We start from the raw sequence: 72089 nt of genomic DNA on the forward strand, positions 1-72089 counted from the left end.
TCAGGATAATGCCATACCATATACTATTAAGTGCCTTATAATCCTCGCGGTTATTTAGCAACTCTGGTTTGGCTTTATCAAAACATGTCGTGTAAGGTGTCATACGCTTTGGAATACCATCCCCTCGCCAGTTCTGGCGACGGGGATGGCATTCCACCCCTCTAGAGGGGTAAGACATGTTACTTCACTTTAATGCGGTTGATTTCTCCAAAGGCCTTAAGATCCACAAAATGGATGCCTCTGCCACAGACAAATGTCTGGACCCCTGGAGCTGACCGAAACCCAGTCAAGGGGGTCCTGGACAAAGGGTTTCCTGTCACAGGAGGGTGTCACCGCCCTCCAGACAGGAGATAGTGTATTGTAGCAGGGAGGTTTGAAAGAAACCAGACACTGCCTGGGGCGCACAAGGCTGCCCCTTGCATAATCCGGCCAAACCGGTTCTGGGGCACTCCAGCCCTCGTGCCAGGGCGGCCTGGATCAAAGGAAGGGGGTGTATCCACCCACTTCCTGGGTCCCACCCATAGGAGGGGACCTAGCAGGTAATCACGCCCACCAGATTCGAATAAGAGTGGGAGCAGTGCCAATGCACATCAGATTTCCTGGAAGAAACATTTGAAACGATATTCTGGACCCTTCGCCCTCCATCTCAACGTGGAAGCCCGAAGAATCTCCCTTGTGGTCAAGGAGTGACCACCCTGCAGCAGCAGGCACCATCCAGCCCTCGACGTCTACTTGGTTGCAGTTCCCGCCGGAACTCGAGCGACTGAGATCGACGAGATCAAGCCTGCCCAGCTTCTAACAGCCCGATCCACAGTCCCTGCAAAGTTGAGACCCGTGGAGGCGACCGGAAGCGTGGGGCACGCCATCTTGAAGTGACCACGAGACGCTGACCGTGCAGCCCACGAGTGACCCTCGAAGCTGTACACCGGGGTTTGAGAAGCCCCCACCCTGAGCTACTCCTGAGCCGAAGTTCAGCCCTCCACACTCGACGAGTGCTGCGTGGGGCCCTTTGGCACGATTTGGCTCAACGCGTTGGCCCGGTCACTTGCCAGCTGGCTTGTGGTCCCTGTGCCGACGAACTACAAAAGAAGACTCGTGATTCTGGTTGCTCCAGATCCACACCAGCTCCCCTGAAAGGGAGCCCCGACTCTGACCTTCCTGGTCCGAGTGAGACGCCATCTTCCAATCCCGCGTGGATTGCTCTTACCAAGGCTTGTTTGCTCCAAACCGGAAGCCGACTGCACCGACGGTGAGAGCCTGCGTGGGACAGATCGTGACCTGCTCCTGGACGTCGCAGATGCCCCAGAGCCCACGTGACAGCGAAGAGAAGCGCCTCGACGACCACCTGATTGCGCCCAACATTGCCTGGTTCCGTCCTGGTTCCACCCTGGTCACTGCTGAGTGACCCAGACTCTGTCCCCTCTGCTTTCAGGTACTCTACAACTTGAGTTCACCCTTGGACTCCACCGGACACTTCGTCTTCATCCTGCCTGCAGCCCTTTCAGCTTCAAGCACCAAGAGCCTGCGTGTCAAAACCCGACGCCACTTCGACCCTGTGCACCCACTTCCTGTGGGTGAGGTAACTTTGCTCCGCCGGTGTTCCCACACTGGTGCACACCTCTAGGGTCTGTGTGTTAAGTTTTGTTCCTCTAGGTTCAGCGGAAGTGTCCTTAAACTTTAACTATTTGACTTTTACGCACCATTGGTTAACATTGGTGCATGCGTGCGCTTTCCGCACATCTCCCGAATCCCGAGGGCCATTCCCGACTTCAGCATTGCTTGTCCTGACTGCTCCCAGCGATTCCCTAGGCCCTAGGCCTAACCACTGCTCGAGTGGCATCTCTTATACCACTTGTTTAGTATATGGTTTGAGTGGCCCCCTGCCCTCATCCATAATTGTGCAACTTTGTATGTTTAAACAGTGCTTTTGATTTAACGCTTGTGCCCCTTTATTCATAAAGAATACTGGGGATTGTTTTTAGTAATAAACACATATATTTTTATAATATATACTTGTGTGGTGTCCTTTCATTTGGTATTACAGGATTGTATGTGGTAAAACAGCTCGCTTAACACGACCTCTTAAGTTAAGCCTTTAGGCTGCTTAGTCCATGCTACCCCTAGGATAGCTTGTCTAATAAGGTTGACTTACAACCAGACACCATAAAGGGATTGTTTGGTCAGGTAGTAGGTGGTTCCAGAATTGGAAACATCCCCTACCAGGCCAACTTCTCACAGTGGCTCACAGGTTTACATGTGTCCAGATATAGGTTTAGACATAGGTATACTATATCTAAGCAAGGGGTGTGTACACCACCTTACCCCAGCTGAGTGATCAGCCAGTTGTGTCAATTTAAGAACCAGCCAGGGGTGGCAAAAGATATGCTGCAGCCCCTGGTAGGCCTTAGTGGCCCCTATGCCCTGTGCACCTATAGTGCATTCTACAGGGGCTGACAAGGAGTCCATTTCCAATTGGTATGTACCTAGGGTACATGGAATCCATTTTACAGAGAGAGCAGATGGCCTGGGGCCCTGATTAGCAGGGAACCAGGTCAACTAAGTCAAAAAACCAGCTAAACACAGGCAAAAAATTCTGGGGTAACCATAGTCAGGTAGCCACCTTCCTACATAACCCCCCCCCAAACGAAAGGAGATAAGGCTATCCTTGGCCAGGTAAGCCTATATTGCCTGAGTGGCCATATAAGGAAGTACCTGCACTAGCATGGGTACCCCCTGTCTCATGGTCCACTAAGCAGTCCCTCACCCTTTGGGTATTAGAGGGTCTCCACCATAGGGAATCACTACCTTGGGTGTGTTTATGCAAAGTTAAAGGCTGGTTTGGATATGGAGTATTGAAGCGAGGCTCTACTAATTTAGGGCTTAGCTTCCTCCAATTATCTTCCACCATGTGTGCCTTTCTCTCTTTAACTGAGTTGCACTGTGCTCTCAGGGTCAACCTCTGGCTACCTAAAGCTGGAGGCTGGGTCCCTCTGTTTGGCTTGCTGGAGGGACAGTTCAGGTTTGGGCCCCTTGGGTCCCAGGTTTGGCTGTGCCCAACAGAATCCATCTGTGGGAGGTCCCTAACTGTTTTTAAGGGGGCTCCCTCAGGAGTTTTTAAAGTTTTCACCTTACTAGGGCTACTAGTTTTGGTGCACCTAATCTTTTGATGGGGGTGCTTTATTTGACAGGGGGCCCTCTGGGTCTCACTGTCCTTCTTGTCCTCTGCAGCCCTGGGCTGGCTAAGGCAAGGTAGAGAGGGGCAGGTTACCTGCTCCAGACTGGGTCCCACCTGAGAAGGGTCCACTGACATCAGAGGTTCTGTCAGGCTAGGCCCAACCACCTCTGGGGCAGCTCCTTCATCAGGGGTAAGATCAGTTCCCTGAGGAGGCTGATCCTGTCCTAAAGTCTGGTGAGGGGGAGATTTCTCTTCCTCCTCCATGCTCTCAGTTTGTGTGGAGTTATCCATCATTTCAGGTTTCACAACACACATGTCAGTTTGAGTTTGGGCTGTGGCCATCACAGCCCCACCAACCTTTTCAGGAGGAGACTCAGTTTGGGTTTCTGCTGTTATCATAACAGCTTTGCTATCCTGTTCAGGAAGAGCTTTTGCTAAAGATGGGGCAGGGAGTATCTCCGCCCTACCAACCTTTTCAGGAAGGACATCTTGAATTGGGGCTGTAGCCATCACAGCCCCACTAACCTTCCCATTGGAATTTACCATTCTAGAATGGATTTCCTGTTCAACCCCAGCCCAGGCTGAGATTTCTAAATCATTACCCAGTAGACAGTCTACAGGCAAGTTTGGGGACACTGCCACTCTCTTTGGGCCAGTGACACCTCCCCAGCTGAGACTTACTACTGCCATGGGATGATTTGTTTGGATGCCATCAATGTTTATTACCTGGTATGTGGCACCAGGTAAAAGTTGCTTAGAGGGGACTATGCCATCAGCCACCATGGTGATGCTAGCCCCTGTGTCTCTAAAAGCTTCAACTCTTAAACCATTGATGATGGGTTCTTGTCTATACTTGCTCAAAGTATCTGGGCAAGCAGAGAAGTTGGCAAACCCCATGCCAGCCTCATAAACAAGATCATTGGGTGATGGGGACCTGGATAGGCCAGGGTCCACCTGATTTCCAAAAGTAAACCCACCCAGATTCCTGGGTGTGCTTCCACTTCCTGGGGGATTACTGCTGACAGTAACAGGAGGTGTTGAAGCTGGCTTTGGAGGTATATTTTCTTTATTGTTATTCTTGGGACAACAGCTGTCTGTTTTGTAATGCCCCACCTGTTTACAGGGATAACAATAGGGTTTTTTCTCAGTTGAAGAAGTGTCTTGGGACCCACCCCCATCCTTGGAGTTTTGGGGCCCTGGGGAAGTCTTTTCTTTACTTTTATCCCCACCCTTATCTTGAGGCTTGGTAGACTCCTTCTTCTGGTTACTGTCCTGATTCTTAGGCCTTATCCTGGTTCTGACCCATTTGTCTGCCTTCTTTCCCAATTCTTGGGGAGAGGTCAGATCAGAGTCTACCAGGTGCTGGTGTAAGAGCTGGTTCTGACAATTACTTAGGATCTGCTCCCTCATAATCAAATTATACAATCCTGTAAAGTCATGTACTTTGCTGCCATGTAGCCAACCCTCCAGAGCCTTAGTAGCACAATCTACAAAATCAGTCCAATCCTGAGTCTGTGTCTTCTGGGTATCTCTGAACTTCAACCTGTACTGTTCAGTGGTTAAGCCAAACCCATCTATCAGAACACTCTTCAGGACTTTGTAATTGTTTGCATCCTCATGTCTAACAGTGAGGAGCTTGTCTCTCCCTTTCTCTGAAAAGGAGTACCATAAGATTGCTGCCCACTGTTCCTCAGGAACCTGCTGTACCATGCAGGCTCTCTCAAGAGCAGTCATCCATTTGTGGATGTCATCCCCTTCTTTGAAGGGGGGCACAATCTTTGTCAGGTTTCTACTATCATAGGACCTGGGTTTCTCTTTAGGAATATTGCTGCCACCAGTGGCATCTAAGCCACACAATTTTTTTTCTCTTGCCAAGGCAAGTTTAGCTTGGGCCATGCTAAGTTTAGCTTGAGCCAAGGCTACCTCCTCCCTCTCTATTTGGAGTTGGACAGCCCTCATTCTGGCCCTATGCTCAGCTTTCTGAGAAGCACTCATGCCTCTCTCTGATTCTCTGGAGGCACTAGAAATATGAGAGTCCCCTGAGGGAGATCTCACTCTTCTGTTGCCTGGGAGAATCACATGTTGGGTTCTGGGGAGGTGCTGGCCCTCTCCATTCCCCAGTAGGTCCAAGTTGGCCTGGCTAAGCCTACCAACTGGAACCTGGCTACCCTGATCCTGTACTTCTAAGTCCTCAACATCTGAGTCCTCATCCAAGTCATCATCATCCTCCTCTTCAGGGGGATCAACTGCAGGGGGGTTCCCTCCAGTTCCTGTGTCTAGGGAAGCTGCTTTTGCCTTCTCTAAGTCATCCTGTTCTAGGATTTCTACCAGGATTAGGCAGGTGGGGCTTCTGCCCCTTTTTAACCCTCTTGCTTTGCACAAGGCAATCAAGTCTCTGCGGGTTAGTTTGTCATATCCAAAAGTTGCCTGGGTAGGGTCAACTGTCACAGGACTAGACCCTGAGGCCTTTCCTGTGTCAGACATGGTTACTAGTGAGGTGTAAGTGGTGCACTTACCTACACTAAGTGTTTTCCTACTGGACCTTGCTAGTGAGTTGTAGTCAGGGGTGTGCTACTCCCTTCAACCTACAACTACTAAGTTCAGTAGAACTTAATATGCTAAGCTTTTGATTTTATATGTACCTAGAGGTACTTGATGTGATCTTTCAATTTGATATAAAGATTGCAATGGTAAAACAACAGCAAGCTCAAATCCGCACCGCTGCTCACCAATGTGAGAAGTTGGCCTGGTAGGGGATGTTTCCAATTCTGGAACCACCTACTACCTGACCAAACAATCCCCTTATGGTGTCTGGTTGTAAGTCAACCTTATTAGACAAGCTATCCTAGGGGTAGCATGGACTAAGCAGCCTAAAGGCTTAACTTAAGAGGTCGTGTTAAGCGAGCTGTTTTACCACATACAATCCTGTAATACCAAATGAAAGGACACCACACAAGTATATATTATAAAAATATATGTGTTTATTATTAAAAACAATCCCCAGTATTCTTTATGAATAAAGGGGCACAAGCGTTAAATCAAAAGCACTGTTTAAACATACAAGTTGCACAATTATGGATGAGGGCGGGGGGCCACTCAAACCATATACTAAACAAGTGGTATAAGAGAGGCCACTCGAACAGTGGTTAGGCCTAGGGCCTAGGGAATCGCTGGGAGCAGTCAGGACAAGCAATGCTGAAGTCGGGAATGGCCCTCGGGATTCGGGAGATGTGCGGAAAGCGCACGCACGCACCAATGTTAACCAATGGTGCGTAAAAGTCAAATAGTTAAAGTTTAAGGACACTTCCGCTGAACCTAGAGGAACAAAACTTAACACACAGACCCTAGAGGTGTGCACCAGTGTGGGAACACCGGCGGAGCAAAGTTACCTCACCCACAGGAAGTGGGTGCACAGGGTCGAAGTGGCGTCGGGTTTTGACACGCAGGCTCTTGGTGCTTGAAGCTGAAAGGGCTGCAGGCAGGGTGAAGACGAAGTGTCCGGTGGAGTCCAAGGGTGGACTCAAGTTGTAGAGTACCTGAAAGCAGAGGGGACAGAGTCTGGGTCACTCAGCAGTGACCAGGGTGGAACCAGGACGGAACCAGGCAATGTCGGGCGCAATCAGGTGGTCGTCGAGGCGCTTCTCTTCGCTGTCACGTGGGCTCTGGGGCATCTGCGACGTCCAGGAGCAGGTCACGATCTGTCCCATGCAGGCTCTCACCGTCGGTGCAGTCGGCTTCCGGTTTGGAGCAAACAAGCCTTGGTAAGAGCAATCCACGCGGGATTGGAAGATGGCGTCTCACTCGGACCAGGAAGGTCAGAGTCGGGGCTCCCTTTCAGGGGAGCTGGTGTGGATCTGGAGCAACCAGAATCACGAGTCTTCTTTTGTAATTCGTCGGCACAGGGACCACAAGCCAGCTGGCAAGTGACCGGGCCAACGCGTTGAGCCAAATCGTGCCAAAGGGCCCCACGCAGCACTCGTCGAGTGTGGAGGGCTGAACTTCGGCTCAGGAGTAGCTCAGGGTGGGGGCTTCTCAAACCCCGGTGTACAGCTTCGAGGGTCACTCGTGGGCTGCACGGTCAGCGTCTCGTGGTCACTTCAAGATGGCGAGCCCCACGCTTCCGGTCGCCTCCACGGGTCTCAGCTTTGCAGGGGCTGTGGATCGGGCTGTTAGAAGCTGGGCAGGCTTGATCTCGTCGATCTCAGTCGCTCGAGTTCCGGCGGGAACTGCAACTAAGTAGACGTCGAGGGCTGGATGGTGCCTGCTGCTGCAGGGTGGTCACTCCTTGACCACAAGGGAGATTCTTCGGGCTTCCACGTTGAGATGGAGGGCGAAGGGTCCAGAATATCGTTTCAAATGTTTCTTCCAGGAAATCTGATGTGCATTGGCACTGCTCCCACTCTTATTCGAATCTGGTGGGCGTGATTACCTGCTAGGTCCCCTCCTATGGGTGGGACCCAGGAAGTGGGTGGATACACCCCCTTCCTTTGATCCAGGCCGCCCTGGCACGAGGGCTGGAGTGCCCCAGAACCGGTTTGGCCGGATTATGCAAGGGGCAGCCTTGTGCGCCCCAGGCAGTGTCTGGTTTCTTTCAAACCTCCCTGCTACAATACACTATCTCCTGTCTGGAGGGCGGTGACACCCTCCTGTGACAGGAAACCCTTTGTCCAGGACCCCCTTGACTGGGTTTCGGTCAGCTCCAGGGGTCCAGACATTTGTCTGTGGCAGAGGCATCCATTTTGTGGATCTTAAGGCCTTTGGAGAAATCAACCGCATTAAAGTGAAGTAACATGTCTTACCCCTCTAGAGGGGTGGAATGCCATCCCCGTCGCCAGAACTGGCGAGGGGATGGTATTCCAAAGCGTATGACACCTTACACGACATGTTTTGATAAAGCCAAACCAGAGTTGCTAAATAACCGCGAGGATTATAAGGCACTTAATAGTATATGGTATGGCATTATCCTGAAACAGCTTAGGGATTTGTTCCCGACGGCTGCAGACAGGCTCAGCTCATGCTAGAGCTCCATCTCACATAAAAACCATGCACCCAGCCTCCAGGATTGGTGAGGCCTATCTATAGGAGTGGCTCACAGGTTTACATGTGTCCAGATATAGGTTTAGACATAGGTATACTATATCTAAGCAAGGGGTGTGTACACCACCTTACCCCAGCTGAGTGATCAGCCAGTTGTGTCAATTTAAGAACCAGCCAGGGGTGGCAAAAGATATGCTGCAGCCCCTGGTAGGCCTTAGTGGCCCCTATGCCCTGTGCACCTATAGTGCATTCTACAGGGGCTGACAAGGAGTCCATTTCCAATTGGTATGTACCTAGGGTACATGGAATCCATTTTACAGAGAGAGCAGATGGCCTGGGGCCCTGATTAGCAGGGAACCAGGTCAACTAAGTCAAAAAACCAGCTAAACACAGGCAAAAAATCTGGGGTAACCATAGTCAGGTAGCCACCTTCCTACACCAGGCAACTTTTGGATATGACAAACTAACCCGCAGAGACTTGATTGCCTTGTGCAAAGCAAGAGGGTTAAAAAGGGGCAGAAGCCCCACCTGCCTAACCCTGGTAGAAATCCTAGAACAGGATGACTTAGAGAAGGCTAAAACAGCTTCCCTAGACACAGGAAATGGAGAGAACCACCCTGTAGTTGATCCCCCTGAAGAGGAGGATGATGATGACTTGGATGAGGACTCAGATGCTGGGGACTTAGAAGTACAGGATCAGGGTAGCCAGGTTCCAGTTGGTAGGCTTAGCCAGGCCAACTTGGACCTACTGGGGAATGGAGAGGGCCAGCACCTCCCCAGAACCCAACATGTGATTCTCCCAGGCAACAGAAGAGTGAGATCTCCCTCAGGGGACTCTCATCTTTCTAGTGCCTCCAGAGAATCAGAGAGAGGCATGAGTGCTTCTCAGAAAGCTGAGCATAGGGCTAGAATGAGGGCTGTCAGACTCCAGATAGAGAGAGAGGAGGTAGCCCTGAGTCAAGCTAAGCTTACCTTAGCTCAAGCTAAACTTGCCTTGGCAAGAGAGCAGAAATTAAGTGGCTTAGATGTCACTGGTGGCAGCAATTTTCCAAGAGAAAAAGACAGGGCCTATGATAATAGAAACCTGACCAAAATTGTGCCCCCCTTTAAAGAAGGGGATGACATCCACAAATGGATGACTGCTCTTGAGAGAGCCTGCATGGTACAGCAGGTTCCTGAGAATCAGTGGGCTGCAATTTTGTGGTACTCCTTTTCTGAGAAAGGGAGGGACAGGCTCCTCACAGTTAGACCTGAGGATGCCAAAAACTACTCTGTTTTGAAGAGTGCTCTCATTGAAGGGTATGGCCTAACCACTGAGCAATACAGGTTGTTGTTCAGAGACACCCAGAAAGCACAGACTCAAGACTGGACTGATTTTGTGGAGTGTGCCACTAAGGCTTTGGAGGGTTGGTTACAGGGAAGTAAAGTTTCAGACTATACAGGATTGTACAATCTTATGATGAGAGAACAGATCCTTAATAACTGTACAAACCAGCTGTTGCATCAATACCTTATTGACTCTGATCTGACCTCTCCCCAAGAATTGGGAAAGAAGGCAGACAAATGGGTCAGAACAAGGATTAAGCAGAAACCCCAGAACCAAGGTGGTGACCAGAAGAAAACAGACCAGAAGGGTGGTAATCAGAATCAGAAAGATAAAGAAAAAGACCAGAAGTCTTCAGGCCCCCAAACTAATAGTAAGGAGGGTGGTTCCCAAAATGGTAACAAGAAGAAGAAGAACAAAGGTCCAAAGACACCTTGGTGTAATACCTGCAAATCAGTTTCACACTGGGGCAGTGAGTGCACCAAGGCAAATCCAGTTCCCACCACTACAGCTCCTAAAGCAACTGCAACCCCAAGTACAGTAAGCAGTGGTGGAACACAGTCCAAGGGTGTAGCTGGGTTGACCCTGGGTATTGAAGTAGGATCTGGCCTAGTCAGAGTCCCTACACAGGCAGTTCTCCTGTATGATGTGGACATTGAGTTGCCCACTGCAGTAAGCCCCACTAACCTGGGCAAATACAGGCAGACTCCCTTAATAAATGAGAAACTGGCTCAAGCTTACAGGGACACATGTGCTAGTGTCACCATGGTGACCCCTGGCTTTGTGGACCCTGGACAGATTGTACTAGGAGAGAGCTACCTAGTAACCAATGCAAGCAACTCCACTACCTCCCATAGTGTGGCAGTTGTGAACTTCTCCTGGGGAGGGGTTGATGGCCTAAAGAAAGTTGTGGTGAGTGCAGACCTACCAGTAGACTGTCTGTTAGGCAATGACCTTGAAAGCTCAGCATGGTCAGAAGTGGAGTACAGGACTCATGCAGAAATGCTAGGGATTTCAGAGCATGTCCTTGCCATGACAAGGGCTCAGGCTAAGAAGTGCCTTCCTGAACCAGTGGTGGATCTTGAGACAATAGACCAGCCACAACCCAAGAGAAGGAGCAAGAGAGGAAAGGCCTCGCCTTCCACCTTGCCCCAGGTTGAGGATCAGGTTTCAGAGGAAACTGATTCTGCAGTCCAAGAGGAGACTGTCTCTGAGGAGCTTGAACCTGACCAGGTTGAGTTTCTGGGGACAGGGGGACCCTCAAGGGCAGACCTGAGGCAGGCTCAATTAGATTGCCCTTCCCTTGAACCCCTCAGACAGCAGGCTGCTGCTGAGGCTGCTGGGGATGCCCAAGGTACCCATACTGTGTATTGGGATGAGGGACTCCTTTACTCAGAGGCTAGAGCCCCCAAGCCTGGCATGACCAGGAGGTTGGTGATACCTCTGCAGTTTAGGGGATTCCTCCTTACCTTGGCCCATGATATTCCCCTTGCAGGACACTTAGGCCAGAACAAGACGTGGGACAGGCTTGTTCCACACTTTCACTGGCCTCACATGTCAGAGGATGTCAAGGAGTTTTGTCGCTCCTGTGTCACTTGCCAAGCCAGTGGTAAGTCAGGTGGCACAACAAAGGCCCCCCTAATACCACTACCTGTGGTGGGGGTCCCCTTTGAGAGAGTTGGAATTGATATTGTGGGTCCAATGGACCCCCAAACAGCATCTGGGAACAGATTCATACTGGTGGTAGTGGATCATGCCACCAGGTACCCAGAGGCTATTCCCCTAAGGACCACCACAGCACCTGTGGTGGCAAAAGCCCTCATTGCAGTTTTCTCAAGAGTGGGCTTTCCTAAGGAGGTACTATCAGATAGAGGGACAAATTTTATGTCCAGCTATCTAAAAGCAATGTGGAAGGAATGTGGAGTAAACTATAAGTTTACCACCCCATATCATCCACAATGCAATGGGCTTGTGGAGAGATTTAACAAGACCCTTAAAGGCATGATAAAAGGATTACCAGAGAAGCTCAGGCGGAAATGGGACATTCTTTTACCCTGCCTGCTCTTTGCTTACAGAGAGGTCCCACAGAAGGGGGTTGGCTACAGCCCTTTTGAACTTTTGTTTGGCCACCCTGTGAGAGGTCCATTGTGTTTGGTGAAGGAAGGATGGGAGTTACCTCTCAAAAAGCCCAAACTAGACATAGTGGACTATGTACTTGGTCTCCGCTCCAGGATGGCTGAGTACATGGAAAGAGCATCCAAAAACCTGGAGGCCAGCCAAGAATTGCAGAAAGCTTGGCATGACCAAAAGGCTGTACTGGTAGAGTTCCAACCAGGACAGAAGGTATGGGTACTGGAGCCAGTGGCTCCAGCAGCACTCCAAGACAAATGGAGTGGACCCTATCCTATTATTGAGAAGAAAGGGGAAGTCACCTACTTGGTAGACTTTGGAACACCCAGGAGCCCTCACAGGGTAATCCATGTGAATCGCTTGAAAGCATTTGTAGACAGGGAGGACATGAGCTTGCTCATGGCCACAGATGGGGAACAGGAGGAAGAGAGTGACCCTCTCCCAGACCTGCTTTCCCAGAACCCTGATGATGGTTCAGTTGATGGAGTAGCCTTGGCAGGCAGCCTCACTGACCAGCAACAGAGGGACTGCAGACAAGTTTTGCAGGCTCACAGGCAAATGTTTTCACTCACACCCAGCCAAACTGACTGGTGTACCCATGTTGTGGACACTGGTGACAGTCTGCCTGTCAAGAATAAGATCTACAGGCAACCTGATCATGTCAGGGATTGCATCAAGGCTGAGGTGCAAAAGATGTTGGAGCTTGGAGTGATTGAGCCATCAGAGAGCCCATGGGCCAGCCCAGTAGTCCTGGTGCCAAAACCTCATACCCAAGATGGTAAGAGAGAAATGAGGTTTTGCGTGGATTACAGGGGTCTCAATGCTGTCACTAGGACAGATGCTCACCCCATTCCAAGGGCAGATGAGCTCATTGACAGATTGGCTTCTGCCAAGTTTCTGAGCACATTTGATCTGACAGCTGGCTACTGGCAAATCAGACTAGCTGAGGAGTCAAAAGCCAAAACAGCATTCTCTACCCCTAGTGGACATTATCAGTTTGTGGTAATGCCCTTTGGTTTGAAGAATGCACCTGCCACTTTTCAAAGGTTGGTGAACCAAGTCCTTACTGGGTTGGATGACTTTTGTGCAGCTTATCTGGATGATATTGCTGTCTTTAGCTCCACCTGGGAGGATCACCTGATCCACCTGAAGAAAGTTTTGGAGGCCCTGCAAAAGGCAGGCCTAACTATCAAGGCCACAAAGTGCCAGATAGGGCAGAGTAAGGTTGTATACCTGGGCCACCTAGTAGGTGGAGGCCAGGTTCAGCCACTGGAAAGCAAAATCCAGGCCATACAGGACTGGGCTCCTCCAGTTACCCAGACACAAGTCAGAGCCTTCTTGGGCCTGACTGGGTATTACAGAAAGTTTGTGAAAAACTATGGGTCTATAGTGACACCATTAAATGACTTGACATCCAAGAAGATGCCAAAAAAGGTTCAGTGGACAGTTAGCTGTCAGAAGGCATTTGAAGACCTGAAGAAGGCCATGTGCTCTGCACCTATCCTAAAGAGTCCTGACTACTCCAAACAGTTCATTGTTCAGACAGATGCTTCTGAGTTGGGGGTGGGAGCTGTACTCTCACAACTTAATCAAGATGGTCAAGACCAGCCAATTGCTTTCATTAGCAGGAGGCTAACCCCAAGAGAAAAACGTTGGTCAGCCATTGAGAGGGAGGCCTTTGCTGTGGTTTGGGCATTAAAGAAGTTGAGGTCCTACTTGTTTGGAACTCACTTCCTGGTGCAAACAGACCATAAGCCCCTCTTATGGCTTAATCAGATGAAGGGTGAAAATCCCAAACTGCTCAGGTGGTCCATTTCCCTACAGGGGATGGACTTTACAGTGGAGCACCGCCCAGGGACTGACCATGGTAATGCAGATGGTCTCTCCAGGTACTTCCACTTAGAACATGAAGACTTATCTGGTCAAGGTTAGTTTAATGTCCCTGCGTTTGGGGGGGGGTTGTGTAGGAGAGTAGGGTCTGCTATCCTATGGTCACCCCAAATTTTTGCTTTTTGCTTCACTGGTTTTCGACTACTGAGGCTGTGGGCCTGCTGATCAGACCCCCAGCCTGCTGTTCTCTCACTAAATTAATGACACATGTGCTATAGGCACATACCAATTGGAAATGGACTCCTTGTCAGCCCCTGTAGAATGCACTATAGGTGCACAGGGCACAGGAGCCACTAAGGCCTGCCAGGGGCTGCAGCATATCTTTTGCCACCCCTGGCTGGTTCTTAAATTGACACAACTGGCTGATCACTCAGCTGGGGTAAGGTGGTGTACACACCCCTTGCTTAGATATAGTATACCTATGTCTAAACCTATATCTGGACACATGTAAACCTGTGAGCCACTCCTATAGACAGGCCTCACCAATCCTGGAGGCTGGGTGCATGGTTTTTATGTGAGATGGAGCTCTAGCATGAGCTGAGCCTGTCTGCAGCCGTCGGGAACAAATCCCTAAGCTGTTTCAGGATAATGCCATACCATATACTATTAAGTGCCTTATAATCCTCGCGGTTATTTAGCAACTCTGGTTTGGCTTTATCAAAACATGTCGTGTAAGGTGTCATACGCTTTGGAATACCATCCCCTCGCCAGTTCTGGCGACGGGGATGGCATTCCACCCCTCTAGAGGGGTAAGACATGTTACTTCACTTTAATGCGGTTGATTTCTCCAAAGGCCTTAAGATCCACAAAATGGATGCCTCTGCCACAGACAAATGTCTGGACCCCTGGAGCTGACCGAAACCCAGTCAAGGGGGTCCTGGACAAAGGGTTTCCTGTCACAGGAGGGTGTCACCGCCCTCCAGACAGGAGATAGTGTATTGTAGCAGGGAGGTTTGAAAGAAACCAGACACTGCCTGGGGCGCACAAGGCTGCCCCTTGCATAATCCGGCCAAACCGGTTCTGGGGCACTCCAGCCCTCGTGCCAGGGCGGCCTGGATCAAAGGAAGGGGGTGTATCCACCCACTTCCTGGGTCCCACCCATAGGAGGGGACCTAGCAGGTAATCACGCCCACCAGATTCGAATAAGAGTGGGAGCAGTGCCAATGCACATCAGATTTTCCTGGAAGAAACATTTGAAACGATATTCTGGACCCTTCGCCCTCCATCTCAACGTGGAAGCCCGAAGAATCTCCCTTGTGGTCAAGGAGTGACCACCCTGCAGCAGCAGGCACCATCCAGCCCTCGACGTCTACTTAGTTGCAGTTCCCGCCGGAACTCGAGCGACTGAGATCGACGAGATCAAGCCTGCCCAGCTTCTAACAGCCCGATCCACAGTCCATGCAAAGCTGAGACCCGTGGAGGCGACCGGAAGCGTGGGGCACGCCATCTTGAAGTGACCACGAGACGCTGACCGTGCAGCCCACGAGTGACCCTCGAAGCTGTACACCGGGGTTTGAGAAGCCCCCACCCTGAGCTACTCCTGAGCCGAAGTTCAGCCCTCCACACTCGACGAGTGCTGCGTGGGGCCCTTTGGCACGATTTGGCTCAATGCGTTGGCCCGGTCACTTGCCAGCTGGCTTGTGGTCCCTGTGCCGACGAACTACAAAAGAAGACTCGTGATTCTGGTTGCTCCAGATCCACACCAGCTCCCCTGAAAGGGAGCCCCGACTCTGACCTTCCTGGTCCGAGTGAGACGCCATCTTCCAATCCCGCGTGGATTGCTCTTACCAAGGCTTGTTTGCTCCAAACCGGAAGCCGACTGCACCGACGGTGAGAGCCTGCGTGGGACAGATCGTGACCTGCTCCTGGACGTCGCAGATGCCCCAGAGCCCACGTGACAGCGAAGAGAAGCGCCTCGACGACCACCTGATTGCGCCCGACATTGCCTGGTTCCGTCCTGGTTCCACCCTGGTCACTGCTGAGTGACCCAGACTCTGTCCCCTCTGCTTTCAGGTACTCTACAACTTGAGTCCACCCTTGGACTCCACCGGACACTTCGTCTTCACCCTGCCTGCAGCCCTTTCAGCTTCAAGCACCAAGAGCCTGCGTGTCAAAACCCGACGCCACTTCGACCCTGTGCACCCACTTCCTGTGGGTGAGGTAACTTTGCTCCGCCGGTGTTCCCACACTGGTGCACACCTCTAGGGTCTGTGTGTTAAGTTTTGTTCCTCTAGGTTCAGCGGAAGTGTCCTTAAACTTTAACTATTTGACTTTTACGCACCATTGGTTAACATTGGTGCATGCGTGCGCTTTCCGCACATCTCCCGAATCCCGAGGGCCATTCCCGACTTCAGCATTGCTTGTCCTGACTGCTCCCAGCGATTCCCTAGGCCCTAGGCCTAACCACTGTTCGAGTGGCCTCTCTTATACCACTTGTTTAGTATATGGTTTGAGTGGCCCCCTGCCCTCATCCATAATTGTGCAACTTGTATGTTTAAACAGTGCTTTTGATTTAACGCTTGTGCCCCTTTATTCATAAAGAATACTGGGGATTGTTTTTAGTAATAAACACATATATTTTTATAATATATACTTGTGTGGTGTCCTTTCATTTGGTATTACAGGATTGTATGTGGTAAAACAGCTCGCTTAACACGACCTCTTAAGTTAAGCCTTTAGGCTGCTTAGTCCATGCTACCCCTAGGATAGCTTGTCTAATAAGGTTGACTTACAACCAGACACCATAAGGGGATTGTTTGGTCAGGTAGTAGGTGGTTCCAGAATTGGAAACATCCCCTACCAGGCCAACTTCTCACAGGGTCCATTGTGTTTGGTGAAGGAAGGATGGGAGTTACCTCTCAAAAAGCCCAAACTAGACATAGTGGACTATGTACTTGGTCTCCGCTCCAGGATGGCTGAGTACATGGAAAGAGCATCCAAAAACCTGGAGGCCAGCCAAGAATTACAGAAAGCTTGGCATGACCAAAAGGCTGTGCTGGTAGAGTTCCAACCAGGACAGAAGGTGTGGGTACTGGAGCCAGTGGCTCCAGCAGCACTCCAAGACAAATGGAGTGGACCCTATCCTATTATTGAGAAGAAGGGGGAAGTCACCTACTTGGTGGACTTTGGAACACCCAGGAGCCCTCACAGGGTAATCCATGTGAATCGCTTGAAAGCATTTGTGGACAGGGAGGACATGAGCTTGCTCATGGCCACAGATGGGGAACAGGAGGAAGAGAGTGACCCTCTCCCAGACCTGCTTTCTCAGAACCCTGATGATGGTTCAGTGGATGGAGTAGCCTTGGCAGGCAGCCTCACTGACCAGCAACAGATGGACTGCAGACAAGTTTTGCAGGCCCACAGGCATTTGTTTTCACTCACACCCAGCCAGACTGACTGGTGTACCCATGTAGTGGACACTGGTGACAGTCTGCCTGTCAAGAATAAGATCTACAGGCAACCTGACTGTAGGAAGGTGGCTACCTGACTATGGTTACCCCGGATTTTTTGCCTGTGTTTAGCTGGTTTTTTGACTTAGTTGACCTGGTTCCCTGCTAATCAGGGCCCCAGGCCATCTGCTCTCTCTGTAAAATGGATTCCATGTACCCTAGGTACATACCAATTGGAAATGGACTCCTTGTCAGCCCCTGTAGAATGCACTATAGGTGCACAGGGCATAGGAGCCACTAAGGCCTACCAGGGGCTGCAGCATATCTTTTGCCACCCCTGGCTGGTTCTTGAATTGACACAACTGGCTGATCACTCAGCTGGGGTAAGGTGGTGTACACACCCCTTGCTTAGATATAGTATACCTATGTCTAAACCTATATCTGGACACATGTAAACCTGTGAGCCACTCCTATGGAAAGGCCTCATCAATCCTGGAGGCTGAGTGCGTGGTTTTATGTGAGATGGAGCTCTAGCATGAGCTGAGCCTGTCTGCAGCTGTCGGGAACAAATCCCTAAGCTGTTTCAGGATAATGCCATACCATATACTATTAAGTGCCTTATAATCCTCGCGGTTATTTAGCAACTTTGGTTTGGCTTTATCAAAACATGTCGTGTAAGGTGTCATACGCTTTGGAATACCATCCCCTCGCCAGTTCTGGCGACGGGGATGGCATTCCACCCCTCTAGAGGGGTAAGACATGTTACTTTGCTTTAATGCGGTTGATTTCTCCAAAGACCTTAAGATCCACAAAATGGATGCCTCTGCCACAGACAAATGTCTGGACCCCTGGAGCTGACCGAAACTCAGCCAAAGGGGTCCTGGACAAAGGGTTTCCTGTCGCAGGGAGGTGTTACACCCCCCCAGACAGGAGATAGTGGATTGTAGCAGGGAGGTTTGAAAGAAACCAGACAGTGCCTGGGGAGCACAAGGCTTCCCCTTGCATAATCCGGTCAAACCGGTTCTGGGGCAGCCCAGCCCCAGCTCCAGTGAGACCTGGACAAAGGAAAGGGGGTGTAACCACCCCCCTTCCTGGTCCCACCCATAGGGAGGGACCTAGCAGGAGATCCACCACTCAGATTGGAATAAGAGTGGGAGCAGTGCCCTAGCACAGCAGATCATCCTGAAATCACCTTTAAACTAAGAAGACGACTGGACTTCGACATTCTGATGAACAGAAGACTGAAGAGCATCTCCCTTGTGGCCTAGGAGGGGCCACCCTGTGAACACAGGCACCACCCAGCACCTCGACGTCTGCTTTGCCGCCGCCTCCCGCCGGAGCCCGAGTGCAGAGCCTGACAAGACCCAGCTTCCCAGACTTCTCCCAGCCCGATCCACAGTCCCTGCAAAGAAGGGACCCGTGGAGGCACCGAGAGACGTGGGAGAGGACATCTTGAAAGACCCCCGAGACGCTGACTGCGCAGCACCCGAGGCACCCTCGACTCTGTGCTTTGGGGTTTAAGAAGCCCCACAATCGAGCAGCATTTGCACCAAAGATCAGCCCTCCAGCATCTCCACGATCTGCGTGGGGCCGTTTTGCTTTTTGCCACTCGACTCGCCATCCCGGCCGCTTGTCACGTGGTCAGCGGCCATCTTGGCGACGAAACCTACAATTTACACTGTGGGTCTGTGTAGGAAGGTGGCTACCTGACTATGGTTACCCCGGATTTTTTCGACTGTGTTTAGCTGGTTTTTTGACTTAGTTGACCTGGTTCCCTGCTAATCAGGGCCCCAGGCCATCTGCTCTCTCTGTAAAATGGATTCCATGTACCCTAGGTACATACCCCAATTGGAAATGGACCCCTTGTCAGCCCCTGTATAATGCACTATAGGTGCCCAGGGCATAGGGGCCACCAAGGCCTACCAGGGGCTGCAGCATATCTTTTGCCACCCCTGGCTGGTTCTTAAATTGACACAACTGGCTGATCACTCAGCTGGGGTAAGGTGGTGTAATCACCCCTTGCTTAGATATAGTATACCTATATCTAAACCTATATCTGGACACATATTAACCTGTGAGCCACTCCTATGGAAGGCCTCATCAATCCTGGAGGCAGAGTGCGTGGTTTCATGTGAGATGGAGCTCTAGCATGAGCTGAGCCTGTCTGCAGCTGTCGGGAACAACTCCCTAAGCTGTTTCAGGATAATGCCATACCATATACTCTTAAGTGCCTTATAATCCTCGCGGTTATATAGCAACTTTGGTTTGGCTTTATCAAAACATGTCGTGTAAGGTGTCATACGATTTGGAATACTATCCCCTCGCCAGTTCTGGCGACGGGGATAGCATTCCACCCCTCTAGAGGGGTAAGACATGTTACTTTGCTTTAATGCGGTTGATTTCTCCAAAGACCTTAGATCCACAAAATGGATGCCTCTGCCACAGACAAATGTCTGGACCCCTGCAGCTGACCGAAACTCAGCCAAAGGGGTCCTGGACAAAGGGTTTCCTGTCACAGGAGGGTGTCACCGCCCTCCAGACAGGAGATAGTGGATTGTAGCAGGGAGGTTTGAAAGAAACCAGACACTGCCTGGGGCGCACAAGGCTGCCCCTTGCATAATCCGGCCAAACCGGTTCTGGGGCACTCCAGCCCTCGTGCCAGGGCGGCCTGGATCAAAGGAAAGGGGTGTATCCACCCCCTTCCTGGGTCCCACCCATAGGGAGGGACCTAGCAGGTAATCACGCCCCCCAGATTGGAATAAGAGTGGGAGCAGTGCCAATGCACATCAGATTTCCTGGAAGAAACATTAGAAACGAAACTCTGGACCCTTGGACCTCCACTCCAACGTGGAAGCCCGAAGAATCTCCCTTGTGGTCAAGGAGTGACCACCCTGCAGCAGCAGGCACCATCCAGCCCTCGACGTCTACTTAGTTGCAGTTCCCGCCGGAACTCGAGCGACTGAGATCGACGAGATCAAGCCTGCCCAGCTTCTAACAGCCCGATCCACAGTCCCTGCAAAGGTGAGACCCGTGGAGGCGACCGGAAGCGTGGGGCACGCCATCTTGAATTGACCACGAGACGCTGACCGTGCAGCCCACGAGTGACCCTCGAAGCTGTGCACCGGGGTTTGAGAAGCCCCCACCCTGAGCTACTCCTGAGCCGAAGTTCAGCCCTCCACACTCGACGAGTGCTGCGTGGGGCCCTTTGGCACATTTTGGCTCAACGCGTTGGCCCGGTCACTTGCCAGCTGGCTTGTGGTCCCTGTGCCGACAAACTACAAAAGAAGACTTGTGATTCTGGTTGCTCCAGATCCACACCAGCTCCCCTGAAAAGGAGCCCCGACTCTGACCTTCCTGGTCCGAGTGAGAAGCAATCTTCCGATCCCGCGTGGATTGCTCTTACCAAGGCTTGTTGGCTCCAAACCGGAAGCCGACTACACCGACGGTGAGAGCCTGCGTGGGACAGATCGTGACCTGCTCCTGGACGTCGCAGATGCCCCAGAGCCCACGTGACAGCGGAGAGAAGCTCCTCGACGGCCACCTGATTGCGCCCGACATTGCCTGGTTCCGTCCTGGTTCCACCCTGGTCACTGCTGAGTGACCCAGACTCTGTCCCCTCTGCTTTCAGGTACTTTTCTACTTGAGTCCACCCTTGGACTCCACCGGACACTTCATCTTCAACCCGCCTGCAGCCCTTTCAGCTTCAAGCACCAAGAGCCTGCGTGTCAAAACCCGACGCCACTTCGACCCTATGCACCCGCTTCCTGTGGGTGAGGTAACTTTGCTCCGCCGGTGTTCCCACACTGGTGCACACCTCTAGGGTCTGTGTGTTAAGTTTTGTATCTCTAGGTTCAGCGGAAGTGTCCTTTAACTTTAACTCTTTGACTTTTACGCACCATTGGTTAACATTGGTGCATGCGTGCGCTTTCCGCACATCTCCCGAATCCCGAGGGCCATTCCCGACTTCAGCATTGCTTGTCCTGACTGCTCCCAGCGATTCCCTAGGCCCTAGGCCTAACCACTGTTCGAGTGGCCTCTCTTATACCACTTGTTTAGTATATGGTTTGAGTGGCCCCTACCCTCATCCATAATTGTGCAACTTTGTATGTTTAAACAGTGCTTTTGATTTAACGCTTGTGCCCCTTTATTCATAAAGAATACTGGGGATTGTTTTTAGTAATAAATACATATATTTTTATAATATATACTTGTGTGGTGTCCTTTCATTTGGTATTACAGGATTGTATGTGGTAAAACAGCTCGCTTAACACGACCTCTTAAGTTAAGCCTTTAGGCTGCTTAGTCCATGCTACCCCTAGGATAGCTTGTCTAATAAGGTTGACTTACAACCAGACACCATAAGGGATTGTTTGGTCAGGTAGTAGGTGGTTCCAGAATTGGAAACATCCCCTACCAGGCCAACTTCTCACATTGGTGAGCAGCGGTGCGGATTTGAGCTTGCTGTTGTTTTACCATTGCAATCTTTATATCAAATTGAAAGATCACATCAAGTACCTCTAGGTACATATAAAATCAAAAGCTTAGCATATTAAGTTCTACTGAACTTAGTAGTTGTAGGTTGAAGGGAGTAGCACACCCCTGACTACAACTCACTAGCAAGGTCCAGTAGGAAAACACTTAGTGTAGGTAAGTGCACCACTTACACCTCACTAGTAACCATGTCTGACACAGGAAAGGCCTCAGGGTCTGGTCCTGTGACAGTTGACCCTACCCAGGCAACTTTTGGATATGACAAGTTAACCCGCAGAGACTTGATTGCCTTGTGCAAAGCAAGAGGGTTAAAAAGGGGCAGAAACCCCACCTGCCAAATCCTGGTAGAAATCCTAGAACAGGATGACTTAGAGAAAGTGAAGGAAGCTTCCCTAGAAACAGGAAATGGAGGGAACCCCCCTGTAGTTGATCCCCCTGAAGAGGAGGAGGATGATGAAGATGAGGACTCAGAGGTTGAGGACTTGGAAGTACAGGAACAGGGTAGCCAGGTTCCAGTTGCCAGGCTTAGCCAGGCCAACTTGGACCTACTGGGGAATGGAGAGGGCCAGCACCTCCCCAGAACCCACCATGGGATTCTCCCAGGCAACAGAAGAGTGAGATCTCCCTCAGGGGACTCTCATATTTCTAGTGCCTCCAGAGAATCAGAGAGAGGCATGACTGCTTCTCAGAAAGCTGAGCATAGGGCTAGAATGAGGGCTGTCAAACTCCAAATAGAGAGAGAGGAGGTAGCCCTGAGTCAAGCTAGACTTACCTTAGCTCAAGCTAAACTTGCCTTGGCAAGAGAGCAAAAATTGTGTGGCTTAGATGCCACTGGTGGCAGCAATATTCCTAAAGAGAAACCCAGGTCCTATGATAGTAGAAACCTGACAAAGATTGTGCCCCCCTACAAGGAAGGGGATGACATCCACAAGTGGATAACTGCTCTTGAGAGAGCCTGCATGGTACAGCAGGTTCCTGAGGAACAGTGGGCAGCAATCTTATGGTACTCCTTTTCAGAGAAAGGGAGAGATAAGCTCCTCACTGTTAGACATGAGGATGCAAACAATTACAAAGTCCTGAAGAGTGTTCTGATAGATGGGTTTGGCTTAACCACTGAACAGTACAGGTTGAAGTTCAGAGATACCCAGAAGACACAGACTCAGGACTGGACTGATTTTGTAGATTGTGCTACTAAGGCTCTGGAGGGTTGGCTACATGGCAGCAAAGTACATGACTTTACAGGATTGTATAATTTGATTATGAGGGAGCAGATCCTAAGTAATTGTCAGAACCAGCTCTTACACCAGCACCTGGTGGACTCTGATCTGACCTCTCCCCAAGAATTGGGAAAGAAGGCAGACAAGTGGGTCAGAACCAGGATTAGGCCTAAGAATCAGGACAGTAACCAGAAGAAGGAGTCTACCAAGCCTCAAGATAAGGGTGGGGATAAAAATAAAGAAAAGACTTCCCCAGGGCCCAAAAACTCCAAGAATGGGGGTGGGTCCCAAGACACTTCTTCAACTGAGAAAAAGCCTTATTGTTATCCCTGTAAACAGGTTGGGCATTACAAAACAGACAACTGTTGTCCCAAGAATAACAATAAAGAAAATATACCTCCAAAGCCAGCTTCAACACCTCCTGTTACTGTCAGCAGTAATCCCCCAGGAAGTGGAAGCACACCCAGGAATCTGGGTGGGTTTACTGTTGGAGCTCAGGTGGACCCTGGCCTATCCAGGTCCCCATCACCCAATGATCTTGTTTATGAGACTGGCATGGGGTTTGCCAACTTCTCTGCTTGCCCAAATACTCTGAGCAAGTATAGACAAGAACCCATCATCAATGGTTTGAAAGTTGAAGCTTTTAGAGACACAGGGGCTAGCATCACCATGGTGGCTGATGGCATAGTCCCCTCTAAGCAACTTTTACCTGGTGCCACATACCAGGTTACAAACATTGATGGAATCCAAACAAATCATCCCATGGCAGTAGTAAGTCTCAGCTGGGGAGGTGTCATTGGCCCAAAGAGAGTGGCAGTGTCACCAAACTTGCCTGTAGACTGCCTACTTGGTAATGATTTGGAAATCTCAGCCTGGGCTGAGGTTGAACAGGAAACCCATTCTAGAATGGTGAATTCCAATGGAAAGGTTAGTGGGGCTGTAATGGCTACAGCCCCAATTCAAGATGTCCTTCCTGAAAAGGTTGGTAGGGCTGAGAAACTCTCTGCCCCATCTTTAGCAAAAGCTCTTCCTGAACAGAATAGCAAAGCTGTTATGATAACAGCAGAAACCCAAACTGAGTCTCCTCCTGAAAAGGTTGGTGGGGCTGTGATGGCCACAGCCCAAACTCAAACTGATATGTGTGTTGTGAAGCCTGAAATGATGGATAACTCCACACAAACTGAGAGCATGGAGGAGGAAGAGAAATCTCCCCCTCACCAGACTTTAGGACAGGATCAGCCTCCTCAGGGAACTGATCTTACCCCTGATGAAGGAACTGCCCCAGAGGTTGTTAGGCCTGGCCTGACAGAGCCTCTGATGGCGGTGGACCCTTCTCAGGTGGGACCCAGTCTGGAGCAGGTAACCTGCCCCTCTCTACCTTGCCTTAGCCAGCCCAGGGCTGCAGAGGACAAGAAGGACAGTGAGACCCAGAGGGCCCCCTGTCAAATAAAGCACCCCCATCAAAAGATTAGGTGCACCAAAACTAGTAGCCCTAGTAAGGTGAAAACTTTAAAAACTCCTGAGGGAGCCCCCTTAAAAACAGTTAGGGACCTCCCACAGATGGATTCTGTTGGGCACAGCCAAACCTGGGACCCAAGGGGCCCAAACCTGAACTGTCCCTCCAGCAAGCCAAACAGAGGGACCCAGCCTCCAGCTTTAGGTAGCCAGAGGTTGACCCTGAGAGCACAGTGCAACTCAGTTAAAGAGAGAAAGGCACACATGGTGGAAGATAATTGGAGGAAGCCAAGCCCTAACTTAGTAGAGCCTCACTTCAATACTCCATATCCAAACCAGCCTTTAACTTTGCATCAACACACCCAAGGTAGTAATTCCCTATGGTGGAGACCCTCTAATACCCAAAGGGTGAGGGACTGCTTAGTGGACCATGAGACAGGGGGTACCCATGCTAGTGCAGGTACTTCCTTATATGGCCACTCAGGCAATATAGGCTTACCTGGCCAAGGATAGCCTTATCTCCTTTCGTTTGGGGGGGGGTTATGTAGGAAGGTGGCTACCTGACTATGGTTACCCCGGATTTTTTCGACTGTGTTTAGCTGGTTTTTTGACTTAGTTGACCTGGTTCCCTGCTAATCAGGGCCCCAGGCCATCTGCTCTCTCTGTAAAATGGATTCCATGTACCCTAGGTACATACCCCAATTGGAAATGGACCCCTTGTCAGCCCCTGTATAATGCACTATAGGTGCCCAGGGCATAGGGGCCACCAAGGCCTACCAGGGGCTGCAGCATATCTTTTGCCACCCCTGGCTGGTTCTTAAATTGACACAACTGGCTGATCACTCAGCTGGGGTAAGGTGGTGTAATCACCCCTTGCTTAGATATAGTATACCTATATCTAAACCTATATCTGGACACATATTAACCTGTGAGCCACTCCTATGGAAGGCCTCATCAATCCTGGAGGCAGAGTGCGTGGTTTCATGTGAGATGGAGCTCTAGCATGAGCTGAGCCTGTCTGCAGCTGTCGGGAACAACTCCCTAAGCTGTTTCAGGATAATGCCATACCATATACTCTTAAGTGCCTTATAATCCTCGCGGTTATATAGCAACTTTGGTTTGGCTTTATCAAAACATGTCGTGTAAGGTGTCATACGATTTGGAATACTATCCCCTCGCCAGTTCTGGCGACGGGGATAGCATTCCACCCCTCTAGAGGGGTAAGACATGTTACTTTGCTTTAATGCGGTTGATTTCTCCAAAGACCTTAGATCCACAAAATGGATGCCTCTGCCACAGACAAATGTCTGGACCCCTGCAGCTGACCGAAACTCAGCCAAAGGGGTCCTGGACAAAGGGTTTCCTGTCACAGGAGGGTGTCACCGCCCTCCAGACAGGAGATAGTGGATTGTAGCAGGGAGGTTTGAAAGAAACCAGACACTGCCTGGGGCGCACAAGGCTGCCCCTTGCATAATCCGGCCAAACCGGTTCTGGGGCACTCCAGCCCTCGTGCCAGGGCGGCCTGGATCAAAGGAAAGGGGTGTATCCACCCCCTTCCTGGGTCCCACCCATAGGGAGGGACCTAGCAGGTAATCACGCCCCCCAGATTGGAATAAGAGTGGGAGCAGTGCCAATGCACATCAGATTTCCTGGAAGAAACATTAGAAACGAAACTCTGGACCCTTGGACCTCCACTCCAACGTGGAAGCCCGAAGAATCTCCCTTGTGGTCAAGGAGTGACCACCCTGCAGCAGCAGGCACCATCCAGCCCTCGACGTCTACTTAGTTGCAGTTCCCGCCGGAACTCGAGCGACTGAGATCAACGAGATCAAGCCTGCCCAGCTTCTAACAGCCCGATCCACAGTCCCTGCAAAGCTGAGACCCGTGGAGGCGACCGGAAGCGTGGGGCACGCCATCTTGAATTGACCACGAGACGCTGACCGTGCAGCCCACGAGTGACCCTCGAAGCTGTGCACCGGGGTTTGAGAATCCCCCACCCTGAGCTACTCCTGAGCCGAAGTTCAGCCCTCCACACTCGACGAGTGCTGCGTGGGGCCCTTTGGCACATTTTGGCTCAACGCGTTGGCCCGGTCACTTGCCAGCTGGCTTGTGGTCCCTGTGCCGACAAACTACAAAAGAAGACTTGTGATTCTGGTTGCTCCAGATCCACAACAGCTCCCCTGAAAAGGAGCCCCGACTCTGACCTTCCTGGTCCGAGTGAGAAGCAATCTTCCGATCCCGCGTGGATTGCTCTTACCAAGGCTTGTTGGCTCCAAACCGGAAGCCGACTGCACCGACGGTGAGAGCCTGCGTGGGACAGATCGTGACCTGCTCCTGGACGTCGCAGATGCCCCAGAGCCCACGTGACAGCGGAGAGAAGCTCCTCGACGACCACCTGATTGCGCCCAACATTGCCTGGTTCCGTCCTGGTTCCACCCTGGTCACTGCTGAGTGACCCAGACTCTGTCCCCTCTGCTTTCAGGTACTTTTCTACTTGAGTCCACCCTTGGACTCCACCGGACACTTCATCTTCAACCCGCCTGCAGCCCTTTCAGCTTCAAGCACCAAGAGCCTGCGTGTCAAAACCCGACGCCACTTCGACCCTATGCACCCGCTTCCTGTGGGTGAGGTAACTTTGCTCCGCCGGTGTTCCCACACTGGTGCACACCTCTAGGGTCTGTGTGTTAAGTTTTGTATCTCTAGGTTCAGCGGAAGTGTCCTTTAACTTTAACTCTTTGATTTTTACGCACCATTGGTTGACATTGGTGCATGCGTGCGCTTTCCGCACATCTCCCGAATCCCGAGGGCCATTCCCGACTTCAGCATTGCTTGTCCTGACTGCTCCCAGCGATTCCCTAGGCCCTAGGCCTAACCACTGTTCGAGTGGCCTCTCTTATACCACTTGTTTAGTATATGGTTTGAGTGGCCCCTACCCTCATCCATAATTGTGCAACTTTGTATGTTTAAACAGTGCTTTTGATTTAACGCTTGTGCCCCTTTATTCATAAAGAATACTGGGGATTGTTTTTAGTAATAAATACATATATTTTTATAATATATACTTGTGTGGTGTCCTTTCATTTGGTATTACAGGATTGTATGTGGTAAAACAGCTCGCTTAACACGACCTCTTAAGTTAAGCCTTTAGGCTGCTTAGTCCATGCTACCCCTAGGATAGCTTGTCTAATAAGGTTGATGTGAGAAGTTGGCCTGGTAGGGGATGTTTCCAATTCTGGAACCACCTACTACCTGACCAAACAATCCCCTTATGGTGTCTGGTTGTAAGTCAACCTTATTAGACAAGCTATCCTAGGGGTAGCATGGACTAAGCAGCCTAAAGGCTTAACTTAAGAGGTCGTGTTAAGCGAGCTGTTTTACCACATACAATCCTGTAATACCAAATGAAAGGACACCACACAAGTATATATTATAAAAATATATGTGTTTATTACTAAAAACAATCCCCAGTATTCTTTATGAATAAAGGGGCACAAGCGTTAAATCAAAAGCACTGTTTAAACATACAAAGTTGCACAATTATGGATGAGGGCAGGGGGCCACTCAAACCATATACTAAACAAGTGGTATAAGAGAGGCCACTCGAACAGTGGTTAGGCCTAGGGCCTAGGGAATCGCTGGGAGCAGTCAGGACAAGCAATGCTGAAGTCGGGAAAGGCCCTCGGGATTCGGGAGATGTGCGGAAAGCGCACGCATGCACCAATGTTAACCAATGGTGCGTAAAAGTCAAATAGTTAAAGTTTAAGGACACTTCCGCTGAACCTAGAGGAACAAAACTTAACACACAGACCCTAGAGGTGTGCACCAGTGTGGGAACACCGGCGGAGCAAAGTTACCTCACCCACAGGAAGTGGGTGCACAGGGTCGAAGTGGCGTCGGGTTTTGACACGCAGGCTCTTGGTGCTTGAAGCTGAAAGGGCTGCAGGCAGGGTGAAGACGAAGTGTCCGGTGGAGTCCAAGGGTGGACTCAAGTTGTAGAGTACCTGAAAGCAGAGGGGACAGAGTCTGGGTCACTCAGCAGTGACCAGGGTGGAACCAGGATGGAACCAGGCAATGTCGGGCGCAATCAGGTGGTCGTCGAGGCGCTTCTCTTCGCTGTCACGTGGGCTCTGGGGCATCTGCGACGTCCAGGAGCAGGTCACGATCTGTCCCACGCAGGCTCTCACCGTCGGTGCAGTCGGCTTCCGGTTTGGAGCAAACAAGCCTTGGTAAGAGCAATCCACGCGGGATTGGAAGATGGCGTCTCACTCGGACCAGGAAGGTCAGAGTCGGGGCTCCCTTTCAGGGGAGCTGGTGTGGATCTGGAGCAACCAGAATCACGAGTCTTCTTTTGTAGTTCGTCGGCACAGGGACCACAAGCCAGCTGGCAAGTGACCGGGCCAACGCGTTGAGCCAAATCGTGCCAAAGGGCCCCACGCAGCACTCGTCGAGTGTGGAGGGCTGAACTTCGGCTCAGGAGTAGCTCAGGGTGGGGGCTTCTCAAACCCCGGTGTACAGCTTCGAGGGTCACTCGTGGGCTGCACGGTCAGCGTCTCGTGGTCACTTCAAGATGGCGTGCCCCACGCTTCCGGTCGCCTCCACGGGTCTCAGCTTTGCAGGGACTGTGGATCGGGCTGTTAGAAGCTGGGCAGGCTTGATCTCGTCGATCTCAGTCGCTCGAGTTCCGGCGGGAACTGCAACTAGGTAGACGTCGAGGGCTGGATGGTGCCTGCTGCTGCAGGGTGGTCACTCCTTGACCACAAGGGAGATTCTTCGGGCTTCCACGTTGAGATGGAGGGCGAAGGGTCCAGAATATCGTTTCAAATGTTTCTTCCAGGAAATCTGATGTGCATTGGCACTGCTCCCACTCTTATTCGAATCTGGTGGGCGTGACACCTGCTAGGTCCCCTCCTATGGGTGGGACCCAGGAAGTGGGTGGATACACCCCCTTCCTTTGATCCAGGCCGCCCTGGCACGAGGGCTGGAGTGCCCCAGAACCGGTTTGGCCGGATTATGCAAGGGGCAGCCTTGTGCGCCCCAGGCAGTGTCTGGTTTCTTTCAAACCTCCCTGCTACAATACACTATCTCCTGTCTGGAGGGCGGTGACACCCTCCTGTGACAGGAAACCCTTTGTCCAGGACCCCCTTGACTGGGTTTCGGTCAGCTCCAGGGGTCCAGACATTTGTCTGTGGCAGAGGCATCCATTTTGGGGATCTTAAGGTCTTTGGAGAAATCAACCGCATTAAAGTAAAGTAACATGTCTTACCCCTCTAGAGGGGTGGAATGCCATCCCCGTCGCCAGAACTGGCGAGGGGATGGTATTCCAAAGCGTATGACACCTTACACGACATGTTTTGATAAAGCCAAACCAGAGTTGCTAAATAACCGCGAGGATTATAAGGCACTTAATAGTATATGGTATGGCATTATCCTGAAACAGCTTAGGGATTTGTTCCCGACGGCTGCAGACAGGCTCAGCTCATGCTAGAGCTCCATCTCACATAAAAACCAAGCACCCAGCCTCCAGGATTGGTGAGGCCTGTCTATAGGAGTGGCTCACAGGTTTACATGTGTCCAGATATAGGTTTAGACATAGGTATACTATATCTAAGCAAGGGGTGTGTACACCACCTTACCCCAGCTGAGTGATCAGCCAGTTGTGTCAATTTAAGAACCAGCCAGGGGTGGCAAAAGATATGCTGCAGCCCCTGGTAGGCCTTAGTGGCTCCTGTGCCCTGTGCACCTATAGTGCATTCTACAGGGGCTGACAAGGAGTCCATTTCCAATTGGTATGTGCCTATAGCACATGTGTCATTAATTTAGTGAGAGAACAGCAGGCTGGGGGTCTGATCAGCAGGCCCACAGCCTCAGTAGTCGAAAACCAGTGAAGCAAAAAGCAAAAATTTGGGGTGACCATAGGATAGCAGACCCTACTCTCCTACACAACCCCCCCCCAAACGCAGGGACATTAAACTAACCTTGACCAGATAAGTCTTCATGTTCTAAGTGGAAGTACCTGGAGAGACCATCTGCATTACCATGGTCAGTCCCTGGGCGGTGCTCCACTGTAAAGTCCATCCCCTGTAGGGAAATGGACCACCTGAGCAGTTTGGGATTTTCACCCTTCATCTGATTAAGCCATAAGAGGGGCTTATGGTCTGTTTGCACTAGGAAGTGAGTTCCAAACAAGTAGGACCTCAACTTCTTTAATGCCCAAACCACAGCAAAGGCCTCCCTCTCAATGGCTGACCAACGTTTTTCTCTTGGGGTTAGCCTCCTGCTAATGAAAGCAATTGGCTGGTCTTGACCATCTTGATTAAGTTGTGAGAGTACAGCTCCCACCCCCAACTCAGAAGCATCTGTCTGAACAATGAACTGTTTGGAGTAGTCAGGACTCTTTAGGATAGGTGCAGAGCACATGGCCTTCTTCAGGTCTTCAAATGCCTTCTGACAGCTAACTGTCCACTGAACCTTTTTTGGCATCTTCTTGGATGTCAAGTCATTTAATGGTGTCACTATAGACCCATAGTTTTTCACAAACTTTCTGTAATACCCAGTCAGGCCCAAGAAGGCTCTGACTTGTGTCTGGGTAACTGGAGGAGCCCAGTCCTGTATGGCCTGGATTTTGCTTTCCAGTGGCTGAACCTGGCCTCCACCTACTAGGTGGCCCAGGTATACAACCTTACTCTGCCCTATCTGGCACTTTGTGGCCTTGATAGTTAGGCCTGCCTTTTGCAGGGCCTCCAAAACTTTCTTCAGGTGGATCAGGTGATCCTCCCAGGTGGAGCTAAAGACAGCAATATCATCCAGATAAGCTGCACAAAAGTCATCCAACCCAGTAAGGACTTGGTTCACCAACCTTTGAAAAGTGGCAGGTGCATTCTTCAAACCAAAGGGCATTACCACAAACTGATAATGTCCACTAGGGGTAGAGAATGCTGTTTTGGCTTTTGACTCCTCAGCTAGTCTGATTTGCCAGTAGCCAGCTGTCAGATCAAATGTGCTCAGAAACTTGGCAGAAGCCAATCTGTCAATGAGCTCATCTGCTCTTGGAATGGGGTGAGCATCTGTCCTAGTGACAGCATTGAGACCCCTGTAATCCACGCAAAACCTCATTTCTCTCTTACCATCTTGGGTATGAGGTTTTGGCACCAGGACTACTGGGCTGGCCCATGGGCTCTCTGATGGCTCAATCACTCCAAGCTCCAACATCTTTTGCACCTCAGCCTTGATGCAATCCCTGACATGATCAGGTTGCCTGTAGATCTTATTCTTGACAGGCAGACTGTCACCAGTGTCCACAACATGGGTACACCAGTCAGTTTGGCTGGGTGTGAGTGAAAACATTTGCCTGTGAGCCTGCAAAACTTGTCTGCAGTCCCTCTGTTGCTGGTCAGTGAGGCTGCCTGCCAAGGCTACTCCATCAACTGAACCATCATCAGGGTTCTGGGAAAGCAGGTCTGGGAGAGGGTCACTCTCTTCCTCCTGTTCCCCATCTGTGGCCATGAGCAAGCTCATGTCCTCCCTGTCTACAAATGCCTTCAAGCGATTCACATGGATTACCCTGTGAGGGCTCCTGGGTGTTCCAAAGTCTACCAAGTAGGTGACTTCCCCTTTCTTCTCAATAATAGGATAGGGTCCACTCCATTTGTCTTGGAGTGCTGCTGGAGCCACTGGCTCCAGTACCCATACCTTCTGTCCTGGTTGGAACTCTACCAGTACAGCCTTTTGGTCATGCCAAGCTTTCTGCAATTCTTGGCTGGCCTCCAGGTTTTTGGATGCTCTTTCCATGTACTCAGCCATCCTGGAGCGGAGACCAAGTACATAGTCCACTATGTCTAGTTTGGGCTTTTTGAGAGGTAACTCCCATCCTTCCTTCACCAAACACAATGGACCTCTCACAGGGTGGCCAAACAAAAGTTCAAAAGGGCTGTAGCCAACCCCCTTCTGTGGGACCTCTCTGTAAGCAAAGAGCAGGCAGGGTAAAAGAATGTCCCATTTCCGCCTGAGCTTCTCTGGTAATCCTTTTATCATGCCTTTAAGGGTCTTGTTAAATCTCTCCACAAGCCCATTGCATTGTGGATGATATGGGGTGGTAAACTTGTAGTTTACTCCACATTCCTTCCACATTGCTTTTAGATAGCTGGACATAAAATTTGTCCCCCTATCTGATAGTACCTCCTTAGGAAAGCCCACTCTTGAGAAAACTGCAATGAGGGCTTTTGCCACCACAGGTGCTGTGGTGGTCCTTAGGGGAATAGCCTCTGGGTACCTGGTGGCATGATCCACTACCACCAGTATGAATCTGTTCCCAGATGCTGTTTGGGGGTCCATTGGACCCACAATATCAATTCCAACTCTCTCAAAGGGGACCCCCACCACAGGTAGTGGTATTAGGGGGGCCTTTGTTGTGCCACCTGACTTACCACTGGCTTGGCAAGTGACACAGGAGCGACAAAACTCCTTGACATCCTCTGACATGTGAGGCCAGTGAAAGTGTGGAACAAGCCTGTCCCACGTCTTGTTCTGGCCTAAGTGTCCTGCAAGGGGAATATCATGGGCCAAGGTAAGGAGGAATCCCCTAAACTGCAGAGGTATCACCAACCTCCTGGTCATGCCAGGCTTGGGGGCCCTAGCCTCTGAGTAAAGGAGTCCCTCATCCCAATACACAGTATGGGTACCTTGGGCATCCCCAGCAGCCTCAGCAGCAGCCTGCTGTCTGAGGGGTTCAAGGGAAGGGCAATCTAATTGAGCCTGCCTCAGGTCTGCCCTTGAGGGTCCCCCTGTCCCCAGAAACTCAACCTGGTCAGGTTCAAGCTCCTCAGAGACAGTCTCCTCTTGGACTGCAGAATCAGTTTCCTCTGAAACCTGATCCTCAACCTGGGGCAAGGTGGAAGGCGAGGCCTTTCCTCTCTTGCTCCTTCTCTTGGGTTGTGGCTGGTCTATTGTCTCAAGATCCACCACTGGTTCAGGAAGGCACTTCTTAGCCTGAGCCCTTGTCATGGCAAGGACATGCTCTGAAATCCCTAGCATTTCTGCATGAGTCCTGTACTCCACTTCTGACCATGCTGAGCTTTCAAGGTCATTGCCTAACAGACAGTCTACTGGTAGGTCTGCACTCACCACAACTTTCTTTAGGCCATCAACCCCTCCCCAGGAGAAGTTCACAACTGCCACACTATGGGAGGTAGTGGAGTTGCTTGCATTGGTTACTAGGTAGCTCTCTCCTAGTACAATCTGTCCAGGGTCCACAAAGCCAGGGGTCACCATGGTGACACTAGCACATGTGTCCCTGTAAGCTTGAGCCAGTTTCTCATTTATTAAGGGAGTCTGCCTGTATTTGCCCAGGTTAGTGGGGCTTACTGCAGTGGGCAACTCAATGTCCACATCATACAGGAGAACTGCCTGTGTAGGGACTCTGACTAGGCCAGATCCTACTTCAATACCCAGGGTCAACCCAGCTACACCCTTGGACTGTGTTCCACCACTGCTTACTGTACTTGGGGTTGCAGTTGCTTTAGGAGCTGTAGTGGTGGGAACTGGATTTGCCTTGGTGCACTCACTGCCCCAGTGTGAAACTGATTTGCAGGTATTACACCAAGGTGTCTTTGGACCTTTGTTCTTCTTCTTCTTGTTACCATTTTGGGAACCACCCTCCTTACTATTAGTTTGGGGGCCTGAAGACTTCTGGTCTTTTTCTTTATCTTTCTGATTCTGATTACCACCCTTCTGGTCTGTTTTCTTCTGGTCACCACCTTGGTTCTGGGGTTTCTGCTTAATCCTTGTTCTGACCCATTTGTCTGCCTTCTTTCCCAATTCTTGGGGAGAGGTCAGATCAGAGTCAATAAGGTATTGATGCAACAGCTGGTTTGTACAGTTATTAAGGATCTGTTCTCTCATCATAAGATTGTACAATCCTGTATAGTCTGAAACTTTACTTCCCTGTAACCAACCCTCCAAAGCCTTAGTGGCACACTCCACAAAATCAGTCCAGTCTTGAGTCTGTGCTTTCTGGGTGTCTCTGAACAACAACCTGTATTGCTCAGTGGTTAGGCCATACCCTTCAATGAGAGCACTCTTCAAAACAGAGTAGTTTTTGGCATCCTCAGGTCTAACTGTGAGGAGCCTGTCTCTCCCTTTCTCAGAAAAGGAGTACCACAAAATTGCAGCCCACTGGTTCTCAGGAACCTGCTGTACCATGCAGGCTCTCTCAAGAGCAGTCATCCATTTGTGGATGTCATCCCCTTCTTTGAAGGGGGGCACAATCTTGGTCAGGTTTCTATTGTCATAGGCCCTGTCTTTTTCTCTTGGAAAATTGCTGCCACCAGTGACATCTAAGCCACTTAATTTCTGCTCTCTTGCCAAGGCAAGTCTAGCTTGAGCCAAGGCTACCTCCTCCCTCTCTATCTGGAGTTTGACAGCCCTCATTCTGGCCCTATGCTCTAACTTTTGAGAAGCATTCATGCCTCTCTGTGATTCCCTGGAGGCACTAGAAAGATGAGAGTCTCCTGAGGGAGATCTCACTCTTCTGTTGCCTGGGAGAATCATTTGTTGGGATCTGGGGAGGTGCTGGCCCTCTCCATTTCCCAGTAGGTCCAAGTTGGCCTGGCTAAGCCTACCAACTGGAACCTGGCTACCCTGATCCTGTACTTCTAAGTCCTCAACTTCTGAGTCCTCATCCAAGTCATCATCATCCTCCTCTTCAGGGGGATCAACTGCAGGGGGGTTCCCTCCAGTTCCTGTATCTAGGGAAGCTGCTTTTGCCCTCTCTAAGTCATCCTGTTCTAGGAGTCCTATCAGGATTAGGCAGGTGGGGCTTCTGCCCCTTTTTAACCCTCTTGCTTTGCACAAGACAATCAAGTCTCTGCGGGTTAGTTTGTCATATCCAGAAGTTGCCTGGGTAGGGTCAACTGTCACAGGACTAGACCCTGAGGCCTTTCCTGTGTCGGACATGGTTACTAGTGAGGTGTAAGTGGTGCACTTACCTACACTAAGTGTTTTCCTACTGGACCTTGCTAGTGAGTTGTAGTCAGGGGTGTGCTACTCCCTTCAACCTACAACTACTAAGTTCAGTAGAACTTAATATGCTAAGCTTTTGATTTTATATGTACCTAGAGGTACTTGATGTGATCTTTCAATTTGATATAAAGATTGCAATGGTAAAACAACAGCAAGCTCAAATCCGCACCGCTGCTCACCAATGTGAGAAGTTGGCCTGGTAGGGGATGTTTCCAATTCTGGAACCACCTACTACCTGACCAAACAATCCCCTTATGGTGTCTGGTTGTAAGTCAACCTTATTAGACAAGCTATCCTAGGGGTAGCATGGACTAAGCAGCCTAAAGGCTTAACTTAAGAGGTCGTGTTAAGCGAGCTGTTTTACCACATACAATCCTGTAATACCAAATGAAAGGACACCACACAAGTATATATTATAAAAATATATGTGTTTATTACTAAAAACAATCCCCAGTATTCTTTATGAATAAAGGGGCACAAGCGTTAAATCAAAAGCACTGTTTAAACATACAAAGTTGCACAATTATGGATGAGGGCAGGGGGCCACTCAAACCATATACTAAACAAGTGGTATAAGAGAGGCCACTCGAACAGTGGTTAGGCCTAGGGCCTAGGGAATCGCTGGGAGCAGTCAGGACAAGCAATGCTGAAGTCGGGAAAGGCCCTCGGGATTCGGGAGATGTGCGGAAAGCGCACGCATGCACCAATGTTAACCAATGGTGCGTAAAAGTCAAATAGTTAAAGTTTAAGGACACTTCCGCTGAACCTAGAGGAACAAAACTTAACACACAGACCCTAGAGGTGTGCACCAGTGTGGGAACACCGGCGGAGCAAAGTTACCTCACCCACAGGAAGTGGGTGCACAGGGTCGAAGTGGCGTCGGGTTTTGACACGCAGGCTCTTGGTGCTTGAAGCTGAAAGGGCTGCAGGCAGGGTGAAGACGAAGTGTCCGGTGGAGTCCAAGGGTGGACTCAAGTTGTAGAGTACCTGAAAGCAGAGGGGACAGAGTCTGGGTCACTCAGCAGTGACCAGGGTGGAACCAGGATGGAACCAGGCAATGTCGGGCGCAATCAGGTGGTCGTCGAGGCGCTTCTCTTCACTGTCACGTGGGCTCTGGGGCATCTGCGACGTCCAGGAGCAGGTCACGATCTGTCCCACGCAGGCTCTCACCGTCGGTGCAGTCGGCTTCCGGTTTGGAGCAAACAAGCCTTGGTAAGAGCAATCCACGCGGGATTGGAAGATGGCGTCTCACTCGGACCAGGAAGGTCAGAGTCGGGGCTCCCTTTCAGGGGAGCTGGTGTGGATCTGGAGCAACCAGAATCACGAGTCTTCTTTTGTAGTTCGTCGGCACAGGGACCACAAGCCAGCTGGCAAGTGACCGGGCCAACGCGTTGAGCCAAATCGTGCCAAAGGGCCCCACGCAGCACTCGTCGAGTGTGGAGGGCTGAACTTCGGCTCAGGAGTAGCTCAGGGTGGGGGCTTCTCAAACCCCGGTGTACAGCTTCGAGGGTCACTCGTGGGCTGCACGGTCAGCGTCTCGTGGTCACTTCAAGATGGCGTGCCCCACGCTTCCGGTCGCCTCCACGGGTCTCAGCTTTGCAGGGACTGTGGATCGGGCTGTTAGAAGCTGGGCAGGCTTGATCTCGTCGATCTCAGTCGCTCGAGTTCCGGCGGGAACTGCAACTAAGTAGACGTCGAGGGCTGGATGGTGCCTGCTGCTGCAGGGTGGTCACTCCTTGACCACAAGGGAGATTCTTCGGGCTTCCACGTTGAGATGGAGGGCGAAGGGTCCAGAATATCGTTTCAAATGTTTCTTCCAGGAAATCTGATGTGCATTGGCACTGCTCCCACTCTTATTCGAATCTGGTGGGCGTGACACCTGCTAGGTCCCCTCCTATGGGTGGGACCCAGGAAGTGGGTGGATACACCCCCTTCCTTTGATCCAGGCCGCCCTGGCACGAGGGCTGGAGTGCCCCAGAACCGGTTTGGCCGGATTATGCAAGGGGCAGCCTTGTGCGCCCCAGGCAGTGTCTGGTTTCTTTCAAACCTCCCTGCTACAATACACTATCTCCTGTCTGGAGGGCGGTGACACCCTCCTGTGACAGGAAACCCTTTGTCCAGGACCCCCTTGACTGGGTTTCGGTCAGCTCCAGGGGTCCAGACATTTGTCTGTGGCAGAGGCATCCATTTTGGGGATCTTAAGGTCTTTGGAGAAATCAACCGCATTAAAGTAAAGTAACATGTCTTACCCCTCTAGAGGGGTGGAATGCCATCCCCGTCGCCAGAACTGGCGAGGGGATGGTATTCCAAAGCGTATGACACCTTACACGACATGTTTTGATAAAGCCAAACCAGAGTTGCTAAATAACCGCGAGGATTATAAGGCACTTAATAGTATATGGTATGGCATTATCCTGAAACAGCTTAGGGATTTGTTCCCGACGGCTGCAGACAGGCTCAGCTCATGCTAGAGCTCCATCTCACATAAAAACCAAGCACCCAGCCTCCAGGATTGGTGAGGCCTGTCTATAGGAGTGGCTCACAGGTTTACATGTGTCCAGATATAGGTTTAGACATAGGTATACTATATCTAAGCAAGGGGTGTGTACACCACCTTACCCCAGCTGAGTGATCAGCCAGTTGTGTCAATTTAAGAACCAGCCAGGGGTGGCAAAAGATATGCTGCAGCCCCTGGTAGGCCTTAGTGGCTCCTGTGCCCTGTGCACCTATAGTGCATTCTACAGGGGCTGACAAGGAGTCCATTTCCAATTGGTATGTGCCTATAGCACATGTGTCATTAATTTAGTGAGAGAACAGCAGGCTGGGGGTCTGATCAGCAGGCCCACAGCCTCAGTAGTCGAAAACCAGTGAAGCAAAAAGCAAAAATTTGGGGTGACCATAGGATAGCAGACCCTACTCTCCTACAGTTGACTTACAACCAGACACCATAAGGGATTGTTTGGTCAGGTAGTAGGTGGTTCCAGAATTGGAAACATCCCCTACCAGGCCAACTTCTCACAGTCTGGTTGCTCCAGACCTGCCCTCGCTCCTGTAGAAAGGAGTACCCGCTCTGACCTTGCTGGTCCGAGTAATAAGCCTTTTTTACTTTCCCCGTGGCTTGCATTAGCCAAGGCTTGTTTGCTTCAATCGAGTTGCCGACACCGCCATCAGCTAGAGCCTTCGAGGGACAGCTCGTGATCGACTCCTGGACGTCCTTGACCTCTTCGTGTCCACGTGGCTGCAGAGAGAAGCAACACCTCATCACCTGTTTGCACCCAACTTTGCCTGGTTCCAATCTGGTTCCACGGTGGTCACTGGCCAGTGACTTTGAACACTGTCCCCTCTGCTTTCAGGTCTTCACCACTTCAGATCCACCCTTGGATCCACCGGACACTTCTCCTTCACATCGCCTGCAGCGTCTTCAGCTTCAAGCGCCAAGAACCTGCGTGTCAAAACCCGACGCCACTTCGACCCTGTGCACCTGCTTCCTGTGGGTGAGGTAACTTTGCTCTGCCAGTGTTCCCACACTGGTACACATCTCTAGGGTCTGTGTCTTAAGTTTTGTTCCTCTAGGTTCAGCGGAAGTGTCCTTAAACTTTAACTTTACAACTTTTACGCACCATTGGTTAACATTGGTGCATGCGTGCGCTTTCCGCACAACTCCCGAATCCCGAGGGCCATTCCCGACTTCAGCATTGCTTGTCCTGACTGCTCCCAGCGATTCCCTAGGCCCTAGGCCTAACCACTGCTCGAGTGGCATCTCTTATACCACTTGTTTAGTATATGGTTTGAGTGGCCCCCTGCCCTCATCCATAATTGTGCAACTTTGTATGTTTAAACAGTGCTTTTGATTTAACGCTTGTGCCCCTTTATTCATAAAGAATACTGGGGATTGTTTTTAGTAATAAACACATATATTTTTATAATATATACTTGTGTGGTGTCCTTTCATTTGGTATTACAGGATTGTATGTGGTAAAACAGCTCGCTTAACACGACCTCTTAAGTTAAGCCTTTAGGCTGCTTAGTCCATGCTACCCCTAGGATAGCTTGTCTAATAAGGTTGACTTACAACCAGACACCATAAGGGATTGTTTGGTCAGGTAGTAGGTGGTTCCAGAATTGGAAACATCCCCTACCAGGCCAACTTCTCACATTGGTGGCAGCGGTGGGATTTGAGCTTGCTGTTGTTTTACCATTGCAATCTTTATATCAAATTGAAAGATCACATCAAGTACCTCTAGGTACATATAAAATCAAAAGCTTAGCATATTAAGTTCTACTGAACTTAGTAGTTGTAGGTTGAAGGGATTAGCACACCCTGACTACAACTCACTAGCAAGGTACAGTAGGAAAACACTTAGTGTAGGTAAGTGCACCACTTACACCTCACTAGTAACCATGTCCGACACAGGAAAAGCCTCAGGGTCTACTCCTGTGACAGTTGACCCTACCCAGGCAACTTTTGGATATGACAAACTAACCCGCAGAGACTTGATTGCCTTGTGCAAAGCAAGAGGGTTAAAAAGGGGCAGAAGCCCCACCTGCCTAATCCTGGTAGAAATCCTAGAACAGGATGACTTAGAGAAGGCAAAAGCAGCTTCCCTAGACACAGGAAATGGAGGGAACCCCCCTGAAACTGATCTCCCTCAGGAGGAGGAAGATGATGATGACTTAGATGAGGACTCAGATGTTGAGGACTTAGAAGTACAGGATCAGGGTAGCCAGGTTCCAGTTGGCAGGCTTAGCCAGGCCAACTTGGACCTACTGGGGAATGGAGAGGGCCAGCACCTCCCCAGAACCCCACATGGGATTCTCCCAGGCAACAGAAGAGTGAGATCTCCCTCAGGGGACTCTCATATTTCTAGTGCCTCCAGAGAATCAGAGAGAGGCATGACTGCTTCTCAGAAGGTTGAGCATAGGGCTAGAATGAGGGCTGTCAAACTCCAGATAGAGAGAGAGGAGGTAGCCCTGAGTCAAGCTAGACTCACCTTAGCTCAAGCTAAACTTGCCTTGGCAAGAGAGCAAAAATTGTGTGGCTTAGATGCCACTGGTGGCAGCAATATTCCTAAAGAGAAACCCAGGTCCTATGATAGTAGAAACCTGACAAAGATTGTGCCCCCCTACAAGGAAGGGGATGACATCCACAAGTGGATAACTGCTCTTGAGAGAGCCTGCATGGTACAGCAGGTTCCTGAGGAACAGTGGGCAGCAATCTTATGGTACTCCTTTTCAGAGAAAGGGAGAGATAAGCTCCTCACTGTTAGACATGAGGATGCAAACAATTACAAAGTCCTGAAGAGTGTCCTAATAGATGGGTTTGGCTTAACCACTGAACAGTACAGGTTGAAGTTCAGAGACACCCAGAAGACACAGACTCAGGACTGGACTGATTTTGTTGATTGTGCAACTAAGGCTCTGGAGGGTTGGCTACATGGCAGCAAAGTACATGACTTTACAGGATTGTATAATTTGATTATGAGGGAGCAGATCCTAAGTAATTGTCAGAACCAGCTCTTACACCAGCACCTGGTGGACTCTGATCTGACCTCTCCCCAAGAATTGGGAAAGAAGGCAGACAAGTGGGTCAGAACCAGGATTAGGCCTAAGAATCAGGACAGTAACCAGAAGAAGGAGTCTACCAAGCCTCAAGATAAGGGTGGGGATAAAAATAAAGAAAAGACTTCCCCAGGGCCCCAAAACTCCAAGAATAGGGGTGGGTCCCAAGACACTTCTTCAACTGAGAAAAAGCCTTATTGTTATGCCTGTAAACAGGTTGGGCATTACAAAACAGACAACTGTTGTCCCAAGAATAACAATAAAGAAAATATACCTCCAAAGCCAGCTTCAACACCTCCTGTTACTGTCAGCAGTAATCCCCCAGGAAGTGGAAGCACACCCAGGAATCTGGGTGGGTTTACTGTTGGAGCTCAGGTGGACCCTGGCCTATCCAGGTCCCCATCACCCAATGATCTTGTTTATGAGACTGGCATGGGGTTTGCCAACTTCTCTGCTTGCCCAAATACTTTGAGCAAGTATAGACAAGAACCCATCATCAATGATTTGAAAGTTGAAGCTTTTAGAGACACAGGGGCTAGCATCACCATGGTGGCTGATGGCATAGTCCCCTCTAAGCAACTTTTACCTGGTGCCACATACCAGGTTACAAACATTGATGGAATCCAAACAAATCATCCCATGGCAGTAGTAAGTCTCAGCTGGGGAGGTGTCATTGGCCCAAAGAGAGTGGCAGTGTCACCAAACTTGCCTGTAGACTGCCTACTTGGTAATGATTTGGAGATCTCAGCCTGGGCTGAGGTTGAACAGGAAACCCATTCTAGAATGGTAAATTCCAATGGAAAGGTTAGTGGGGCTGTAATGGCTACAGCCCCAATTCAAGATGTCCTTCCTGAAAAGGTTGGTAGGGCTGAGAAACTCTCTGCCCCATCTTTAGCAAAAGCTCTTCCTGAACAGAATAGCAAAGCTGTTATGATAACAGCAGAAACCCAAACTGAGTCTCCTCCTGAAAAGGTTGGTGGGGCTGTGATGGCCACAGCCCAAACTCAAACTGACATGTGTGTTGTGAAACCTGAAATGATGGATAACTCCACACAAACTGAGAGCATGGAGGAGGAAGAGAAATCTCCCCCTCACCAGACTTTAGGACAGGATCAGCCTCCTCAGGGAACTGATCTTACCCCTGATGAAGGAACTGCCCCAGAGGTTGTTAGGCCTGGCCTGACAGAGCCTCTGATGGCGGTGGACCCTTCTCAGGTGGGACCCAGTCTGGAGCAGGTAACCTGCCCCTCTCTCCCTTGCCTTAGCCAGCCCAGGGCTGCAGAGGACAAGAAGGACAGTGAGACCCAGAGGGCCCCCTGTCAAATAAAGCACCCCCATCAAAAGATTAGGTGCACCAAAACTAGTAGCCCTAGTAAGGTGAAAACTTTAAAAACTCCTGAGGGAGCCCCCTTAAAAACAGTTAGGGACCTCCCACAGATGGATTATGTTGGGCACAGCCAAACCTGGGACCCAAGGGGCCCAAACCTGAACTGTCCCTCCAGCAAGCCAAACAGAGGGACCCAGCCTCCAGCTTTAGGTAGCCAGAGGTTGACCCTGAGAGCACAGTACAACTCAGTTAAAGAAAGAAAGGCACACATGGTGGAAGATAATTGGAGGAAGCCAAGCCCTAACTTAGTAGAGCCTCACTTCAAAACTCCATATCCAAACCAGCCTTTAACTTTGCATAAACACACCCAAGGTAGTGATTCCCTATGGTGGAGACCCTCTAATACCCAAAGGGTGAGGGACTGCTTAGTGGACCATGAGACAGGGGGTACCCATGCTAGTGCAGGTACTTCCTTATATGGCCACTCAGGCAATATAGGCTTACCTGGCCAAGGATAGCCTTATCTCCTTTCGTTTGGGGGGGGGTTATGTAGGAAGGTGGCTACCTGACTATGGTTACCCCGGATTTTTTGCCTGTGTTTAGCTGGTTTTTTGACTTAGTTGACCTGGTTCCCTGCTAATCAGGGCCCCAGGCCATCTGCTCTCTCTGTAAAATGGATTCCATGTACCCTAGGTACATACCAATTGGAAATGGACTCCTTGTCAGCCCCTGTAGAATGCACTATAGGTGCACAGGGCATAGGAGCCACTAAGGCCTACCAGGGGCTGCAGCATATCTTTTGCCATCCCTGGCTGGTTCTTAAATTGACACAACTGGCTGATCACTCAGCTGGGGTAAGGTGGTGTACACACCCCTTGCTTAGATATAGTATACCTATGTCTAAACCTATATCTGGACACATGTAAACCTGTGAGCCACTCCTATGGAAAGGCCTCATCAATCCTGGAGGCTGAGTGCGTGGTTTTATGTGAGATGGAGCTCTAGCATGAGCTGAGCCTGTCTGCAGCTGTCGGGAACAAATCCCTAAGCTGTTTCAGGATAATGCCATACCATATACTATTAAGTGCCTTATAATCCTCGCGGTTATTTAGCAACTTTGGTTTGGCTTTATCAAAACATGTCGTGTAAGGTGTCATACGCTTTGGAATACCATCCCCTCGCCAGTTCTGGCGACGGGGATGGCATTCCACCCCTCTAGAGGGGTAAGACATGTTACTTTGCTTTAATGCGGTTGATTTCTCCAAAGACCTTAAGATCCACAAAATGGATGCCTCTGCCACAGACAAATGTCTGGACCCCTGGAGCTGACCGAAACTCAGCCAAAGGGGTCCTGGACAAAGGGTTTCCTGTCGCAGGGAGGTGTTACACCCCCCCAGACAGGAGATAGTGGATTGTAGCAGGGAGGTTTGAAAGAAACCAGACAGTGCCTGGGGAGCACAAGGCTTCCCCTTGCATAATCCGGTCAAACCGGTTCTGGGGCAGCCCAGCCCCAGCTCCAGTGAGACCTGGACAAAGGAAAGGGGGTGTAACCACCCCCCTTCCTGGTCCCACCCATAGGGAGGGACCTAGCAGGAGATCCACCACTCAGATTGGAATAAGAGTGGGAGCAGTGCCCTAGCACAGCAGATCATCCTGAAATCACCTTTAAACTAAGAAGACGACTGGACTTCGACATTCTGATGAACAGAAGACTGAAGAGCATCTCCCTTGTGGCCTAGGAGGGGCCACCCTGTGAACACAGGCACCACCCAGCACCTCGACGTCTGCTTTGCCGCCGCCTCCTGCCGGAGCCCGAGTGCAAAGCCTGACAAGACCCAGCTTCCCAGACTTCTCCCAGCCCGATCCACAGTCCCTGCAAAGAAGGGACCCGTGGAGGCACCGAAAGACGTGGGAGCGGACATCTTGAAAGACCCCCGAGACGCTGACTGCGCAGCACCCAAGGCACCCTCGACTCTGTGCTTTGGGGTTTAAGAAGCCCCACAATCGAGCAGCATTTGCACCAAAGATCAGCCCTCCAGCATCTCCACGATCTGCGTGGGGCCCTTTTGCTTTTTGCCACTCGACTCGCCATCCCGGCCGTTTGTCACGTGGTCAGCGGCCATCGTGGCGATGAAACCTACAATTTACACTGTGGGTCTGGTTGCTCCAGACCTGCCCTCGCTCCTGTAGAAAGGACTACCCGCTCTGACCTTGCTGGTCCGAGTAATAAGCCTTTTTTACTTTCCCCGTGGCTTGCATTAGCCAAGGCTTGTTTGCTTCAATCGAGTTGCCGACACTGCCATCAGCTAGAGCCTTTGAGGGACAGCTCGTGATCGACTCCTGGACGTCCTTGACCTCTTCGTGTCCACGTGGCTGCAGAGAGAAGCAACACCTCATCACCTGTTTGCACCCGACTTTGCCTGGTTCCAATCTGGTTCCACGGTGGTCACTGGCCAGTGACTTTGAACACTGTCCCCTCTGCTTTCAGGTCTTCACCACTTCAGATCCACCCTTGGATCCACCGGACACTTCTCCTTCACATCGCCTGCAGCGTCTTCAGCTTCAAGCGCCAAGAACCTGCGTGTCAAAACCCGACGCCACTTCGACCCTGTGCACCCGCTTCCTGTGGGTGAGGTAACTTTGCTCTGCCAGTGTTCCCACACTGGTACACATCTCTAGGGTCTGTGTCTTAAGTTTTGTTCCTCTAGGTTCAGCGGAAGTGTCCTTAAACTTTAACTTTACAACTTTTACGCACCATTGGTTAACATTGGTGCATGCGTGCGCTTTCCGCACAACTCCCGAATCCCGAGGGCCATTCCCGACTTCAGCATTGCTTGTCCTGACTGCTCCCAGCGATTCCCTAGGCCCTAGGCCTAACCACTGCTCGAGTGGCATCTCTTATACCACTTGTTTAGTATATGGTTTGAGTGGCCCCCTGCCCTCATCCATAATTGTGCAACTTTGTATGTTTAAACAGTGCTTTTGATTTAACGCTTGTGCCCCTTTATTCATAAAGAATACTGGGGATTGTTTTTAGTAATAAACACATATATTTTTATAATATATACTTGTGTGGTGTCCTTTCATTTGGTATTACAGGATTGTATGTGGTAAAACAGCTCGCTTAACACGACCTCTTAAGTTAAGCCTTTAGGCTGCTTAGTCCATGCTACCCCTAGGATAGCTTGTCTAATAAGGTTGACTTACAACCAGACACCATAAGGGATTGTTTGGTCAGGTAGTAGGTGGTTCCAGAATTGGAAACATCCCCTACCAGGCCAACTTCTCACACTGACCATGTCAGGGATTGCATCAAGGCTGAGGTGCAAAAGATGTTGGAGCTTGGAGTGATTGAGCCATCAGAGAGCCCATGGGCCAGCCCAGTAGTCCTGGTGCCAAAACCTCATACCCAAGATGGAAAGAGAGAAATGAGGTTTTGCGTGGATTACAGGGGTCTCAATGCTGTCACTAGGACAGATGCTCACCCCATTCCAAGAGCAGATGAGCTCATTGACAGATTGGCTTCTGCCAAGTTTCTGAGCACATTCGATCTGACAGCTGGCTACTGGCAAATCAGACTAGCTGAGGAGTCAAAAGCCAAAACAGCATTCTCTACCCCTAGTGGTCATTATCAGTTTGTGGTAATGCCCTTTGGTTTGAAGAATGCACCTGCCACTTTCCAAAGGTTGGTGAACCAAGTCCTTACTGGGTTGGATGACTTTTGCGCAGCATATCTAGATGATATTGCTGTCTTTAGCTCCACCTGGGAGGATCACCTGATCCACCTGAAGGAAGTTTTGGAGGCCCTGCAGAAGGCAGGTGTAGGAGAGTAGGGTCTGCTATCCTATGGTCACCCCAAATTTTTGCTTTTTGCTTCACTGGTTTTCGACTACTGAGGCTGTGGGCCTGCTGATCAGACCCCCAGCCTGCTGTTCTCTCACTAAATTACTGACACATGTGCTATAGGCACATACCAATTGGAAATGGACTCCTTGTCAGCCCCTGTATAATGCACTATAGGTGCCCAGGGCATAGGGGCCACCAAGGCCTACCAGGGGCTGCAGCCTATCTTTTGCCACCCCTGGCTGGTTCTTAAATTGACACAACTGGCTGATCACTCAGCTGGGGTAAGGTGGTGTACACACCCCTTGCTTAGATATAGTATACCTATGTCTAAACCTATATCTGGACACATGTAAACCTGTGAGCCACTCCTATGGAAGGCCTCATCAATCCTGGAGGCAGAGTGCGTGGTTTTATGTGAGATGGAGCTCTAGCATGAGCTGAGCCTGTCTGCAGCTGTCGGGAACAACTCCCTAAGCTGTTTCAGGATAATGCCATACCATATACTCTTAAGTGCCTTATAATCCTCGCGGTTAAATAGCAACTTTGGTTTGGCTTTATCAAAACATGTCGTGTAAGGTGTCATACGATTTGGAATACCATCCCCTCGCCAGTTCTGGCGACGGGGATGGCATTCCACCCCTCTAGAGGGGTAAGACATGTTACTTCACTTAAATGCGGTTAATTTCTCCAAAGACCTTAAGATCCACAAAATGGATGCCTCTGCCACAGACAAATGTCTGGACCCCTGCAGTTGACCGAAACTCAACCAAATGGGTCCTGGACAAAGGGTTTCCTGTCACAGGAGGGTGTCACCGCCCTCCAGACAGGAGATAGTGGATTGTAGCAGGGAGGTTTGAAAGAAACCAGACACTGCTTGGGGCGCACAAGGCTGCCCCTTGCATAATCCGGCCAAACCGGTTCTGGGGCACTCCAGCCCTCGTGCCAGGGCGGCCTGGATCAAAGGAAGGGGGTGTATCCACCCACTTCCTGGGTCCCACCCATAGGAGGGGACCTAGCAGGTAATCACGCCCCCCAGATTCGAATAAGAGTGGGAGCAGTGCCAATGCACATCAGATTTCCTGGAAGAAACATTTGAAACGAAATTCTGGACCCTTCGCCCTCCATCTCAACGTGGAAGCCCGAAGAATCTCCCTTGTGGTCAAGGAGTGACCACCCTGCAGCAGCAGGCACCATCCAGCCCTCGACGTCTACTTAGTTGCAGTTCCCGCCGGAACTCGAGCGACTGAGATTGACGAGATCAAGCCTGCCTGCCTTCTAACAGCCCGATCCACAGTCCCTGCAAAGCTGAGACCCGTGGAGGCGACCGGAAGCGTGGGGCACGCCATCTTGAATTGACCACGAGACGCTGACCGTGCAGCCCACGAGTGATCCTCGAAGCTGTGCACCGGGGTTTGAGAAGCCCCCACCCTGAGCTGCTCCTGAGCCGAAGTTCAGCCCTCCACACTCGATGAGTGCTGCGTGGGGCCCTTTGGCTCTATTTGGCTCAACGCGTTGGCCCGGTCACTTGCCAGCTGGCTAGTGGTCCCTGTGCCGACGAAACGACTAAGAAGACTCGTGAATCTGGTTGCTCCAGATCCACACCAGCTCCCCTGAAAAGGAGCCCCGACTCTGACCTTCCTGGTCCGAGTGAGAAGCAATCTTCTGATCCCGCGTGGATCGCTCTTGCCAAGGCTTGTTTGCTCCAAACTTGAAGCTGACTGCACCGACGGTGAGAGCCTGCGTGGGACAGATCGTGACCTGCTCCTGGACGTCGCAGATGCCCCAGAGCCCTAGTGACAGCGGAGAGAAGCTCCTTGACGACCACCTGATTGCGCCCGACATTGCCTGGTTGCGTCCTGGTTCCACCCTGGTCACTGCTGAGTGACCCAGACTCTGTCCCCTCTGCTTTCAGGTACTCTTCGACTTGAGTCCACCCTTGGACTCCACCGGACACTTCATCTTTAACCCGCCTGCAGCCCTTTCAGCTCCAAGCACCAAGAGCCTGCGTGTCAGAACCCGATGCCACTTCGACCCTGTGCACCCACTTCCTGTGGGTGAGGTAACTTTGCTCCGCCGGTGTTCCCACACTGGTGCACACCTCTAGGGTCTGTGTGTTAAGTTTTGTTCCTCTAGGTTCAGCGGAAGTGTCCTTTAACTTTAACTTTACAACTTTTACGCACCATTGGTTAACATTGGTGCGTGCGTGCGCTTCCCGCACCTCTCCCGAATCCCGAGGACCATTCCCGACTTCAGCATTGCTTGTCCTGACTGCTCCCAGCGATTCCCTAGGCCCTAGGCCTAACCACTGCTCGAGTGGCCTCTCTTATACCACTTGTTTAGTATATGGTTTGAGTGGCCCCCTGCCCTCATCCATAATTGTGCAACTTTGTATGTTTAAACAGTGCTTTTGATTTAACGCTTGTGCCCCTTTATTCATAAAGAATACTGGGGATTGTTTTTAGTAATAAACACATATATTTTTATAATATATACTTGTGTGGTGTCCTTTCATTTGATATTACAGGATTGTATGTGGTAAAACAGCTCGCTTAACACGACCTCTTAAGTTAAGCCTTTAGGCTGCTTAGTCCATGCTACCCCTAGGATAGCTTGTCTAATAAGGTTGACTTACAACCAGACACCATAAGGGATTGTTTGGTCAGGTAGTAGGTGGTTCCAGAATTGGAAACATCCCCTACCAGGCCAACTTCTCACATTGGTGAGCAGCGGTGCGGATTTGAGCTTGCTGTTGTTTTACCATTGCAATCTTTGTATCAAATTGAAAGATCACATCAAGTACCTCTAGGTACATATAAAATCAAAAGCTTAGCATATTAAGTTCTACTGAACTTAGTAGTTGTAGGTTGAAGGGATTAGCACACCCTGACTACAACTCACTAGTAAGGTACAGTAGGAAAACACTTAGTGTAGGTAGGTGCATCACTTACACCACACTAGAGTCATGTCTGACACAGGAAAAGCCTCAGGGTCTGCTCCTGTGACAGTTGACCTTACCCAGGCAACTTCCAGCTATGACAAACTAACCCGAAGGGACTTGATTGCCTTGTGCAAATCAAGAGGGTTAAAAAGGGGCAGAAGTCCCACCTGCCAAATCCTGATAGACATCCTAGAACAGGATGACTTAGAGAAGGTGAATGGAATTCCCTTACAGTCAGGAAGTGGAGAGAAACCCCCTGTAACTGACACCCCTCAGGAGGAAGATGGAGAGGAGGGGGAGGAGGACTCAGATGTTGAGGACACCGAAGATCAGGATCAGAGGGGTAGCCAGGTCCTAGTTGCCAGGCTTAACCAGGCCAACTTAGACCTACTGGGAAATGGAGAGGGCCAGCACCTCCCCAGATCCCACAGTCTTATTCTCCCAGGCAACAGAAGAGTGAGATCTCCCTCAGGGGACTCTCATATTTCTAGTGCCTCCAGAGAATCTGAGAGAGGTATGACTGCCTCTCAAAAGACTGAGCATAGGGCCAGAATGAGGGCTGTCAGACTCCAAATAGAGAGGGAGGAGGTAGCCCTGGCTCAAGCTAAACTTACCTTGGCTCAAGCTAGATTTACCTTGGCAAGAGAGCAGAAATTAAGTGGCTTAGATGCCACTGGTGGCAGCAATTTTCCAAGAGAAAAAGACAGGGGCTATGACAATAGAAACCTGACAAAAATTGTGCCCCCCTTTAAAGAAGGGGATGACATCCACAAATGGATGACTGCTCTGGAGAGAGCCTGCATGGTACAGCAGGTTCCTCAAGATCAGTGGGCTGCAATTTTATGGTACTCCTTTTCTGAGAAAGGGAGGGACAGGCTCCTCACAGTTAGACCTGAGGATGACAAAAACGACTCTGTTTTGAAGAGTGCTCTTATTGAAGGGTTTGGCCTAACCACTGAGCAATACAGGTTGTTGTTCAGAGACACCCAAAAAGCACAGACTCAAGACTGGACTGATTTCGTTGAGTGTGCCACTAAGGCTTTGGAGGGTTGGTTGCAGGGAAGTAAAGTTTCAGACTATACAGGATTGTACAATCTTATAATGAGAGAACAGATCCTTAATAACTGTACAAACCAGCTGTTGCATCAATACCTTATTGACTCTGATCTGACCTCTCCCCAAGAATTGGGAAAGAAGGCGGACAAATGGGTCAGAACAAGGATTAAGCAGAAACCCCAGAACCAAGGTGGTGACCAGAAGAAAACAGACCAGAAGGGTGGTAATCAGAAAGATAAAGAAAAAGACCAGAAGTCTTCAGGCCCCCAAACTAATAGTAAGGAGGGTGGTTCCCAAAATGGAAACAAGAAGAAGAAGAACAAAGGTCCAAAGACACCTTGGTGTAATACCTGCAAATCAGTTTCACACTGGGGCAGTGAATGCACCAAGGCAAATCCAGTCCCCACCACTCCAGCTCCTAAAGCAACTGCAACCCCAAGTACAGTAAGCAGTGGTGGAACACAGTCCAAGGGTGTAGCTGGGTTGACCCTGGGTATTGAAGTAGGATCTGGCCTAGTCAGAATCCCTACACAGGCAGTTCTCCTGTATGATGTGGACATTGAGTTGCCCACTGCAGTAAGCCCCAGTAACCTGGGCAAATACAGACAGACTCCCTTAATTAATGAGAAACTGGCTCAAGCTTACAGGGACACATGTGCCAGTGTCACAATGGTGACACCTGACTTTGTGGACCCTGGACAGATTGTACTAGGTGAGAGCTACCTAGTAACCAATGCAAGCAACTCCACTACTTCCCATAGTGTGGCAGTTGTGAACTTCTCCTGGGGAGGGGTTGATGGCCTAAAGAAGGTTGTGGTGAGTGCAGACCTACCAGTAGACTGTCTGTTAGGAAATGACCTTGAAAGCTCAGCATGGTCAGAAGTGGAGTACAGGACTCATGCAGAAATGCTAGGGATTTCAGAGCATGTCCTTGCCATGACAAGGGCTCAGGCTAAGAAGTGCCTTCCTGAACCAGTGGTGGATCTTGAAACAATAGACCAGCCACAACCCAAGAGAAGGAGCAAGAGAGGAAAGGCTCAGCCTTCCACCTTGCCCCAGGTTGAGGATCAGGTTTCAGAGGAAACTGATTCTGCAGTCCAAGAGGAGACTGTCTCTGAGGAGCTTGAACCTGACCAGGTTGAGTTTCTGGGGACAGGGGGACCCTCAAGGGCAGACCTGAGGCAGGCTCAATTAGATTGCCCTTCCCTTGAACCCCTCAGACAGCAGGCTGCTGCTGAGGCTGCTGGGGATGCCCAAGGTACCCATACTGTGTATTGGGATGATGGACTCCTTTACTCAGAGGCTAGAGCCCCCAAGCCTGGCATGACCAGGAGGTTGGTTATACCTCTGCAGTTTAGGGGGTTCCTCCTTACCTTGGCCCATGATATTCCCCTTGCAGGACACTTAGGCCAGAACAAGACGTGGGACAGGCTTGTTTCACACTTTCACTGGCCTCACATGTCAGAGGATGTCAAGGAGTTTTGTCGCTCCTGTGTCACTTGCCAAGCCAGTGGTAAGTCAGGTGGCACAACAAAGGCCCCCCTAATACCACTACCTGTGGTGGGAGTTCCCTTTGAAAGAGTTGGAATTGATATTGTGGGTCCAATGGACCCCCAAACAGCATCTGGGAACAGATTCATACTGGTGGTAGTGGATCATGCCACCAGGTATCCAGAGGCTATTCCCCTAAGGACCACCACAGCCCCTGTGGTGGCAAAGGCCCTCATTGCAGTTTTCTCAAGAGTGGGCTTTCCTAAGGAGGTACTATCAGATAGAGGCACGAATTTTATGTCTAGCTATCTGAAAGCAATGTGGAGTAAACTATAAGTTTACCACCCCATATCATCCTGTGAGAAGTTGGCCTGGTAGGGGATGTTTCCAATTCTGGGACCACCTACTACCTGACCAAACAATCCCCTTATGGTGTCTGGTTGTAAGTCAACCTTATTAGACAAGCTATCCTAGGGGTAGCATGGACTAAGCAGCCTAAAGGCTTAACTTAAGAGGTCGTGTTAAGCGAGCTGTTTTACCACATACAATCCTGTAATACCAAATGAAAGGACACCACACAAGTATATATTATAAAAATATATGTATTTATTACTAAAAACAATCCCCAGTATTCTTTATGAATAAAGGGGCACAAGCGTTAAATCAAAAAGCACTGTTTAAACATACAAAGTTGCACAATTATGGATGAGGGTAGGGGCCACTCAAACCATATACTAAACAAGTGGTATAAGAGAGGCCACTCGAACAGTGGTTAGGCCTAGGGCCTAGGGAATCGCTGGGAGCAGTCAGGACAAGCAATGCTGAAGTCGGGAATGGCCCTCGGGATTCGGGAGATGTGCGGAAAGCGCACGCATGCACCAATGTTAACCAATGGTGCGTAAAAGTCAAAGAGTTAAAGTTAAAGGACACTTCCGCTGAACCTAGAGATACAAAACTTAACACACAGACCCTAGAGGTGTGCACCAGTGTGGGAACACCGGCGGAGCAAAGTTACCTCACCCACAGGAAGCGGGTGCATAGGGTCGAAGTGGCGTCGGGTTTTGACACGCAGGCTCTTGGTGCTTGAAGCTGAAAGGGCTGCAGGCGGGTTGAAGATGAAGTGTCCGGTGGAGTCCAAGGGTGGACTCAAGTAGAAAAGTACCTGAAAGCAGAGGGGACAGAGTCTGGGTCACTCAGCAAAGACCAGGGTGGAACCAGGACGGAACCAGGCAATGTCGGGCGCAATCAGGTGGTCGTCGAGGAGCTTCTCTCCGCTGTCACGTGGGCTCTGGGGCATCTGCGACGTCCAGGAGCAGGTCACGATCTGTCCCACGCAGGCTCTCACCGTCGGTGCAGTCGGCTTCCGGTTTGGAGCAAACAAGCCTTGGTAAGAGCAATCCACGCGGGATCGGAAGATTGCTTCTCACTCGGACCAGGAAGGTCAGAGTCGGGGCTCCTTTTCAGGGGAGCTGGTGTGGATCTGGAGCAACCAGAATCACAAGTCTTCTTTTGTAGTTTGTCGGCACAGGGACCACAAGCCAGCTGGCAAGTGACCGGGCCAACGCGTTGAGCCAAAATGTGCCAAAGGGCCCCACGCAGCACTCGTCGAGTGTGGAGAGCTGAACTTCGGCTCAGGAGTAGCTCATGGTAGGGGCTTCTCAAACCCTGGTGCACAGCTTCGAGGGTCACTCGTGGGCTGCACGGTCAGCGTCTCGTGGTCAATTCAAGATGGCGTGCCCCACGCTTCTGGTCGCCTCCACGGGTCTCAGCTTTGCAGGGACTGTGGATCGGGCTGTTAGAAGCTGGGCAGGCTTGATCTTGTCGATCTCAGTCGCTCGAGTTCCGGCGGGAACTGCAACTAAGTAGACGTCGAGGGCTGGATGGTGCCTGCTGCTGCAGGGTGGTCACTCCTTGACCACAAGGGAGATTCTTAGGGCTTCCACGTTGAAATGGGAGTCCAAGGGTCCAGAGTTTCGTTTCTAATGTTTCTTCCAGGAAATCTGAAGTGCATTGGCACTGCTCCCACTCTTATTCCAATCTGGGGGGCGTGATTACCTGCTAGGTCCCCTCCTATGGGTGGGACCCAGGAAGTGGGTGGATACACCCCCTTCCTTTGATCCAGGCCGCCCTGGCACGAGGGCTGGAGTGCCCCAGAACCGGTTTGGCCGGATTATGCAAGGGGCAGCCTTGTGCGCCCCAAGCAGTGTCTGGTTTCTTTCAAACCTCCCTGCTACAATACACTATCTCCTGTCTGGAGGGCGGTGACACCCTCCTGTGACAGGAAACCCTTTGTCCAGGACCCCCTTGACTGAGTTTCGGTCAGCTCCAGGGGTCCAGACATTTGTCTGTGGCAGAGGCATCCATTTTGTGGATCTTAAGGCCTTTGGAGAAATCAACCGCATTAAAGCAAAGTAACATGTCTTACCCCTCTAGAGGGGTGGAATGCCATCCCCGTCGCCAGAACTGGCGAGGGGATGGTATTCCAAAGCGTATGACACCTTACACGACATGTTTTGATAAAGCCAAACCAAAGTTGCTAAATAACCGCGAGGATTATAAGGCACTTAATAGTATATGGTATGGCATTATCCTGAAACAGCTTAGGGATTTGTTCCCGATGGCTGCAGACAGGCTCAGCTCATGCTAGAGCTCCATCTCACATAAAACCACGCACTCAGCCTCCAGGATTGATGAGGCCTTTCTATAGGAGTGGCTCACAGGTTTACATGTGTCCAGATATAGGTTTTAGACATAGGTATACTATATCTAAGCAAGGGGTGTGTACACCACCTTACCCCAGCTGAGTGATCAGCCAGTTGTGTCAATTTAAGAACCAGCCAGGGGTGGCAAAAGATATGCTGCAGCCCCTGGTAGGCCTTAGTGGCTCCTGTGCCCTGTGCACCTATAGTGCATTCTACAGGGGCTGACAAGGAGTCCATTTCCAATTGGTATGTACCTAGGGTACATGGAATCCATTTTACAGAGAGAGCAGATGGCCTGGGGCCCTGATTAGCAGGGAACCAGGTCAACTAAGTCAAAAAACCAGCTAAACACAGGCAAAAAATCTGGGGTAACCATAGTCAGGTAGCCACCTTCCTACATAACCCCCCCCCAAACGAAAGGAGATAAGGCTATCCTTGGCCAGGTAAGCCTATATTGCCTGAGTGGCCATATAAGGAAGTACCTGCACTAGCATGGGTACCCCCTGTCTCATGGTCCACTAAGCAGTCCCTCACCCTTTGGGTATTAGAGGGTCTCCACCATAGGGAATCACTACCTTGGGTGTGTTTAGGCAAAGTTAAAGGCTGGTTTGGATATGGAGTATTGAAGCGAGGCTCTACTAATTTAGGGCTTAGCTTCCTCCAATTATCTTCCACCATGTGTGCCTTTCTCTCTTTAACTGAGTTGCACTGTGCTCTCAGGGTCAACCTCTGGCTACCTAAAGCTGGAGGCTGGGTCCCTCTGTTTGGCTTGCTGGAGGGACAGTTCAGGTTTGGGCCCCTTGGGTCCCAGGTTTGGCTGTGCCCAACAGAATCCATCTGTGGGAGGTCCCTAACTGTTTTTAAGGGGGCTCCCTCAGGAGTTTTTAAAGTTTTCACCTTACTAGGGCTACTAGTTTTGGTGCACCTAATCTTTTGATGGGGGTGCTTTATTTGACAGGGGGCCCTCTGGGTCTCACTGTCCTTCTTGTCCTCTGCAGCCCTGGGCTGGCTAAGGCAAGGTAGAGAGGGGCAGGTTACCTGCTCCAGACTGGGTCCCACCTGAGAAGGTTCCACTGACATCAGAGGTTCTGTCAGGCTAGGCCCAACCACCTCTGGGGCAGTTCCTTCATCAGGGGTAAGATCAGTTCCCTGAGGAGGCTGATCCTGTCCTAAAGTCTGGTGAGGGGGAGATTTCTCTTCCTCCTCCATGCTCTCAGTTTGTGTGGAGTTATCCATCATTTCAGGTTTCACAACACACGTGTCAGTTTGAGTTTGGGCTGTGGCCATCACAGCCCCACCAACCTTTTCAGGAGGAGACTCAGTTTGGGTTTCTGCTGTTATCATAACAGCTTTGCTATTCTGGTCAGGAAGAGCTTTTGCTAAAGATGGGGCAGAGAGTTTCTCAGCCCTACCAACCTTTTCAGGAAGGACATCTTGAATGGGGGCTGTAGCCATTACAGCCCCACTAACCTTTCCATTGGAATTCACCATTCTAGAATGGGTTTCCTGTTCAACCTCAGCCCAGGCTGAGATCTCCAAATCATTACCAAGTAGGCAGTCTACAGGCAAGTTTGGTGACACTGCCACTCTCTTTGGGCCAATGACACCTCCCCAGCTGAGACTTACTACTGCCATGGGATGATTTGTTTGGATTCCATCAATGTTTGTAACCTGGTATGTGGCACCAGGTAAAAGTTGCTTAGAGGGGACTATGCCATCAGCCACCATGGTGATGCTAGCCCCTGTGTCTCTAAAAGCCTCAACTTTCAAACCATTGATGATGGGTTCTTGTCTATACTTGCTCAAAGTATTTGGGCAAGCAGAGAAGTTGGCAAACCCCATGCCAACCTCATAAACAAGATCATTGGGTGATGGGGACCTGGATAGGCCAGGGTCCACCTGATTTCCAAAAGTAAACCCACCCAGATTCCTGGGTGTGCTTCCACTTCCTGGGGGATTACTGCTGACAGTAACAGGAGGTGTTGAAGCTGGCTTTGGAGGTATATTTTCTTTATTGTTATTCTTGGGACAACAGCTGTCTGTTTTGTAATGCCCCACCTGTTTACAGGCATAACAATAAGGCTTTTTCTCAGTTGAAGAAGTGTCTTGGGACCCACCCCCATCCTTGGAGTTTTGGGGCCCTGGGGAAGTCTTTTCTTTATTTTTATCCCCACCCTTATCTTGAGGCTTGGTAGACTCCTTCTTCTGGTTACTGTCCTGATTCTTAGGCCTAATCCTGGTTCTGACCCATTTGTCTGCCTTCTTTCCCAATTCTTGGGGAGAGGTCAGATCAGAGTCTACCAGGTGCTGGTGTAAGAGCTGGTTCTGACAATTACTTAGGATCTGCTCCCTCATAATCAAATTATACAATCCTGTAAAGTCATGTACTTTGCTGCCATGTAGCCAACCCTCCAGAGCCTTAGTAGCACAATCTACAAAATCAGTCCAGTCCTGAGTCTGTGTCTTCTGGGTGTCTCTGAACTTGAACCTGTACTGTTCAGTGGTTAAGCCAAACCCATCTATCAGAACACTCTTCAGGACTTTGTAATTGTTTGCATCCTCATGTCTGACAGTGAGGAGCTTGTCCCTCCCTTTCTCTGAAAAGGAGTACCATAAGATTGCTGCCCACTGTTCCTCAGGAACCTGCTGTACCATGCAGGCTCTCTCAAGAGCAGTCATCCATTTGTGGATGTCATCCCCTTCTTTGAAGGGGGGCACAATCTTTGTCAGGTTTCTACTGTCATAGGACCTGGGTTTCTCTTTAGGAATATTGCTGCCACCAGTGGCATCTAAGCCACACAATTTTTTCTCTCTTGCCAAGGCAAGTTTAGCTTGGGCCATGCTAAGTTTAGCTTGAGCCAAGGCTACCTCCTCCCTCTCTATTTGGAGTTGGACAGCCCTCATTCTGGCCCTATGCTCAGCTTTCTGAGAAGCACTCATGCCTCTCTCTGATTCTCTGGAGGCACTAGAAATATGAGAGTCCCCTGAGGGAGATCTCACTCTTCTGTTGCCTGGGAGAATCCCATGTGGGGTTCTGGGGAGGTGCTGGCCCTCTCCATTCCCCAGTAGGTCCAAGTTGGCCTGGCTAAGCCTACCAACTGGAACCTGGCTACCCTGATCCTGTACTTCTAAGTCCTCAACCTCTGAGTCCTCATCCAAGTCATCATCATCCTCCTCTTCAGGGGGATCAACTACAGGGGGGTTCCCTGTGTCTAGGGAAGCTGCTTTTGCCTTCTCTAAGTCATCCTGTTCTAGGATTTCTACCAGGATTAGGCAGGTGGGGCTTCTGCCCCTTTTTAACCCTCTTGCTTTGCACAAGGCAATCAAGTCTCTGCGGGTTAGTTTGTCATATCCAAAAGTTGCCTGGGTAGGGTCAACTGTCACAGGACTAGACCCTGAGGCCTTTCCTGTGTCAGACATGGTTACTAGTGAGGTGTAAGTGGTGCACTTACCTACACTAAGTGTTTTCCTACTGGACCTTGCTAGTGAGTTGTAGTCAGGGGTGTGCTACTCCCTTCAACCTACAACTACTAAGTTCAGTAGAACTTAATATGCTAAGCTTTTGATTTTATATGTACCTAGAGGTACTTGATGTGATCTTTCAATTTGATATAAAGATTGCAATGGTAAAACAACAGCAAGCTCAAATCCGCACCGCTGCTCACCAATGTGAGAAGTTGGCCTGGTAGGGGATGTTTCCAATTCTGGGACCACCTACTACCTGACCAAACAATCCCCTTATGGTGTCTGGTTGTAAGTCAACCTTATTAGACAAGCTATCCTAGGGGTAGCATGGACTAAGCAGCCTAAAGGCTTAACTTAAGAGGTCGTGTTAAGCGAGCTGTTTTACCACATACAATCCTGTAATACCAAATGAAAGGACACCACACAAGTATATATTATAAAAATATATGTATTTATTACTAAAAACAATCCCCAGTATTCTTTATGAATAAAGGGGCACAAGCGTTAAATCAAAAAGCACTGTTTAAACATACAAAGTTGCACAATTATGGATGAGGGTAGGGGCCACTCAAACCATATACTAAACAAGTGGTATAAGAGATGCCACTCGAACAGTGGTTAGGCCTAGGGCCTAGGGAATCGCTGGGAGCAGTCAGGACAAGCAATGCTGAAGTCGGGAATGGCCCTCGGGATTCGGGAGATGTGCGGAAAGCGCACGCATGCACCAATGTTAACCAATGGTGCGTAAAAGTCAAAGAGTTAAAGTTAAAGAACACTTCCGCTGAACCTAGAGATACAAAACTTAACACACAGACCCTAGAGGTGTGCACCAGTGTGGGAACACCGGCGGAGCAAAGTTACCTCACCCACAGGAAGCGGGTGCATAGGGTCGAAGTGGCGTCGGGTTTTGACACGCAGGCTCTTGGTGCTTGAAGCTGAAAGGGCTGCAGGCGGGTTGAAGATGAAGTGTCCGGTGGAGTCCAAGGGTGGACTCAAGTAGAAAAGTACCTGAAAGCAGAGGGGACAGAGTCTGGGTCACTCAGCAGTGACCAGGGTGGAACCAGGACGGAACCAGGCAATGTCGGGCGCAATCAGGTGGTCGTCGAGGAGCTTCTCTCCGCTGTCACGTGGGCTCTGGGGCATCTGCGATGTCCAGGAGCAGGTCACGATCTGTCCCACGCAGGCTCTCACCGTCGGTGCAGTCGGCTTCCGGTTTGGAGCAAACAAGCCTTGGTAAGAGCAATCCACGCGGGATCGGAAGATTGCTTCTCACTCGGACCAGGAAGGTCAGAGTCGGGGCTCCTTTTCAGGGGAGCTGGTGTGGATCTGGAACAACCAGAATCACAAGTCTTCTTTTGTAGTTTGTCGGCACAGGGACCACAAGCCAGCTGGCAAGTGACCGGGCCAACGCGTTGAGCCAAAATGTGCCAAAGGGCCCCACGCAGCACTCGTCGAGTGTGGAGGGCTGAACTTCAGCTCAGGAGTAGCTCAGGGTAGGGGCTTCTCAAACCCCGGTGCACAGCTTCGAGGGTCACTCGTGGGCTGCACGGTCAGCGTCTCGTGGTCAATTCAAGATGGCGTGCCCCACGCTTCCGGTCGCCTCCACGGGTCTCAGCTTTGCAGGGACTGTGGATCGGGCTGTTAGAAGCTGGGCAGGCTTGATCTCGTTGATCTCAGTCGCTCGAGTTCCGGCGGGAACTGCAACTAAGTAGACGTCGAGGGCTGGATGGTGCCTGCTGCTGCAGGGTGGTCACTCCTTGACCACAAGGGAGATTCTTAGGGCTTCCACGTTGAAATGGGAGTCCAAGGGTCCAGAGTTTTGTTTCTAATGTTTCTTCCAGGAAATCTGAAGTGCATTGGCACTGCTCCCACTCTTATTCCAATCTGGGGGGCGTGATTACCTGCTAGGTCCCCTCCTATGGGTGGGACCCAGGAAGTGGGTGGATACACCCCCTTCCTTTGATCCAGGCCGCCCTGGCACGAGGGCTGGAGTGCCCCAGAACCGGTTTGGCCGGATTATGCAAGGGGCAGCCTTGTGCGCCCCAAGCAGTGTCTGGTTTCTTTCAAACCTCCCTGCTACAATACACTATCTCCTGTCTGGAGGGCGGTGACACCCTCCTGTGACAGGAAACCCTTTGTCCAGGACCCCCTTGACTGAGTTTCGGTCAGCTCCAGGGGTCCAGACATTTGTCTGTGGCAGAGGCATCCATTTTGTGGATCTTAAGGCCTTTGGAGAAATCAACCGCATTAAAGCAAAGTAACATGTCTTACCCCTCTAGAGGGGTGGAATGCCATCCCCGTCGCCAGAACTGGCGAGGGGATTGTATTCCAAAGCGTATGACACCTTACACGACATGTTTTGATAAAGCCAAACCAAAGTTGCTAAATAACCGCGAGGATTATAAGGCACTTAATAGTATATGGTATGGCATTATCCTGAAACAGCTTAGGGATTTGTTCCCGATGGCTGCAGACAGGCTCAGCTCATGCTAGAGCTCCATCTCACATAAAACCACGCACTCAGCCTCCAGGATTGATGAGGCCTTTCTATAGGAGTGGCTCACAGGTTTACATGTGTCCAGATATAGGTTTTAGACATAGGTATACTATATCTAAGCAAGGGGTGTGTACACCACCTTACCCCAGCTGAGTGATCAGCCAGTTGTGTCAATTTAAGAACCAGCCAGGGGTGGCAAAAGATATGCTGCAGCCCCTGGTAGGCCTTAGTGGCTCCTGTGCCCTGTGCACCTATAGTGCATTCTACAGGGGCTGACAAGGAGTCCATTTCCAATTGGTATGTACCTAGGGTACATGGAATCCATTTTACAGAGAGAGCAGATGGCCTGGGGCCCTGATTAGCAGGGAACCAGGTCAACTAAGTCAAAAAACCAGCTAAACACAGGCAAAAAATCTGGGGTAACCATAGTCAGGTAGCCACCTTCCTACACATCCACAATGCAATGGGCTTGTGGAGAGATTTAACAAGACCCTAAAAGGCATGATAAAAGGATTACCAGAGAAGCTCAGGCGGAAATGGGACATTCTTTTACCCTGCCTGGTCTTTGCTTACAGAGAGGTCCCACAGAAGGGGGTTGGCTACAGCCCTTTTGAACTTGTTGAACCTGTTTACAGACATGACAATAAGGCTTTTTCTCTGTTGAAGAAGTGTCTTGGGACCCACCCCCATTCTTGGAGTTTTGGGGCCCTGTGGAAGTCTTTTCTTTATTTTTATCCCCACCCTTATCTTGAGGCTTGGTAGACTCCTTCTTCTGGTTACTGTCCTGATTCTTATGCCTAATCCTGGTTCTGACCCACTTGTCTGCCTTCTTTCCCAATTCTTGGGGAGAGGTCAGATCAGAGTCCACCAGGTGCTGGTGTAAGAGCTGGTTCTGACAATTACTTAGGATCTGCTCCCTCATAATCAAATTATACAATCCTGTAAAGTCATGTTCTTTGCTGCCATGTAGCCAACCCTCCAGAGCCTTAGTTGCACAATCAACAAAATCAGTCCAGTCCTGAGTCTGTGTCTTCTGGGTGTCTCTGAACTTGAACCTGTACTGTTCAGTGGTTAAGCCAAACCCATCTATTAGGACACTCTTCAGGACTGTGAGAAGTTGGCCTGATAGGTGATGTTTCCAATTCTGGAACCACCGGTTATCAGACCAAACAATCCCTTATGGTGTCTGGTTGCAAGTCAACCTTATTAGACAAGCTATCCTAGGGGTAGCATGGACTAAGCAGCCTAAAGGCTTAACTTAAGAGGTCGTGTTAAGCGAGCTGTTTTACCACATACAATCCTGTAATATCAAATGAAAGGACACCACACAAGTATATATTATAAAAATATATGTATTTATTACTAAAAACAATCCCCAGTATTCTTTATGAATAAAGGGGCACAAGCGTTAAATCAAAAGCACAGTTTAAACATACAAAGTTGACAATTATGGATGAGGGCGGGGGGCCACTCAAACCATATACTAAACAAGGGTACAGAGCAGGAATATCGTCGTAAAAATATCGACTAACATAAATATCGCTGCAAAAATATCTACAGGAAGAAATATCGATGACAAAAATATCGTCTGACCAGAATATCGACAGACAGGTAAGTAATATCGTTAACATTAATATAGTTGTAATAAATATCGTTTACAAAAACATAGTTTACAATAATATCGTTTTTTAAATAATTATAAGTAATGTAGTGTTTTAATGATTATTTTTAGTCAAAGTAGTATTTTTAGTCGTATATTATTATTTAATAATGTATTTTCAGTTGAATTTAGTATTAATAGTTCCGTAGCGGGTTGTGGGTTTATAGGGGAGTAGGGTGGGAAGTAATTTAAATATAATGAAATAATACATTAATTAATGTTTTAAATGAATATAAATAGTGTAATAAATAATAGTTAATTAATTTCAATTAGTTAATTGAATAATAATTATGTAATTAATTATGTTAATTTTTTAATTATTTTTAGGTGTGTGTACAGGATTTTTTTAGTGAAAATGTTTTTGGGTAAAGGGGTATTTTTAGGGTTCAGGGTCAGTTTTCAGTTTTTGGGTAAAGGGGTATTTTTAGGGTTCAGGGTCAGTTTTCAGTTTTTGGGTAAAGGGGTATTTTTTGGGTTCAGGGTCAGTTTTCAGTTTTTGGGTAAAGGGGTATTTTTAGGGTTCAGGGTCAGTTTTCAGTTTTTGGGTAAAGGGGTATTTTTAGGGTTCAGGGTCAGTTTTTAGTTTTTGGGTAAAGGGGTATTTTTAGGGTTCAGGGTCAGTTTTTAGTTTTTGGGTAAAGGGGTATTTTTTGGGTTCAGGGTCAGTTTTCAGTTTTTGGGTAAAAGGGTATTTTTAGGGTTCAGGGTCAGTTTTCAGTTTTTGGGTAAAGGGGTATTTTTAGGATGCAGGGTCAGTTTTCAGTTTTTGGGTAAAGGGGTATTTTTAGTGTTCAGGGTCAGTTTTCAGTTTTTGGGTAAAGGGGTTTTTAAATATAATGAAATAATAGATTAATTAATGTTTTAAATAAATATAAATAGTGTAATAAATAATAGTTAATTAATTTTAATTAGTTAATTGAATAATAATTATGTAATTAATTATGTTAATTTTTTTATTAATTTTAGGTGTGTGTACAGGATTTTTTTAGTGAAAATGTTTTTGGGTAAAGGGGTATTTTTAGGGTTCAGGGTCAGTTTTCAGTTTTTGGGTAAAGGGGTATTTTTAGGGTTCAGGGTCAGTTTTGGGTTTTTGGGTAAAGGGGTATTTTAATTATATATATGTATTATTGTTGTTATATAAAGTAATGTGTAAAATTAATTTATATGTCCACATTTATTAAGTTTATAATTAAAAAGTGTAGTAAATTATTTTGAAATAGTTAAAAAATAAAAGTTATGTAATGTATTTTGTTAATAGTACTTATATTTATTTATTATTTAATGTAATTTTAATTATTTTAAAAAGTCGATATTTTTTACATCTATATTAATTACAACGATATTTTGGAGTCGATATTTATGTACTTACCTGTTTAAGTATAGGGTGTCGATATTTTTGTAAACGATATTTTTGCAACGATATTTATGTCAGCTATATTTTTGTTATCGATATTTTAACACCCTACCCTAAACAAGTGGTATAAGAGATACCAATCGAACAGTGGTTAGGCCTAGGGCCTAGGGAATCGCTGGGAGCAGTCGGGACAAGCAGTGCTGAAGTCGGGAAAAGCCCGCGGGATTCGGGTGCAGTGCGGAAAGCGCACGCATGCACCAATGTTAACCAATGGTGCGTAAAAGTTGTAGAGTTAAAGTTTAAGGACACTTCCGCTGAACCTAGAGGAACAAAACTTAAGACACAGACCCTAGAGATGTGTACCAGTGTGGGAACACCGGCGGAGCAAAGTTACCTCACCCACAGGAAGCGGGTGCACAGGGTCGAAGTTGAGTCGGGTTTCGTCACGCAGGCTCTTGGTGCTTGAAGCTGAAAGGGCTGCAGGCGGGGTGAAAGAGAAGTGTCCGGTGGAGTCCAAGGGTGGACTCGAGTCGAAAAGTACCTGAAAGCAGAGGGGACAGAGTCTGGGTCACTCAGCAGTGACCAGGGTGGAACCAGGACGGAACCAGGCAATGTCGGGCGCAATCAGGTGGTCGTCGAGGAGCTTCTCTCTGCTGTCACGTGGGCTCTGGGGCATCTGCGACGTCCAGGAGCGGGTCACGATCTGTCCCATGAGGGCTCTCACCGTCGGCGCAGTCGGCTTCAAGTTTGGAGCAAACAACACTTGGCAAGAGCAATCCACGCGGAACCGGGAGATTGCTTCTCACTCAAACCAGGAGGGTCAGAGTGGGGGCTCCTTTTCAGGGGAGCTGGTGCAGATCTGGAGCAACCAGAGTTGCAGGTCGAATTTCAAAGTTCGTCGGTACAGGGGCCACTAGCCGGCTGGCAAGTGACCAGGCCAACATGTTGAGCCAAATGGAGCAGAAGGGCCCCACGCAGCACTCGTCGAGTGTGGAGGGCTGAACTTCGGTGCAAGAGTGGCTCAGGGTTGGGGCTTCTTAAACCCCGGTGTACAGCTTCGAGGGTCACTCGTGGGCTGCACGGTCAGCGTCTTGTGGTCAATTCAAGATGGCATGCCCCACGCTTCTGGTCACCTCCACGGGTCTCAGCTCTGCAGGGACTGTGGATCGGGCTGTTGGAAGGCAGGCAAGCTTGATCTCGTCGATCTCTGTCGCTTGAGTTCCGGCAGGAACTGCGACAAAGCAGACGTCGATGGCTGGATGGTGCCTGTTTACACAGGGTGGTCACTCCTTGACCACAAGGGAGATTCTTCAGTCTTCTACGTTGAGTAGGATGTCGAAGGGTCCAGAGTTTCGTTTCTTATGTTTCATCAGGAAATCTGAAGTGCATTGGCACTGCTCCCAGTCTTATACTAATTTTGGGGGCTGGATTACCTGCTAGGTCCCCTCCTATGGGTGGGACCCAGGAAGTGGGTGGATACACCCCCTTCCTTTGATCCAGGCCGCCCTGGCATGAGGGCTGGAGTGCCCCAGAACCGGTTTGGCCTGATTATACAAGGGGCAGCCTTGTGCGCCCCAGGCAGTGTCTGGTTTCTTTCAGACCTCCCTGCTACAATCCACTATCTCCTGTCTGGAGGGTGGTAACACCCCCCTGCGACAGGAAACCCTTTGTCCAGGCCCCATTTGGCTGAGTTTCGGTCAGCTTCAGGGGGTCAGACTCTTGTCTGTGGCAGAGGCATCCATTTTGTGGATCTAAGGTCCTTTTAGAAATTAACCGCATTTAAGTAAAGTAACATGTCTTACCCCTCTAGAGGGGTGGAATGCTATCCCCATCGCCAGAACTGGCGAGGGGATAGTATTCCAAATCGTATTACACCTTACACGACATGTTTTGATAAAGCCAAACCAGAGTTGCTATATAACCGCAAGGATTATAATGCACTTAAGAGTATATGGTATGGCATTATCCTGAAACAGCTTAGGGAGTTGTTCCCGACAGCTGCAGACAGGCTCAGCTCATGCTAGAGCTCCATCTCACATTAAACCACGCACTCTGCCTCCAGGATTGATGAGGCCTTCCATAGGAGTGGCTCACAGGTTTATATGTGTCCAGATATAGGTTTAGATATAGGTATACTATATCTAAGTAAGGGGTGATTACACCACCTTACCCCAGCTGAGTGATCAGCCAGTTGTGTCAATTTAAGAACCAGCCAGGGGTGGCAAAATATATGCTGCAGCCCCTGGTAGGCCTTGGTGGCCCCTATGCCCTGGGCACCTATAGTGCATTATACAGGGGCTGACAAGGAGTCCATTTCCAATTGTGGTATGTACCTAGGGTACATGGAATCCATTTTACAGAGAGAGCAGATGGCCTGGGGCCCTGATTAGCAGGGAACCAGGTCAACTAAGTCAAAAAACCAGCTAAACACAGGCAAAAAATCTGGGGTAACCATAGTCAGGTAGCCACCTTCCTACAAGGACTTTGTAATTGTTTGCATCCTCATGTCTAACAGTGAGGAGCTTATCTCTCCCTTTCTCTGAAAAGGAGTACCATAAGATTGCTGCCCACTGTTCCTCAGGAACCTGCTGTACCATGCAGGCTCTCTCAAGAGCAGTTATCCACTTGTGGATGTCATCCCCTTCCTTGTAGGGGGGCACAATCTTTGTCAGGTTTCTACTATCATAGGACCTGGGTTTCTCTTTAGGAATATTGCTGCCACCAGTGGCATCTAAGCCACACAATTTTTGCTCTCTTGCCAAGGCAAGTCTAGCTTGAGCCAAGGCTACCTCCTCCCTCTCTATTTGGAGTTTGACAGCCCTCATTCTGGACCTATGCTCTATCTTCTGAGAGGCAGTCATACCTCTCTGAGATTCTCTTGAGGCACTAGAAATATGAGAGTCCCCTGAGGGAGATCTCACTCTTCTGTTGCCTGGGAGAATGATATGGTGGGATCTGGAGAGGTGCTGGCCCTCTCCATTTCCCAGTAGGTCTAAGTTGGCCTGGTTAAGCCTGGCAACTAGGACCTGGCTACCCCTCTGATCCTGATCTTCTGGGTCCTCTACATCTGAGTCCTCCTCCTCCTCTTCTTCCTCCTCTTCTCCTTCCTCTGGAGGGGTATCAGTTACAGGGGGGTTCACTCCATCTCCTGACTCTAAGGGAACTTCATTCGCCTTCTCTAAGTCATCCTGTTCTAGAATGGCTATCAGGATAGGACATGTGGGACTTCTGCCCCTTTTTAACCCTCTTGATATGCACAAGGCAATCAAGTCCTTTCGGGTTAATTTGTCATAGCTGGAAGTTGCCTTGGTAAGGTCAACTGTCACAGGAGCAGACCCTGAGGCTTTTCCTGTGTCAGACATGACTACTAGTGAGGTGTAAGTGGTGCACTTACCTACACTAAGTGTTTTCCTACTGTACCTTGCTAGTGAGTTGTAGTCAGGGTGTGCTAATCCCTTTAATCTACAACTACTAAGTTCAGTAGAACTTAAATATGCTAAGCTTTTGATTTATATGTACCTTGAGGTACTTGATGTGATCTTTCAATTTGATAAAAGATTGCAATGGTAAAACAACAGCAAGCTCAAATCCCACCGCTGCCACCAATGTGAGAAGTTGGCCTGATAGGTGATGTTTCCAATTCTGGAACCACCGGTTATCAGACCAAACAATCCCTTATGGTGTCTGGTTGTAAGTCAACCTTGTTAGACAAGCTATCCTAGGGGTAGCATGGACTAAGCAGCCTAAAGGCTTAACTTAAGAGGTCGTGTTAAGCGAGCTGTTTTACCACATACAATCCTGTAATATCAAATGAAAGGACACCACACAAGTATATATTATAAAAATATATGTATTTATTACTAAAAACAATCCCCAGTATTCTTTATGAATAAAGGGGCACAAGCGTTAAATCAAAAGCACAGTTTAAACATACAAAGTTGCACAATTATGGATGAGGGCGGGGGGCCACTCTAACCATATACTAAACAAGTGGTATAAGAGATACCAATCGAACAGTGGTTAGGCCTAGGGCCTAGGGAATCGCTGGGAGCAGTCGAGACAAGCAATGCTGAAGTCGGGAGAGGCCCACGGGATTCGGGAGCAGTGCGGAAAGCGCACGCGTGCACCAATGTTAACCAATGGTGCGTAAAAGTTGTAAAGTTAAAGTTTAAGGACACTTCCGCTGAACCTAGAGGAACAAAACTTAAGACACAGACCCTAGAGATGTGTACCAGTGTGGGAACACCGGCGGAGCAAAGTTACCTCACCCACAGGAAGCGGGTGCACAGGGTCGAAGTTGAGTCGGGTTTCGTCACGCAGGCTCTTGGTGCTTGGAGCTGAAAGGGCTGCAGGCGGGGTGAAAGAGAAGTGTCCGGTGGAGTCCAAGGGTGGACTCGAGTCGAAAAGTACCTGAAAGCAGAGGGGACAGAGTCTGGGTCACTCAGCAGTGACCAGGGTGGAACCAGGACGGAACCAGGCAATGTCGGGCGCAATCAGGTGGTCGTCGAGGAGCTTCTCTCCGCTGTCACGTGGGCTCTGGGGCATCTGCGACGTCCAGGAGCGGGTCACGATCTGTCCCACAAGGGCTCTCACCGTCAGCGCAGTCGGCTTCAAGTTTGGAGCAAACAACACTTGGTAAGAGCAATCCATGCGGAACCGGGAGATTGCTTCTCACTCGAACCAGGAGGGTTAGAGTGGGGGCTCCTTTTCAGGGGAGCTGGTGCAGATCTGGAGCAACCAGATTTGCAGGTCGAATTTCAAAGTTCGTCGGTACAGGGGCCACTAGCCGGCTGGCAAGTGACCAGGCCAACGCGTTGAGCCAAATGGAGCAGAAGGGCCCCACGCAGCACTCGTCGAGTGTGGAGGGCTGAACTTCAGTGCAAGAGTGGCTCAGGGTTGGGGCTTCTCAAACCCCGGTGTACAGCTTCGAGGGTCACTCACGGGCTGCACGGTCAGCGTCTCGTGGTCAATTAAAGATGGCGTGCCCCACGCTTCCGGTCGCCTCCACGGGTCTCTGCTCTGCAGGGACTGTGGATCGGGCTGTTGGAAGGCTGGCAAGCTTGATCTCGTCGATCTCTGTCGCTCGGGTTCCGGCGGGAACTGCGACAAAGCAGATGTCGATGGCTGGATGGTGCCTGTTTGCACAGGGTGGTCACTCCTTGACCACAAGGGAGATTCTTCAGTCTTCTACGTTGAGTAGGATGTCGAAGGGTCCAGAGTTTCGTTTCTTATGTTTCATCAGGAAATCTAAAGTGCATTGGCACTGCTCCCAGTCTTATACTAATTTGGGGGGCTGGATTACCTGCTAGGTCCCCTCCTATGGGTGGGACCCAGGAAGTGGGTGGATACACCCCCTTCCTTTGATCCAGGCCGCCCTGGCACGAGGGCTGGAGTGCCCCAGAACTGGTTTGACCGGATTATGCAAGGGGCAGCCTTGTGCGCCCCAAGCAGTGTCTGGTTTCTTTCAAACCTCCCTGCTACAATCCACTATCTCCTGTCTGGAGGGTGGTAACACCCCCCTGCGACAGGAAACCCTTTGTCCAGGCCCCATTTGGCTGAGTTTCGGTCAGCTGCAGGGGGTCAGACTCTTGTCTGTGGCAGAGGCATCCATTTTGTGGATCTAAGGTCCTTTTAGAAATTAACCGCATTTAAGTAAAGTAACATGTCTTACCCCTCTAGAGGGGTGGAATGCTATCCCCGTCGCCAGAACACCTTACACAACATGTTTTGATAAAGCCAAACCAGAGTTGCTATATAACCGCGAGGATTATAAGGCACTTAAGAGTATATGGTATGGCATTATCCTGAAACAGCTTAGGGAGTTGTTCCCGACAGCTGCAGACAGGCTCAGCTCATGCTAGAGCTCCATCTCACATTAAACCACGCACTCTGCCTCCAGGATTGATGAGGCCTTCCATAGGAGTGGCTCACAGGTTTATATGTGTCCAGATATAGGTTTAGATATAGGTATACTATATCTAAGTAAGGGGTGATTACACCACCTTACCCCAGCTGAGTGATCAGCCAGTTGTGTAAATTTAAGAACCAGCCAGGGGTGGCAAAAGATATGCTGCAGCCCCTGGTAGGCCTTGGTGGCTCCTATGCCCTGGGCACCTATAGTGCATTATACAGGGGCTGACAAGGAGTCCATTTTCAATTGTGGTATGTACCTAGGGTACATGGAATCCATTTTACAGAGAGAGCAGATGGCCTGGGGCCCTGATTAGCAGGGAACCAGGTCAACTAAGTCAAAAAACCAGCTAAACACAGGCAACAAATCTGGGGTAACCATAGTCAGGTAGCCACCTTCCTACAGTGTCTAGTGGGGAAGTACCACTTCTAGACATGGCTGTACGTGTGCTGTTATGTTATGTTATGTTGTTATGTTAAGTAGCTTTTATATAGCGTACGGCTACATCCAGCAATTTGGCCGCAACAGGGTCGTCCGCCGTGTCAAGGTGGAAGTTGAAATCACCGGCCACAACACAATGCTGTGTGGTCAGCGCCAGCTCAGAGACGGCTGTCTGCAGATCCTCCAAAAAGGAACCCACCGGGCCTGGTGGTCTATAAACCAACAACCCCTTCAAGGCCTGACCTGGGGACAGTCTGAGCGTGAAGGCGAGCGACTCGGCATTCCCAATGGAGTTCAGGGGAAGCACCGAGCAGGAGACGCTCTTTTTCACCACAACCGCCACTCCCCCTCCCCTGCCCTTAACTCTGTCCTGCCGGAAGATATTGTACGCAGGAGGAATGGCTGAGAAGACGTCCGGATTGGAAGCCTCTCCCAGCCAAGTTTCGGTCAGTAGCAAGCACAGGGGATTTTCCCTGACCAGAAGATCGTAAATGTGCAGGGCGTGGCGCCCTACCGACCTCGTGTTCAGCAGCAGGCAAAGATGCTTCACGCCAGCTGTTGCCGGGTGAGGAACCGTAGCACAAATCCAGGAAGGCGTCCAACCACAGCCCGGACAGCGTCGTTTGCCCCTAAACCGCCCCGGGAAAATGGAGCGGCAAGAGCTAGAATGGCCCCGCATGTCCCGCAATGACGCAGAGGAATAGCAAATCATCTCAGCCAGAGTATTGCCGGACCGGGGTCCCCCGCCGCCCCGACGCCTCCGGGACGCTGACGGGCGCAGACGGGCAGGACTCCGGCACGACTCAGGCTAAGCGAGGGCGTCCACCTGCGCGTCACGCTGCGCGTGAGGGAGCGACTTTAAGTAGGCGCTCCAATCAAGCCTGAGCGTGCGAGTCCGCTCCAAGATGGCGGCCGCCGCTGGCTGAAGTAGCCCAAACAAAGATGGCGCCCAAAATGACCCCCAGGACCCGGACCCACCAAAGTGGTGGTGCTTGGCAGGCAGAAAATGCCGTTTTTAAGGTGCAGGTAAGGGGAGAAGGGGGCGCTGGCAGCAAGCAGGCAGGCTAAAATCAGGGAAGAATGAAACAGAAAAACGAACCCAAATGCAAAACAGGATGTTTTAAAAAGTACTCGGCGCTAGTAGCAGCGCGAGCGCGGCGAAGTGGTAGATGGTCTAACCAGCACCATGCTAGAGCCTGCCTTAAGTAGGCGCTCCAATCAAGCCTGAGCGTGCGAGTCCGCTCCAAGATGGCGGCCGCCGCTGGCTGAAGTAGCCCAAACAAAGATGGCGCCCAAAATGACCCCCAGGACCCGGACCCACCAAAGTGGTGGTGCTTGGCAGGCAGAAAATGCCGTTTTTAAGGTGCAGGTAAGGGGAGAAGGGGGCGCTGGCAGCAAGCAGGCAGGCTAAAATCAGGGAAGAATGAAACAGAAAAACGAACCCAAATGCAAAACAGGAAGTTTTAAAAAGTACTCGGCGCTAGTAGCAGCGCGAGCGCGGCGAAGTGGTAGATGGTCTAACCAGCACCACGCTAGAGCCCGCCTTAAGTAGGCGCTCCAATCAAGCCTGAGCGTGCGAGTCCGCTCCAAGATGGCGGCCGCCGCTGGCTGAAGTAGCCCAAACAAATATGGCGCCCAAAATGAACCCCAGGACCCGGACCCACCAAAGTGGTGGTGCTTGGCAGGCAGAAAATGCCGTTTTTAAGGTGCAGGTAAGGGGAGAAGGGGGCGCTGGCAGCAAGCAGGCAGGCTAAAATCAGGGAAGAATGAAACAGAAAAACGAACCCAAATGCAAAACAGGAAGTTTTAAAAAGTACTCGGCGCTAGTAGCAGCGCGAGCGCGGCGAAGTGGTAGATGGTCTAACCAGCACCACGCTAGAGCCCGCCTTCAGTAGGCGCTCCAATCAAGCCTGAGCATGCGAGTCCGCTCCAAGATGGCGGCCGCCGCTGGCTGAAGTAGCCCAAACAAAGATGGCGCCCAAAATGACCCCCAGGACCCGGACCCACCAAAGTGGTGGTGCTTGGCAGGCAGAAAATGCCGTTTTTAAGGTGCAGGTAAGGGGAGAAGGGGCGCTGGCAGCAAGCAGGCAGGCTAAAATCAGGGAAGAATGAAACAGAAAAACGAACCCAAATGCAAAACAGGAAGTTTTAAAAAGTACTCGGCGCTAGTAGCAGCGCTAGTAGCAGCGCCAGCGCGGCGAAGTGGTAGATGGCTGTGAGGGTGCTGGTGTGTGATTGGCTGGAGTTGGCTGGGATACCAGGATCCAGGATGTCTGGATGGGTCTGCCCAGTGGTGAGTGCTCAGATCAGCATGCTGATGTGAGGGGAGGGCTGCACCTGGTTCCTGATGGGGCTGGGCTTTCCCCACACAATGCTGGCCCCGCCCCCTGTGGTGCGTCTAACGACCCTAGCCCTGCCAGTGAATAGAGTGAGGTGATGAGCACATCAAGGGTGCTCCAAAACCAGCTGTGACTGTTTTCTCCCCCACCCTGCACCTACAGACAAAGGAATGTGGTGCATAAAAATGGGGCTGTGTCGCCACACAAACTGTTCTCTGCCAGGATCCTGCCTGAGGGGGCTGCTGCTGTTGCTGGGGCCAGGAAGACCGCCACTTGGATTATCTCCCTGCCTGGAGACCCAGTGAGCTGGCTCTGGGCCCAGCCTTGCCCCCTGCCTGCTTTAAGGAACTTTGCTGTGCCCCTAGCGCTTGGGAGCGCT

The sequence above is a fragment of the Lissotriton helveticus genome (genome assembly GCF_964261635.1).
Source record: "Lissotriton helveticus chromosome 1_1 unlocalized genomic scaffold, aLisHel1.1 SUPER_1_unloc_30, whole genome shotgun sequence".
Classification (NCBI taxonomy): domain Eukaryota; kingdom Metazoa; phylum Chordata; class Amphibia; order Caudata; family Salamandridae; genus Lissotriton; species Lissotriton helveticus.